Source organism: Coptis chinensis, chromosome 5 (genome assembly GCF_015680905.1).
Source record: "Coptis chinensis isolate HL-2020 chromosome 5, ASM1568090v1, whole genome shotgun sequence".
NCBI classification, from domain to species: Eukaryota; Viridiplantae; Streptophyta; class Magnoliopsida; order Ranunculales; family Ranunculaceae; genus Coptis; species Coptis chinensis.
In genome coordinates, this window is record NC_141460.1 from 12,310,722 (window position 1) to 12,382,810 (window position 72,089).

Sequence of the window (72,089 nt, forward strand, 5' to 3'; positions counted from 1 at the left end):
TTTGGTATGAATTAAAAGTATTAACTTGTTCAGTTACGCTAGGGCAATTATCTATAACGTGATCAAGATTATCACACAAAAGACAACCAGGGGCATTAACATTGTTAACTGGAGCTAGAGAGTTTACCTCTTTTTCTAGCTTGAGAGTTTTAACTCTTCTAATTAAAGCAGTCATCCTAGCGTTCATGTCAAATTCCTTGTCAACGCGAAATAACCCATTCTGTGTAGTACTACTAGCCACCTTTTTAGGCTCACGACTAGTTTCCCATTGCTGGACCTTCTCAGAGACTTCTTCTAAAAAGGTCCATGCTTCATCTACAGTCTTATCACATAAATCTCCAATACTCATGGTCTCAATCATAGCCTTAAAATTAAAATCAAGACCCTCATAGAGAATCTGCACTAGCCCACCCTTCTCTAGGCCATGGTTAGGACACTGCAAGTGATAGGGTTATATATTAAAAGCATTACTTTTGTATTAACTCTAATTCTCTATATTTTGAATGAGAATCATATGGGCAAATGTTATGCATATTATATATATTATTAGTTATATGCATGTGTCTAATACTTTATGTTGTAGATGATATGGTGTGTGGTGACACACAGAATATCATATCATCAATACCTTATAAAGTATAAGTAAACGTTCACAACCTAGATGGATTTGGACAAACCATTGGTAAGGTTATAGTATAATCTGGTATTAGTCTATCTTGACTACAGGATTACACTAGTACACTTTGTGTGTATTGAACAGGACCAAGTGAGGTTGTTTCTCTTTATACTGACTATATAAGAGAACAAACACCTCTGTTATTATGGATGCTTGTCCTCTTAATCCGGATATAATAACAGGCACTTACGTGCATTGTACATTGCTTTAAATCATCAATGAGTGAGATTCATTTGTGAATCAACAAACTCGATGGATTGGGTAATGACATTGTATGTAAGGTGTGATGTTGATTATAGAAGGAATCCGTGACCTACAAGAAGTCGGGTTGATGATGTCCCCTTGAGGAGCTCATAAGGATTGTCATGTAAACCCTGCAGGTGGATTTAATTTGACATGATAATGAGGTTGAGTGGTACTACTCAAGGCCATAAGAAGTTGATTAATGTAGTTGTCATTAACTTGACTTAATCAACGGACATTCGATATCTTAAACACGGGGAGATCTACAAGCATATAATATGGAGCCTATAAATGTAACACATAATTTGGGATTAGGGCGGTAGTGCAACAATGGCCTTTAGTGGAATAAGCCATTTGTTGATGGACTTGGGCTGTGTGTTCTGGGCGAACATGGGAAGCCCAATCCCATCAGGAGGCCCAACCCTAATTTCTCCTCATGGTCCCTGTTGTAGCCTATAAATAGAATCCCTTCTCTCTTCGCTGATTTACTATTCATTGATTGAAAAAGAGAGGCAAGAAAAGTAGATCTAAAATTCGGTTCTAGCTTTGTGAGTGAGATAGGCCAAGAGAAAAAGAAGGGGGTTGGTAGATCGTTGCTCGCACAACGTCCAATCTGAACATAGGAATACAACAGAAGATCAAAAAGTTGTTGATTCATTGCTGATTCGTAGAGCTTGGATTCTCAGAGTCATCTTAGCCGATCTAAAGGTATCGTTTCTAACCAAACTGTGACACCCCTAATTCCGCTGCGCGTGGGTGTTTCGCGGTTCGTAGTAAATCATTGGATAAAACCATAACGATTACTACAACAAGAGCATGCCCTTAAACCTCTCCATACACTTCCATAATGACTCTCCATCAGTTTGGCGAAAAGATGACAAGTCTTTTCTAAAAGCAGTCGCCTTATGATTAGGGAAAAAGTTCTTTAAAAACACAATGCATAACTTTTCCCATCCCGTTATGGAATTAGATGGGAGAGTGTGAAACTAACTTTTGGCTTTTTCTTTAAGAGAAAATGGGAATAATTTTAATTTTATAGCTTCATCACTAAATTGTTGAAGCTTAATAGTTCCACAAATATCCTCAAATTCCCTTACATGAAGATATGGATCTTCCTCCTCCGTTCCCCTAAACTTAGGAAGGAGGCCCAGTAGATTGGGCTTCAACTCAAAGTGATTAGCATTGGTTGCAGGGGGAACGATGCAAGATGGTTAGGTTGTCCTAGTAGGATATATGTATTCCTTAATAGATCTAGGTACTTGGGCAACCACGTCATTGTTATTACCCTCCATGTCAGCAAAAATATGTGTATTGCCAACAAAAGTTACGGGTACCTCTAACTCGGGATTTCTACTTCTCCTATGGAGAGTGTGTTCAATCTAAAGATCAAATGGTGCAAAAGGTGTGTTATCAGACTGAGTTTCTACCATAAACTATTTCTAAAACCTAGGACTCTTATTTAACTATCACGGCACACAAGACGAACAAATTTAAACTACGAGTAAAAAAAATACCTCCTTTAGTTTCACTGTGTCTTCCAGGCGCGTGCATGCTCAGAAAACTCAAGAACAGAGCGCGTGCGTGCTCTGTGCTTAATTTGCAGAAAACTGGAGAAGGGCGCAGGCGCGCTTTTCAGAAAGGCAAACTACGGAGAGGACGCGCTCTAAGTTTATCACATGTGGTTTTCAAATTTTTCAGGAAACTTATCACAGAGGTCAGGAACTTGTTCCTATGGTCTTATGCAGGAAATACGAAACATAAACTTAAATTATCACTATGACTAATTTTAACTACGAAAAATCATGAAATACGAAAAATAGTGTTTTAACGTTCAATTATGCCACTATAAATATTTAACCTACCTAAACTTGTATTAAATCATAATATACTATTAAATAAATAGACTTGATAGATATTTAACCTACCTAAATAAATAGACTAATTAAATCATAATATACTATTATTACTTGCAAGCGCACAAGGTCTATTATAGTAGGTGTGCGAGAACAAGGTCGAACCCACAGGGATTCTGATCTAGGAATAACTGAATTCTAAAATACTAATTAGCCTAATCCGAATATTATGGTTGCTGATTTGAAGATTGTTTACTACTAACTATTTTAATTATACTATGAAAACTATGAAACTTGTATTAACTATGAATGGTGGAAACACTAAGGCGTTTGATTCCACCCTAGACTCTTGTAGGTTCTCTTCATCCACTAATTTAAAGTTCTCTTTTATTGTACGAGTAGTATGAGAGAAAGGTAACCCTAGTTTGCTCGAAGATGTGATTGTGTATATCTTATATCAATCTATGTATGAGGTTGCTTGAATTTTCAGTACATAAGTATAAACTCCTAGCAAGAACTATCTTCTTACAGCACAACTTTTCACAAGCTTATAATAACAATAAAGACAAAGCTTTGATGATAACAACACTTAATCTAACTATGGACTAGTCAATACATGAAGACTATCAAATGAGATATAATCCATGAAAGTAGTGCTACTAGAAACAGTGAAATTAATCAGGTTAATCATTAAAAATCAAGTTGAGAACAATAAACAATAATCAAGAAAATCCTACGCAAGTCTAGGGCTTCCTCTAAGCCCTAGCTTGTTACTTAACTACTCTTAAACATGATGAAAGAAGCAAGACAACAAAGGAGAGGAGTCATTGACAAAATAGTCGTTCTATATGGTAGCCTCTTCTCTAGTAACATCTTCTTCTTCTTCTTCAGTAGTTTCGGTCTTCAGGTTTGTGATTTTGTGTGCTAGGGGCGAGAGAGAAAGTGCTCTCTCCTTCCTTTCTTTATATAGAGGTCCATTAGGGCGTACAAGCCTTAGAATCCCTTTTGGAAACCTTTCCTGTTGTGTTTGAATCCTTTTCGAACTTCCCAAATTGCAATCCAAGCGGTTAACGCGAAACTGCTGAAGGTTCTGGAAAACACTGTTATTCTACGAAATTCGAAAGAAGTGCGGGCGCGCTTTGACATAGACTTATTCAAGTGCGAGCACGCTCAGACCTCTTGACAACAATACCTCAACTTTTTGCAATAGTTTTATAATGTCAAACACATGTTATTTCATATCTCGTTTTGTGTATTCTCTCTGTAATCAAGACGTGAGAATCTCACAACTCCGTAAAGGCCTCAGCCTCATCCCGTTTCTTCGTATTTGCATTGATTTTTGGAAAACCAAGGAAATAGACTAATCAAAGGAACTTATATTAATTAACTAGACAATATAACATAAATATGGGCATACATGTGTAGCATTTATGTGCCTATAAGTAACAAGCTTATTTTTGTGTATGTAGATGGTATATAGATGATGTTGATAGATGATTTATATGGAATATGATCGTTGAACAAAATAGAAGCGTATCAAAATCTAATTATCCCTCAATAAATAAAGGATGAGTAGGGTATCATTCCACTTTTAAGTGTATGTTATGTGAAGGACATGACTGGAAAGGTGGTTTAAGGGATTAAAAACTATGATTGTAGATATTTTAGATTCTAATGTTAAACTAAACTAAATTAACTAAACTATTGGAAATTTATAAGAAAGGGAATTCAAGAGATTAGAATCCACCAATACTTTTAATCTATGACATTCTGCTTCATAGTTGTTCTTACAAGTAGACTATAATTAGGCAATCGAGCGAGTGTCGATGCCCTCTTGGATGAAACATCGTTAACAATTAACTCTACTTAAGGTTGTTCCTATGTTTATGCTATTAATATCTTCTTTCCTTTTATGTAAGCTCGGGCAGCCATTCAATGTATTACCGAGAGCAACATCAAAGAGTACTTCCTAATAGGGTGGCCATTCAATGAATCACCACTTAAGGCAAACACAAAGAATACTTTTCCTAGGCAGCCACTCCATGAGCTGCCCCTTCTAAGGCAACACAAAGAATACTTCCCTAACTCTAAAGAACTATACTACTAGAAGAAAAGTAAAGAACACTAGCATGATATTAATATTGCAAAACATAAACCCCATTCTATACTTCCATCCCCTGGTGTGGGCAGTAGAACTAATAACTAAAAACATAAAGAACTAACCTGATTGAAGAATACCATGAACTAGAAGAATCATTAAACTTTAAGCACTGGCTTTATCTCCTCTCTTGAAAGAGAAGATTAACCTTCCATAAAAATGAAAGAACACGAAGAACGAGAAGAAGAACAGTCGAAGAACATAAGACTAGAAAGACTAATTTATTAAGACTCAGCTAGTTAAAACCGAATCTTTTCTTATTAATCTCTCTCTGCCTCAAGTTCTGGAGACAAAAATATAAGTGAATTGGCAAATTACATGAGGCACTTAGGTCCTCTATTTATAGGGGTTACAATGAGTTCTAGAAGCATTCCAAACCGCCATTTGTTTCCTAATACAAATAGACTTCTTTTAGAGTCCAACTTCGTCTCCAAAACTGAGAAGGAATTGGCTACAATGTCGTTTCATGCGTCTGGACGCTCGATCCATGTGTCCCAGACGCAGAAGTCTATTTTATCTCTTCTGCTCTATCCTTCTATCCTCTTTTGCAGGCTTTGGTCCAAGCATTGAATCCTTTGGCCTTGGTTTCCAAATAGCCTTTAAAATTGGTCCAAGTCGCATCTTTAATAGCTTCAATTCCTTGGCCTTCTCCATGATTGTCCACGGGCTTCCCATGTGATCCTTAATGCTCCGTTTTACCCCTTTTTCTCTAATATTCCACAAAACTCTCTCTTTCACCTGTAGAATCATAAAATATAACTTACAAACATTATTAGTCCAATAAGATGGCTGAACAAGAGGCATAATCGATGGTTAAATTGCACTTTTTGAGCACTTATCACAACTCCCAACTAGCCTTTTGCTAGTCTCTTAGCAAATAAGATAAAAAATAAATAAGTGATCAAAATCACATCCTAATAACAAAAATAAAATCCTAACTCATTTTCATAGGTATCGCGATTGCATTTACCATATGCAACAAGGCTTTAAACCTTTAAGTTCCCCAAAAAGGACGAGTTATAGTCTCGTGAGGGTTTTCAGGTGATATACCCACAAAATGAATCAATATCATGTTCAAGAATGATAGTATTTTTCAGAGAGAGAAATTCCTTACCCACTTAGTGCTTACTCCAACAGATGGTCTCCATTGCTAACTACATTGCTGCAAAGACTCATAAATTATGATGGAAGATAGTAAAAATTGACAAAATTCTCAATCAAGGCTTATGTGTGCACTTAGTCAATCTCCTATGCTCTCCTATCCAAGTAACAGAATCCCTAGTTTACCATAGGTAGATAATCTCAACTTTCAATCCTCACCGGTCATACTCTCAGAAAAGAATCTCTCAGAAAATGGTCTACTATTTTACCTCATGTATGTGGGGAAAAGAATAATGAATATGAACATCCCATAGACTACCTTGAAAAACAGACTTTTAGATGATAGTAGTCTCATGGAAAGAATGTCAATCACATATGAAGTGTCGGGTCCTTCACTTTAGCATCCTTTCACCTATTCTAGACTTCGTATCATACTGTAGGGATAAGTCATGGGTTGTAACTTGGCTTGGGTATTGGTTTATGAAGGAAAAGTCAAAAGGATTCAAATGTTATTTCTGAAAACACTAAGGGTTTTGCTTTATTCTTTGGAAGATTTCTTCAAATTCTGTATTGCAGAGAAAATTCTTCCTTTAGTTTTTCCATCCATTCTGTTCAACTTTTTTTTTTATAGCTCAGTGGTATATCCTTGATTAGTACTGGATATGCTTGTTTTCCACTAGCTTCTTTCACTTAGAACAGAATGATGGTCTTCATTGTATCTCTCTGGTATTTCCTTGTAATCTTCCTTTTATGCTATTTCTTCCTCTTTGTGCCCCTCGTATTCTCAGAAACATATGGGTATGGCTGATAAAGATTTTAGCTATGCTCCTTGTTTGGAGTTGGGTAAAGGGTAAAAGGTTTTATGAAAGAAAATGGCTTATTGTAAGGCTCAAAAGGGTTTAACATGATGGTCCTACTAGGTGGGATAAAGGCTGAATGGGTTCACTACTTGACTTATCAGTATGATACTTTGTTTCAATAGACTACAAGACCTAATGGCTATCTCCCAGTTTGATGTCACTTGATTAACCAAATTAACAAATAATGAGACTATATTACAAATCGACATAAAGAACTGAAAGATGTTGAGTCACTAAGACTTCGGATTTTTCGTAAGAACTCTCCAAAGAATGGGTATAAAGCTCAAGTCTCACGGGCTAAGTCTAAAAATTCTACTTCCAATTTACTTGGGGTTTAAATCTCTTTCCGCAAAAGTACACAAAACTCCACCAAGTATTATGGTGGTGCCTTGATAAAGAATTCTATCAACAAGAACTATGTCCGAAAGCATAATAAATAGTCTAAGCGGTAATGAAATCAATAATATCAACTATCTATCAAACTCAACACTAAGCAAAGATAGAATATATATCCCAGACTCATCATTAAAATTCATTTTTCTCATGCTATTGATATAGAAACAAAAATATTTTTGTTTTTGAAAACTAATTTTCGAAATTCATTTCTCAAGTACACCCTCCCCCTACTTATGCATGCATTGACCTCAATGTATAAAGAAGTAAATGAAATGGATGAGAAAAAGGTAGGATATTACCATTGATGCCGAATATCATGAATTAGTTCAAGAAACAAATTTTTTAGGTCATTTTACGTCAGATCCCCAAGACGTAATGTGAGTCTTTTAAAGTCAGATTCTCAAGACTTTTGAGTCCTTTATAGTCAGATCCTCAAAACTAGTATTTCCACCTCAAAATTGATCTCTCAACAACATGTTTACTTCCTGTAGACATTTTATACTTGGTCTACTAGAGTTATGAGACTTTGACTCCTGCAACTTGCAACTCCTCCTCGAAAGGATAAAGTTATGAAAATCTGAGGGCTCGGCTATCGGTGGCACTTATACTAATGAGATCTTAAGGAGTCAAGCTTATGACGTTTGGCTTCCTCATGCAAAAAACTTAAACTAGACAGAGTAACAGGTTCAGCAAGACATAGAATGTAATCTTTAAGGTGTGTAGGTAACTTACCCCAATTTTCTGCTTCAACAGTGGTCTGATAAACCAGATCCTTGAGAAAAACGGCCTCCACGTGTCCAGTGGGTAACTCCAGAAAAGGCTTCAGTCGATGAGCATTGACTTTGAAACGAGTCCTTCTCTTTATGTCTTACTACAAACGGTCCCGTCCATCTAGATCTCAACTTTCCAGGGAAAATTTCTAGACGAGAGTTGTAGACCAGAACCTTCTATCTAGGTTCAAATTCTCTCTTCAGAATTCTTCTGTCATGCAATGCTTTAGTCTTATCCTTGTAAATCCTTGACTTATCATAAGCATCACTTCTCAATTCCTCTAATTCACTGATCTGAAGCTTCCTCCTTTCTCCTGCTTGATCTAGGCTGAAATTCATCTCTTTCACTGCCCAATAGGCTTTATGTTCTAACTCAACAGGTAGATGACACGCCTTTCCATATACCAAGCGATAGGGCGACATCCCTATGGGTGTTTTGAATGATGTTCTGTATGCCCATAGTGCATCTTGGAGTCTAAGAGACCAGTCTTTCCTAGAAGGATTAACTATCTTTTCCAGAATACTCTTGATTTCCTTATTCGAAACTTCTGATTTACCATTAGTCTGGGGATGATATGGTAAAGCTAGCTTGTGAATTACTCCATACTTTGCCATAAGATTCCCAAATACACGGTTACAGAAGTGAGAACCGTTATCACTAATGATGGCTCTCGGTGTTCCAAATCTTGGTAAAATCTTCTTCTTCAGAAAGTCCACGACGACTTTATGATCAGCGGTCTTTGTAGGAACTGCTTCAATCCATTTCGAAACATAGTCCACAGCCAATAGAATGTACGTGTAACCAAAAGAAGGCGGAAATGGTCCCATGAAATCTATACCCCATACATCAAAGATTTCTGAGATAATGATCGGTTGTTGAGGCCACTCGAACCTTTTCGAGGTCTTACCCAAAAATTGGCATCTCGGACATGCTTTGCAATAAACATTTGCATCTTTAAAAAGAGTAGGCCAATAGAATCCAGCTTGTAATACCTCGTATGTAGTACGTTGTAGGCCAAAGTGTCCTCCGCAAGGCTGATCATGACAGAATGATAAAATGGATTCCTGTTCCGATTCTGGGATGCATCTTCGAATAATCTGATCCGAACACTTCTTGAATAAGTATGGATCATCCCAAAAATAATATCTGGCCTTTGAGTAGAATAAATCTTTTTCCTGCTTGCTCCAATGGGATGGTACCTTGTCGGTCACAAGATAGGTACTTTACTTATGATATACTGAACAATTGTTCATCAGGAAAAGTCTCACAGATTTGTAAGTTGTCTTCCGCATTCTCCACTAGCAATCTAGAAAGGTGATCAGCAACGACATTCTCTGTTCCTTTCTTATCACATATCTCCAAATCAAATTCTTGTAAAAATAGTATCCATCGGATCAACCTAGGCTTGGCATCCTGCTTAGCGAGTAAAATGACACAAGGCAAAGATGGTCGATAGACAATCACCTTTGAACCTATCAGATATTGTCGAAATTTGTCAAGAGAATAGACGACGGCTAAGAGTTCCTTCTCAGTGGTATAATAATTAATCTGAACTCCATTTAGAGTCTTGCTAGCATAATAGATTGCATACGGCACTTTCTTGTCTCTTTGTCCTAGAACGGCTCCTATAGCATAATCAGATGCATCACACATGATCTCAAATGGCTGGCTCCAGTCGGGAGCACGAATGATTAGTGTTGAAGTGAGTGCTTCCTTTAACTTCATAAAAGCTTCAACACATGACGTATCAAAAGCAAAGATAATATCTTTCCTTAACAGATGTGACAGCGGTCTTGCAATTCTGCTGAAATATAAATCGACAGTAGAATCCCGCGTGACCTAGGAAGGCACTGATATCTTTGACAGTTCTTGGTTTGGATAGATCCTTTATAATATCAATCTTCGCTCGATCTACTAGAATTCCTTCCTTTGAAACTTGGTGATCCAACACTATCCCTTCATTTACCATGAAGTGACATTTTTCCCAGTTCAGAACTAAGTTGATATCGCAACAACGTTTAAGGACTAAGGAGAGATGGTGTAGGTAATCCTCAAAAGATGATCCAAAAATTGAAAAATCATCCATAAAAACTTCCATGTATTTCTCCACCATGTCATCAAAAATTCTCATCATGCATCGCTGAAAAGTGGTCGGTGCATTGCATAGATCAAAAGGCATATGATGGTAGGCGAATGTTTCGAATGGACATGTGAATGTGGTCTTCTCTTGGTCTTCAGGGTGAATATGGATTTGAAAATATCCTGAGTAACCATCAAGAAAGCAGTAGTAAGCTTGTCCAGCTAATCTTTCTAACATCTTATCGATGAATGGCAATGGAAAATGGTCTTTCCTTGATGCGCTATTCAGCTTCCTGTAATCGATGCAAACTCTCCATCCAGTCTGAATCCTGGTTGGAATCAACTCATTGTTCTCGTTCTCGATCACTGTGGTTCTGGACTTCTTCGACACAACTTGAACTGGACTAACCCATTGACTATCAGAAATAGGGTAGATAATGTCAGTGTCAAGGAGTTTGACGACCTCTTCTCGAACTACTTCCTTCATCTTCGGATTAAGCCTCCTCTGTGGTTGCTTAGAAGTCTTGGAATCCTCTTCCAAATGAATCCTATGTTGAACTATCATAGGGCTGATCCCCTTGATATCATCAATTGTCCAACCTATAGCTGACTTGTGTTCCTTTAAAGTGTTACTAACCTGGATTCCTGCTCCTCAGTCAAATCTGATGCAATGACTACTGGGTAGGTTCCCAAATCTCCCAAGAAAATATACTTGAGTGTAGACGACAAAGGTTTCAAATCTAGCTTAGGTGGCTCCTTCTTAAGCTATTTAGATGGTCCATCAGGCATAGGCGATTCAAACTTTTCTATGAACTTGCTGTCATCCATGACAGGTGATGAATCCAAAATCGCATTGATTGCCTCGACACTAAGTTCCTCACAATCTGAGTCTGTCCGAGCTTTCAACAACTCGTCAGTAGGATATGAATGAGTTAGATAATCTTGTGCTAACACTTCAATCATGCATACCTCGTTCTCAACACACACCTCCTGTGGTTGCTGTAACATATGGAAAATATTGGTCTCGACTCTCATATTACCAAAGGATAACGTCATATTACCGTTTCGACAGTTGATGAGTACATTTGCAGTGGCCAAGAATGGTCTGCCTAGAATGATTGGTATCTGCCTACCAGATGTAGGTTTTGTGTCGAGTACTATGAAATCAACCGGATAATAGAAATCTTCGATTTTGACTATGACGTCTTCAATGATTCCTCTAGGTATCTTCACTGATCTATCTGCCAACTATAAAGTAACATCAGTCGGTTTTAGATCCTTCAAACCTAACTTCTCGTAGACGAAATATGGTAGAAGATTCACATTAGCACCCAAATCTAATAAATCTTGCTCCTCCAAAGAATCTCAAATTCTGCATGTAACAGTTAGACTTCCAAGATCTTTCAGTTTCATAACCGCTAGATTCTGTAGGTACGATGAACATCTTTGAGAGATAAAAGCTTCTTTCGGAATGTTGGTCTTCTTCTTCACTAGATCTTTCACGAACTTGGCATACGAGGGAACTTGCTTGATGGCGGTCAGAAATGGGATATTAATATGCAAATTCTAAAATACATCGCAAATCTCCTTGTACTGGTCATCCTTTCTAGTATTCACTAGTTTCAAAGGAAACGGTGCTGGCGGATTCTTCAATATCGGTTCTCTTCTTTCGGCTTCGGTTGGCTTGGTAACAGATAGTGGAGTGATAGGTGGAGTTACTCGTGATGGCTTCTTCTTACTTACTTCCACAGTAGTTCCTTCAACTTCTTTTGCAACAGTTTCTTCAGCAGGTGACACAACACTAGATATATCTGGAGTGTTAGAACTGGGTGGGATGGTGGGGACATAAGTTACCTTAGGCTTCGCAGAATCTTTTCCTGGTTCATAGACAATCTTGTTATCAACTTTTTTGCCTGACCTCAGAGTGGTGACAGCATTAACTTGGTCATTCAACTGAGTAATCTCCAGGTTATCTACCTACAGGACACCTCTTCCTTTCGGATTTGGCTCCGGCTGGCTTGGTAATGCTCCTTTCGATCTTTTCGTCAAGGCGGCAGCGATTTGCCCTATCTGGCCTTGAATGACACTAAAGTTACTCTCCAACTTCTGGGTTCTTTGATTTGTCTGTTTCAGCTCATTGACAATGGTGGTGATAGCTTTTTCCAGATGTGGGATAACTGCTTTGCTCGACTAAGGCATAGGGGCAATATATCCACTCATAAGATCTGGAACTAACTCTCTGTTTATGTTGGCTTGGTATTGCTGGGTCTGGTATGACTGTTAATTTCTGTATGGTTGCTGGCGGTTTTGGAACTGATACTAGTTATTCTTGTACTGATTTGACTAATTTTGGAATCCAGGAGGAAAATTCCTCTGATTTGTTTTTGTGGCTTCCAATAATTCTATCCCTGATTGAACTGGGTATTTCTTCCTAAAGAGTTGATACTACAGGCCTCTGCATTAGTATCCAGATAGTACGAACACTCTTTAGTGGTGTGGCCTTCATCAGAACATAGCTCACAAATGGCATAACAAGGCTTGGTTGGCTGAGGTTTAACTTGGAAATTGTTTGCTTTTGGAGGATTCATGGAGAGCTGATCAAACTTTTTGTTCAGAGTTTCAAGTCCTGTTGATAGGCTTGCCATAATTAATAGCATTACTTGGTTTGGGTCTTCTTGAATTTGGTTGCCAAATTGCTTCGGCACCCCCTCCACTCTAGCTACGTCCTCATTGCTAGTACTCCATTGTTGAGTGTCTTCAACTAAATTCTCGAGAAAGTTACAGGCTTCCTCTCCATCCAATGATGTAAACTTACCTTAATGCATTGATTGTATCATCTGCTTGTTCATAGTAGAAAGTCCTCGAAAGAAAAAATGAGCCAGTGTGCTCTTATCATAACCATGATGTGGACATGAGACTAGCAGATTATTGAATTTCTCCCAGCTTTGATGATATTCTTCAATCACCTTCCCTTTGAAATTGTTGATGGCTTGCTGCATGGCATTTGTCTTTTGGGGTGGGTAGAACTTGTTCATAAATTTTGTTATCAACTTCTCCCAGTTGTTGATTGAATTGATCGACTGTGCAGTTAACCATTCGAATGCTTTACTTTTAAGTGAGAGTGGAAAAAAAATTAACTTGATACTCTCATCTCTGATATTCTGGTTCTTGAAAGTTCTGAGGACTGATAGAAATTTGTTCATGTGAACATAAGGCTGAACATTGTCTAAACCATTGAACTTTGGAAGCATAGAGATTACTGATGCTCTAAGTTCAAACTGGTTAGCTTCTGTCTCTGGAAAAACAATACTGCTTGGTGGGTCTCCAATGATTAGTGAATAAAATCACTCAGCTTCTTCCTCTGTTGTGCTTGCATGGGTGGGATAGCTTCAGGATTATTGGTGTCCACAACCCCTCCATTATTGCGTGCGGCCATTGTATCAATCTCATCTAGTATTCTTGTGAGTCGATTGTTAAACCTTGTCCACTGTTATGATCTTACTGGACAATGATATGGACGTCGAGGCATATACTAGAAAATGCTATGCAAAAATGGCAAAAAAAAACTATCTTACTATGCTTGAATGTAATTAAACTAATATGCAACTAATCTAAATTATACTAAAATATAAAACTACTTTCCTTCAATTGGGTTGGGATTTGCAGCTAGTATCTCGCTCGTTGTCTAAAGCTGTCTCTTCTAGGGTTATGGTGAATCACTTGGATTGCTTAAGTACCATGGCCCACAGACGATAGTCCGTTTGTCAAGATCCATACAAAAAACACTAGAGTTTGATATTTCGTTGTGTTGGCTTACAACTTCAATTGTTGAAAAGTTCCTAAATGCAATTATACTAGAAAGCAATAAAACTAAACTATGATACAACTATACTAAGAATGAAATAAAAAGAATGAAGATTCGACTAACCTGGATGGTAGATCTTGTCTTCGAGATGTCCTTCAAGCTTCTCTCTTTTCTCAAAAGGATGGATGATGCGGCTAAAATTACCTCAAGATCCAAACTTCTAATTTTGAAAGAAAACGTTAAACATAAACAACTTAAAATGGCAGCGGCGCCATTTGACAAGCTTCTTTTTGTATATGTAGATGGTATATGGATGATGTAGATAGATGATGTAGATGGATGATGTAGATGGATGATGGTCGTTGAACAAAATAGAAGCGTATCAAAACCTAATTATCCCCTCAATAAGTAAAGGATGAGTAGGGTATCGTTCCACTTTTAAGTGTATGTTATGTGAAGGACAAGACTGGAAAGGGGGTTTAAGGGATTAAAAACTATGATTGTAGAGATTTTAGATTCTAATGCTAAACTAAACTAAATTAACTAAACTATTGGGAATTTATAAGAAAGGGAATTCAAGAGATTAGAATCCACTAATACTTTTAATCTATGACCTTCTGCTTCATGGTTGTTCTTACAAGTAGACTACAATTAGGAAATTAAGCGAGTGTCGATGCCCTCTTGGATGAAACATCATTAACAATTAACTCTACTTAAGGTTGTTCCTATGTTTATGCTATTAATATCTTCTTTCCTTTTATGTAAGCTCGGGCAGCCATTCAATGTATTACCAAGAGCAACATCAAAAAGTAATTCCTAATAGGGCGGCCATTCAATGAATCACCACTTAAGGCAAACAAAGAATACTTCCCCTAGGCAGCCACTCCATGAGTTACCTCTTCTAAGGCAACACAAAGAATACTTTCTTAACTCTAAAGAACTATACTACTAGAAGAAAAGTAAAGAACACTATCATGATATTAATATTGTAAAACATAAACCCTATTCTATACTTCCATCCCCTGGTGTGGGCAACAGAACTAATAACTAAAAACATAAAAAACTAACCTGATTGAAGAACACCATGAACCAGAAGAATCATTAAACCTTAAGCATTGGCTTCATCTCCTCCCTTGAAAGAGAAAATTAACCTTCCATAAAGATGAAAGAACACGAAGAACGAGAAAAAGAAGAGTCGAAGAACATAAGACTAGAAATACCAATTTATTAAGACTAAGCTAGTTAAAACCGAATCTTTTATTATTAATCTCTCTCTGCCTCAAGTTCTAGAGACAAAAATATAAGTCAATTGGCAAATTACATGAGGCACTTAGGTCCTCTATTTATAGGGATTACAATGAGTTCTAGAAGCATTCCAAACTGCCATTTGTTTCCTAATACAAATAGACTTCTTTCAGAGTTCAACTTTGTCTCCAAAACTGAGAAGGAATTGGCTACAGTGTCTTTTCATGCGTTTGGACGCACGATTCATGCGTCTTAGACGCAATCAATGTGTTTGGACGCTCGATCCATGCGTCCCAGACACGGAAGTCTATTTTATCTCTTCTGCTCTATCCTTCTATCCTCTTTTGCGGGCTTTGGTCCAAGCAACGAATCCTTTGGGCTTGAGCTTCCAAATAGGCTTTAAAATAGGTTCAAGTCACATCTTTAATAGCTTCAATTCATTGGCCTTCTCCATGATTGTCCACGGGCTTCCCATGTGATCCTTAATGCTCCGAATTGCTCCGTTTTACCCCTTTTTCTCTAATATTCCACAAAACTCTCTCTTTCACCTGTAGAATCATAAAACATAACTTACAAACAATATTAGTCCACTAAGATGGCTAAACAAGAGGCATAATCGAGAGTTAAATTGCACTTTTTGAGCACTTATCAATCAGCACCTAAAAGTGTAATTTAAATCTCTTAACAGTATTCTACTTATGCCAATTATATTTATAATAAATAAGAGTTAGTACTGTTTACGTGTTTTTGTGTATTTCAGGTCTTGAAGTTGTTTATGTGCTTAAAGATGCCATTTTAAATGGAAAATGAGTCAAGATGATTGGTAGAAGAGTTCTATGTTTAAAGCCTAAGAACAGTGTTTGGGGTGGTGTATTTTGGTCTTTCATTTCAAAAAATTTTGCCACACTTTGCTTGTCATGCTTACTCCAGTAGAGTTTGTATTAGTTAGTATGTAACAGTTTACTTGTGCCATTGACTTATTTCATGAACCCCTTCTCCCAAATTGTTTGGGGGGTGGTATATTTAATTTTAACACACTGTAATTTAACGTATTAAATTGCATGTATAAGTATCGAAATATATAACCCATGGGCCTTGTTGATTTAATTGGGATGCATAATGTAATTAGGTACCTTAATTTCGTAAAAATTTCCTATTTCGCGGAATTTCGGGAGCTAATCCTATAGGAGCCACGATATGCGCATGCTTGAATTGTGAACGTATGGTATTATTTTATTTATGTTAGAGTCCGCTTATGTCCCAAGCGCTATTTATTATTTCATGTTATCCCAATAATGGGTGGAACTCATATAGGAGTTGTGTATGTTTTTATTTCTTTATATTAGTATAGATTAACCTTATTTTTCATGTGCTCCCATTTACAAGCACGTTTTTATGGTACTCTCCATCCTTTATTTTTATTCCATACTTTGGGGACAAAACATGATTCTATTTGGGGGTGGTATAGAAATATGTATTAAATGTTTAAGCACATATTAGGTTGTGTATTACGTATTATTTATCGTATAAAAATTATAAAAGTATAAAAATCATAAAAATAGTTTATACTATGCACTTAGTGATAATGGTATTGTTTTCTTCTCTATTATGATATTAGTCTAGAAAATCTCATGTAGTACTTGAATTAGGATTAAATTTTTGAAACTTAGATTAATATGTATAGTCATTGTATATTTTCATGAACATCTTGTATAAGCATCTATGATATATTATACTTGGCAGTATTTTTCTAAGACCTAGGTTAGAGTACTTAATACATATCATGTGAGCATCTAGCCTAAAAAACCTCATATGAGTGAAATATCTAAGTGCTGACACAAGGGAGAAGTAAAATCCGAGTAGAAAAATCACACATCCACTTGCTTGATCACCATACCATATCCTTAGCGAGAATTTAGGCCCTCTTTGGATCGATATATCCCAAAACTCTTATCTTAGTATATTTTCCGCTAGTCGACCCACTGAGACTTTTCATTAGCCTTTTAACAAACTACAAATCCTTTACCCAATAAAACAAAATAAAAAATAAAATCAACCTACATATCTGGATAAGTCTAAGAAATAAGATGAGTGAAGAAAAGAGAAGAGAAAAACCTGTGTAAACAAGAATTAGTTAGTTGCTTCAAAAGAAAAAGAAAATAAAAGAAAGTTTCCATCCAAATAAAATAAAAATAAAATAAAAAGTTAGAACTCCAAAAAACATAATCAAAGGAGTCAAAAGCCAAAACAAATGGGCTAAGGATGGAAACAAAGTGTAGAAACAAAGTAAGAACAAGGTTTTCTCTAGTAGACATATTTGAAGACCCTATTTTCTCATACTTGTCTTTTTAAATATCAATTTTCTTCATTCTTTAACCAACACATACGCCCCGTATAACCTAATAAAGACCTTTAGATTAATTAGGAATAGGTTGGTGTAATAGTAAGTGGTAGATGTGTTTGATCGACCTCGGCTTCCTTGGATTGTTATTGAGATTGTGAGGAAATATGTGCCCACTACACACTAGAGTTAGCAAACTTGAGTGGAAAAATTAGAGTGTTATGTGTCTTGACACATTCCTTGTGAGAACCTACATAGGCACACTATTCCAAAGTTTCATAAATGGACCTGCCATTGCATTTCATAGCATAGTTTATTATATAGTTGTTTATCTTAAGATGATTTAATTATTATGCATGTATTAATTTAGGAGTTAGATTGATGATCCTTGTTTAAATGCTAGTGAGATGTATAGATATTTGAGATAAATTAGGGGACATTACTTTTATTTCTTAGTCGTTGTAGTATAAATGAAGTTTGTGAGTATCTTTTCTGGAAAACTCTCACGAGGCTATAACTCGTTCACTAGGGAATTCCTAGTGATTTAAGACCTTATTGCATATAGTCATTGCAATCACACTCTGCGAAATGAGATTAGTTAGGACCACATTTTTTGCCACTTATCTATTTTTATTTCTCATCTTTGATTGAGGACAAGCAAAATGCTGTTTGGGGGTGGTGTGATAAGCACCCAAAAGTGTAGTCTAAACCCCTTAATAGTATTCTACTTAGACCAATTACATTTATAATAAATAAGAGTTAGTATTGTTTACGTGTTTTTGTGTATTTCAGGTCTTGAAGCTGTTTATGTGCTTAAAGATGTCATTTTGCATGAAAAACGAGTCAAGATGATTGCTAGAAGAGTTCTATGTTTAAAGCCCAAGAATCAAGAAGAAAAAGCATTTTCAATCCCAATCAAAGTCAATTCAGGTAGAAAAAAGGACAAAAAGCCATCAGAACTTCAAAAGGGCATATCTTTTGACTCGGACATTAGAATTGTGCCTACTTTATGTTAAAACGGTAGAATCATGACAAAATTTCCAATGGACCCCTTACCCCAATCAGAGTTGTAAAAGTTGACGAAAAGGGTACTAAAGTAATTTCCAACAGAATTGGCCCTTTTAGACTTAACCTAATGGACTATGGGCTCACTTTAGAAGTTCAAAGTCTAGCCTCCATGCCTATACACGAAAATGTAACCCTAATTCTCTCCTATATAAAGAGGATTAAGACTAAACCTAACTTCGCTACTCCCTCATTAGTTTAGTTTTAATTAGGTCTCTCTCTCTTTCTCTCCTTTCTTTAGTTTAGTATAGTTTAGGGTTATGGTTTGTAGCCTCCATTAAAACCTCTTAATAAAAGCTTAGTTTTTCAATTCAATTTAATTATCTTTACTTTAATGAATTTAGTTTATTATTTAAGTAGTTTCAATCCGATGACACAAGGCTAAAACCAACATTAGAAGGGGTTTATGAAGTCATGTGAGGGTGATTGTTAGTAGTCTAGTTATTGTTTTGTAAATTAACACTTCAAGTTCTTCATTGTGAGTTTCTAGAGATAGAACTCATAACGAAGAACTAGATATTAGAAACCACATCAAAGAGATTTGTGGGGGTGCTAATCTCTCATGATAGTGAAACCTTGATCAGAGATAACTTGGTATTCACTAGGGATTAAACAAGCAATTCGACAACTAACTAATAGTCAATCGAATTGTGTGGTGGAATTTCCCCTCTCTAATATCTTCTCTCATCATTTAAATCATTGTTTCGTACCTTAAATTTACTGTTTTCATATCATATTACTCTCATCATTAGTGATTAGTTATTTTCTATGTTTATTCATTAAGTGTTTGAAAAGCAAGAGTGGAATGACCTCGTGACTCATCTATGCTATAGATTGTGTTATGAGAGTATATTAAAATTAAGTATTGATAACATTAGAAGCAGTAGCAAAACTATTATTTTTAGTTAGATCAATTTTGAATGGAATGTAGAAACAAATGATTGGAATGAAAAAGATTGAAAACAACAAGTTGAAAACAAGTATTGAAATGAAATGAAAACAAGAACATAAAACAAGAAAACAAGATAGATTGAAATAAGGAAATAACAATACAAGAAAATAAAATGCAATAAATTTAAATCTACCTAAGAAAGCATGATAAATTAAATTGATCTTAATTTATGGATTATTTAACAAAAAATTGGATAATGCTTTATCTCCTTACTTTTTTGCTTTTATACTCCTACTTTTACAATGACTGATTTGCCCTCCCTCTCTACAATCAAGACACCTCACTATGTTGCTTTTTACTTTTCCTTTATGCTTTTCCTTTTGTTTTTTGTTTATCTTCTTGATCAAGCTAGGTTTTGAGCAAGTCTTCTTTTGTAATAAGGTCATCCATCTCCAGTCTTCTGAGTTAAGGACATGACTTTCAGTCTTCTGGGTTTTCTGTCTTTGACATTTGACTTGACTTTAACTTGACTTTGACTTTCTCTTTAACTTTTTCAGCACTTTTTTATAGTAGTTTGAGTCTTCATAAGAAGCGTTAATAAAACTCATTTTGGCGCTAAAATGCATCTTTTATGATAAGTGGTCTAAAATGGCCTGTAACTTGCAAAATGCAGTAAAAGCTATGAGTTGTATGTTTAATATACGTAAGAAGGGCTGTAATGCAGTAATGTAAAGGTAATAAAATGTACATTTGGGAGCTGATCAGAACTCACTAATGTTGTTTCAAATTTGTTTGTTAAAAAGTAAGAAAGGTGCAAAGGAACTGTTCGACTATATGCTCAAGGGACCTGGTATTTAGGAGGAACCAACCAATGTGTGGATAATCATTGACTGCTTTGAATTTCTCACATGAGACAACATCGGGAATCTGGGATTATATTTTCATCATGCTCCTACTCTCTTTTCTACAATTGTTGATGCATTTTCATTACGTTGCGCTGAAGTTTTAATCGAGGTTGGTGCTGACCCAAACGTAGTTTCATGCGGTGTAACTCCATTGCATATTGCTGCTGGCCATGAAGAAATTGATATTAGTAAGTGTTTATTAAAGGTTGAAGCTAATGCAGATGTGACTGATGATAATAGGTTAAAGCAAATAGAAGCTTGAGCTTTAAATGATCACGATGAATTTGTAAAGGATCTTTTACCTATGACCTCACCAATTCCATTATACTCGGACTGAAGCTATAGTGGAATAATGAGGCACGTTCATTCTGAAGAAGCAAGAGAACAGAGCAAGCTGAAAGTTAATCAAATGTTTGAGGAAATGAAATCAAAGGGAGAAAAGGCTTTCAGGAAAAAGGATTATAGCTCTGCAATATTTTGGCACACTAAGTTATGGTTTTTCTAGGAAGCTTCAAGTTAGATTTGCAAGTGCATGATCGTTATTATACATAATACAATTACACAAACTTTCAATTTCTTATTTCTCATTATAATGAGGGTGAACTGGTGAAATAATTTAGTTGCGTGCTTTACTGTGGCCACAGAGTATAATTTAGCAGGTGTTTCCTTGAGTGTTTGTTGGGGAGCTCATTGTAGTATTTGGTTTTTCTTGTGAATATGATGAATGTTGAAGGTTTACCTATGGATTCTCGTAATGGAATTTTTAGAGGGTGTTGAGACTAAATACTAACATAGGTGTACTGAGATAAGCTTTATGCGGGTGGGAGGAGCCATCTGCGGACTATCGTGTCCAAATCAAAATTGGGGGTAGGAAGAACTATCCTGGACCCTCATGTCCAAAGCTTAAAATGGAGGGGGTTCGAGAAGGGGGCCTTCGCAGATATGCTTTGCGCTATCTGAATGAGTGCGGATGGGAAAAGCCATCTACAGACCCTTGTATACGAAATACGAATCACACTGGGGGTAAGTTGAGTTGTTCCTGAATATATTTTGTGCTATCTGAATGGATGTGGGTGGGATGGGCCATCTGCGGACCTCCGTGTCCAAAACAAACATGGGTTGGACACTCCTTAAAACTGTCACAAGGATTTGACATACCCTTGTATGGGCTAAACACTTCAAGGGATGAGCTGAGAAACGATCAATGTGAGTCAAATGACATAAAAGAGAGACATAGTCAAACTATTGGACGTTTCAAATTGGCACATCTCCTATAGGGGGAAGAGGTTGTCTCTAAACTACTTTGTATTTAAATCAAGTGTGCAAGGGGTACATTCAATTATCCTCAGACTCTTATCCGGGGGCAGGCCGAGATGTTCATAGAGTCTCATGTTTGAGTCAACTTGGGTGTCCAATTCTACTTGGTGGCAAGCTAAACTATTTCTAGAATGCTTGTATCCAAATCAATTGAAGGTTTGATACTCCATGGGATGAGTCGTGAATCTGTCATACAGGTTTGACCCTCCCTTATGTGGGTTGAGAACTCCTCGGAATGAGTCATGGAACTTTCAATATGAGATATATTACATTAATGGGGACATATTCGAACGGATTCGTGCTACCAATGGTTAAAACGCGATTGGGCTTGGTTAACACATCCCCAAGATAGCGGGAGGGATTGTCCTCAGTACCATGTGTATGAATCAAATTTACAAAGGACACTTTAAAAAAAAAATTATATATATTATTGGCAAGCCTATTTTAAATGAGATCAGTGACTCTTTGATGCTAGTGGGGTTCGAGCTCCAGACCTCTAGTATCATCACCAAAAGGTTTTACCGACTTTGCTAGTCAGCGCCTGCCAGGGGGGTACTTTAAACTGTCCTTGCTTCTAATCCAACTCAAAAGTCGGGGCAATGAGAGTAGTCCACTGCCCTCTCATGGGGGTAGGCCAAAAGATGTGTATGACAAACTCTTGGGAGCATGGTAGGGCGGTCCTAATTCAACATGAGGGCAAGCAAAAGGAGTCCACGACCACACATGGAGGCAAATATGGGGATCTATATCAATAAATGCTACGTGCTATATGAATAAGTGCAGGTGGGTGGAGCCATGCATTCGCAGACCCTCTTGTCCGAATCAAACTTGGGGGCAGGCTGAGCTGTCTCACGAAATGCTTCCGAATGAGCGTGGGTTAAAGAAGCCATCTGCGGATCGTCGTGTCCAAAACAAACATGGGTTAGTTGGACACTCCCTTAATCGATCATGAGGATTAAATACTCCTTAAACTGTCACATGAGTTTGACATTCCCTTACATGGGCTTGGAGCTTAATAGGATGAGCGGTGAAACTACCAATTTGAGCTAAATGAATTAAAGTGAGACATTCAAACTATCAGTTATTCAAACGCAATCAACCTTTGAGTTAGCACATTTGTGATAGGGCGGGAAAACCTGTCTCTGCACCATGAGTTAAATCAAATTTATGAGGGATGCTTTCAAATGTCCTCGGACTCTTGGTGGGGTGGTATTAAAAGTAGGGGAAAGTGGGAGTAGCTGCTTGAACAATCGAGGAAACATGCTAGAGACTAACTACCAACCACGTTGGGACAAATTAGAGTTGTTCCCAGCCATATATGGAGACAAATTGAAATAATCCTCTACCAATCTTGTGGGCATTCTAGAGAGATTACGACCCAATTTTGAGTAAATGAGAAAGTCACACAAGGGCAAATATGGAGGCTAGTTAAATTTGATCTTAGCGATACTGAAAGCGGCCTATATGAGACCTTGAAAGAACTTGATATCAGTGGGAGTTGTCCACCTCTTTAGTACCTAAGTAAACCTTTTCTAATCTTTTGTGATTATAAATGACAAGTCCAATGTAGGAGAGTTACACAAAGTTAAGTAGTGTGCCAGTTTGGGAACATCCAACCATGGATTCATAGGAGAGTTACACAAAGTTAAGTAGAGCACCAATTTCATGGCGTTAATGGTGACACTAGTGAGACATTACATTGAAGGAGAAGTGCTAACTGCTTTAAAAGAGAGGGCTTTCTCGGGACCCCCGCCTTCTTGAAAGTCAGCTGCTCCGAGAGGCCGAGGGCAAATGTAGTAGTCATATTCATATATGAATCATGTATGTATTAGGCCACGAGATAGGCCCAAGACCATGGTATGTATTGAGCCAAGATGATAGACCCAAAACCATACTATGTCCCTTGAAGTAAACCTAAAGAGGAATGGAGGGTGAGGATTAAAGGAGGGGAGATATAAAAGAGAGGGAGGAGAAGAGAGAGAGAAGAGAAGAGGGAACTATGGTTCGGCTTGATCCCCCAACAAGGTGGTATGTAGGCAACCCAAATGGGTTTAGCCGGTCAGTGAGAATGATCACTATTCCTTAAGATAGACTTGTAAGATTAAAGTTAAGGAAATTAGGTGGATCACTCTTCATGCTAAGATCAATGCCTTTTCACATGTTTGAATAGTACTTGTGAGAATCAATGGTTCAAAATAAGAAGACTACTTACAAAGTTTCAGTATCTACCACTAATACAATTCGAGATATAAAGCTAGAGGTTATATTCATTAAGACATGCTAGCTCCGTTAGGGTTAAATCCTCAAATTTTAATCTGGTCATAAACTATTCCCTAAAAAGATCTTTAGATCGAAAGATAACATAAAACTTCTAACTATAGAGACATGTATGGATAGACCACTCTTTTTAGTGATATAAAAATTACCAAATTATTTTTCAGCTTAGTAGCTCCAAAGGATCCATGACATTTATTAGCTTAGTTGCTCCTAATTAGCGCTTCAAAGCAAACACTTGCTTAAGCACCTATCCACCACACATATTACAATCTCACCTCACCTGTTTCTAATGTTATAGAATACAAAACAACATTCAGAGCATGCAGTGATCTTTACTCCAACTTATGGGTTCCTCTAACTATTATCCCGAAAGAGCTAAAGTGAAGATGCCTGCAATCGAGAAACAAATCCAACTGAACCTGGAACCATTCTTTCAATCCCTGACTCTTCCCTTCTTTGTAAGTGACAGGTTAGGAGAGATCAATTAAGACATTTGAAGTTCCTTCCTATTTATCCAATCTAGGGAAACTCCAAGCTTTTCATTTTCCACCCCGCATCTATCACAAGATGGGAATTAATAGAGTGATGAATGCACCCCCACATCCAAATGTTTTTTCTATTAATATCACAAGCCTTTGTAACAGGATTTTGAAGACGTTGTCTCCTTGTAATCTAAACCTCAAAAGTTTATTACGAGTCTTTACTCAAGGAACTATGCTATGTCATGAAAGTTTCACATTCATGCAACAAAAACTTAAGCAAGGACTGAGTTACATAAACATGGTGCTTGGCAGCACCATAAAAGTAGCCTTTTTACTAAATTAAGTCATCTTAGAGATAACTAGGAGTTAATTAGGGATTTTCAAGTTTGAGTCTTTATAATGAAACCTTGTGTTTTATTGTAAAGGTTTGCCCTTTACTTCAATAACTAAGCTAAATAGTCGTATGAATCATATTTGTGGATTAGGCTTTCTCTATACCTTTTTATTTCATAAAATTAATTGTATTTCGAATAGTTTATTAGTTAATTGTAATTTCCAGCTCTATTCATATCTAAAATCCACATCACATCATTACTCTCTTGTTTTCCCTTGAATTAAATAGTTGAATTCACATATGTTCTTGAATAATTAAGAGTGGAACGAATCCTTACTCGTATATTGCATGTCTATATTTAAAGAGTAAAAGAAACTTGATATAAACTTAGAATGGTAAGATTACATGTTATTAGTGTTTTTAGCATTAATAGTAGTAAACTCTTGTTTTTATGAATGTCAGTCACCTTGTTGGACCCCAGTAGTAGACCATATGTAGCCATCCCCCAAATATAATCTCACAGGTTGACAATACAAATACTCGACCCAAGGAGCAATAGCTGGGCAACAGATATGAACCTTTCTCAACATGGTAGTCTGATCAACCATGTTAAAAGCATTTTGAAAATCTACAAGCAATATCGAAATAGAGGTATTGTTACTGTTAGCATACATTATACGGTTAAAGCGTGCAAAATCACTTATGCTCCACTAGAAACACCAACCCATACTGAAAAATCTTGTAAGTACCCTACCATATCTTTGGAGACTCCTTTCATTGCAATCTTGGAGACCAAATGGAACCAAACTATGCCCACAGCTATATATGCACGTAAGAGGCGTGAAAAGCGAGAAGATTAGTGCTTGAACTGTCAAACACCAACCTGCCCCTGCTCTTTAACCTCATAGAGAAAATTCAATTTTTAGAGTTTACACTTGCTTACCACCTACAAGTCGTGCTCAACTTTATAGTGTAATCCAGCCATTTGGTTGGGATTGACTCAAGTTTTTAAAACTTTGTAAAGTCTTCGGGATCTGACTAAAAAAGACCCATCTTTTTAAATTTCAGTTCCAAAAATAAAAAATATAGAAAAAAATAATAATAATTAATTAAATTTTTACAAGTTCCTTTCATTTGTATATATTCCCATTCTTTCCTTTCCTCTACTCGTAGTGATTAGATTCTAACACAATCTAATTCACATGAGATTCCTTTCGTACAAACAGTTTATGTCATCCACGCTCTCTAAGGCGTTCTTCCACCATCTTGTTTCTTACCCACCGTTGGATGTACACATATCATGTATCATTGCATAGAATTGTTCATGCTGATCGTTTTGGTAGCTCAGTGATTCGAATCGGACAGGTAACGAAGCGAAGATCTGCGTTGTACGTATTTCAAGGCACTAAGGATTAGATCAGAGTTATGAGATTTGAAAGGGGCTTGGGCCAAAAAAATTCAAACTGAAAAGGATGGCACTGCCATTGATAAGCACCCAAAACCTTTATTATAGACCCCATAGAGATATTACATATTGGTTGATTATGTGTTTAATAAATGTAAATTAAACATATTTTTGTGCTTTCACAGGTTTCGGCAATTCATGACAAAATTGTAACAAAACCCGCGTTTTAGCATGAAAAAGTGGTACGAATTAGCTTGAACGTAAAGCCTTCTCTCTTTGCCCATTTGAAGCTCAAAAAGGCCAGACTAAACCCCGTGGACTCAACACCAACCATTTCTGGTTCAAATCAAGACAACGGTGCAAAAAAACCATGGAACTTCTAAAGATCATATCTCCTGATTATGGACTCCGAATTCAACACGGGAACTATCAAAACGATCAGTGCAGTGAGTTCTACGCAAAGACGTGAAGTTGTAAAAACCAGCATGGTCCACATAGACCCACCACTGTCGAGAACATGGGTCCATCACTTTGTGGTTGCTCTATTATTTAAGCATTAATTGAAAACAAAGTAAGGTGGAGAATTAAATAAACAAAATAAAGCACTTATCCTTTTTTTTTTAAAAGGAATTGGAGTGAGCACTTATGCTTGGTAATCATTCCATACCATTAAGTTAAATTTGTAAAGTAAGAAAATAATTTATTCCATATATTTAAAGTAGAAAACTAGGAACTCATCAATGGAGTCTTCTCCAAAAGAATAAACTTCTTCTTTTTCTTCTCAATTTGTTATTCTTTAGTATCTTTTGTAATTCATTCATAGATCCTACGATCATGAGCTAAAACCCTCCCTTGTGGAGGGTTGATGAAGCTCATGTGAGGATCAGAGTTGAAACTAGGATTTACAGTTCATTGCTCAGCATGATCAATATGGTAGCATCCATTCAATTTGGAATATGTATCTTCATATAGAGTAGCATGCGCGACTAATTTAGTAGTGTGTTCGACTCGATCTTAGCCAAATCTAATTTCCAATGAACGCTAGATACATTAACAAGCTAGGAGTTGAATGGATTTTTCAAAGATGAAATATCAATTCAATTCCTCATGCTAACAAGTTGTTCTTAGAGGTAAGTTCAACGTTTTAGGGACCGAAACTTGATTCCAAATTTTGGTTCGTCTATGAACAAAATAAGAATTAGAGATGCAATGAAAAATATGTCCGATATAGTTCTTTGATCTAGTCATGAGTGGATTCAATCCTCCAATACTCTCTCTCTCTATCTTCTCTAAGTAAGTTTAGGTTTAAATTGATGATTGTAATTTCATTTAATTGTATTTTAAGTGTAGTATATAATCTTCCCATACAAATACTTCTCACCATGGATTCTCTTTGAATTGTTCTAGCTCCATTGTTAAAGCATGTTTTAGTCTTTAGGTATGGGTACGAATCCTTGCTCTAGCTATACGACATCGAATAATTTGTAAGCAAGGTACTTGACTCGGGGTAAGTTTGAGTAACATTGAATAAACTCTTATCAGCCATCATCTCTTTTACCACATGTGAACCCCCCCCCCATTTCACTCCATCTTCTCCAACCAAACAAAACCATCGCCGCCATTACTACTTGCGCTTGCCCCCTATAAGCGCACGAACACCAGTTCACTCAGTGAATGGATGGAATTCATTTCCTCCACGAAGGCCAGAGACTCCTCCACCAGTAATTCCTCCATATCAAGCAAGGGCGACAAGCCATTAGAGCCGAACAACAATCCTTCCAACAAGAACATCACTTCTTTTAACACAATGTCACAAGGACATTGAATAGGATCTAGGATGTTCTTCTCGACGTCGTGATGAGTCACGCACGGATTTTGACGACAACTAGGAGAAGGCTCTTCTCGACGTCGTGATGAGTCACGCACGGATTTTGACTAGGCAATTCCCTAGTGTCTGTATAGATAGTAGTTTATGTACTTTACATTTCACACTTTTTATTTCTTACACTTCTAGTATAATAATAGTCATGAATGCATGTTTAGATATTCTTATGTGGAATTTGGTATATGAGTAGAAGGTAATATAAATACATAATGCCAAAATTTCAAATTTTCTGCATTTAACATGATTTCAAAAATAAATCCAAAAGCCCAAACATTTAATAATAGAATATTTATGTAGTTTACAATTCAAATAAACCATGTACTTCTTGTCTTATCTGAAGCAACCCACATTCCAAACTTATTTAGGGGTGGTATATTTTCAACAAAGAACAACATACAAGTGGTACTTGAAGTTTTAGTTGTGGAAGTATCTTCAAATATGATTGAAGTGAGGCTCACCATAGATTGTTTAGAGTTTGAATGGTTGGGAGTTGAAGAAAGGAAGGTAAGATCTTTAGTTTAGGACAAGTTTTGTTTACTAGTTTATGAAGAACATTGAAGGAAAGTTTAATGGTTTTAATGATTGAGAAACATAACTTGAAAGAAATGAAAAGAAATGATTGATTGAAGAAATAACAACTAGAAAGAAGATTGATTGATTGAATAACAAAGCAAATAACAATATTGAAATAAAGAACAATAAAGTAAAATGATTTGAATGAAAAAAGACTAGAAAAATAAATCCTACATGACACTAGATTAAGTCTAGGTGTATTCTCTCTTCTTAACTTTTAGTTTATATACCCTTACTTTATGCTTTTGGCTGATTAGGCCTTCTCCATTACATTTGAGACACCTCACCCTTTACTTAATGCTTTTGCTTTTTGCTTTTTCTTTTTGATTTCTTCTTGATCAAGATAGGTTTTAGAGAATGCCATATTTTGATGCTAAGGACCTCCATCTCGGTCTTCTAAGTTGAAGGCTTTGACCTTTGACTTTGACTTTGACCTTGACTTTTTTAGCACTTTTTCATAGCAGCTTCTGGTCTTCAAAATAAGCGTGATTAAGGCTCCTTTTGGTGCTAAGACACAACTTTTATGATAAGTGGTATAAATTTCTCTATAACCTGAAAAAGACAATAAAAGTTATGAGTTGTCTTGTCATTAAGCATAAGAAGGGTTGTAATGTAGTAATGTAAGGGTAATAAAATGCACATTTGGGGGCTGTAACCCCCCCCCAAAATTTGCTTGTCTTCAAGCAAGGATGAGAGAAAAAACTAAGATCACAAATGAGTGATTTATTATAAGTTGTACTAATCTTGTTTCGTGAAGTGCCATTGCATTGACCATATGCAACAAGGCCTTAAACCACTTGGAATTCCCTAGTTAACGAGTTTTAAGCCATCGTGAGAGTTTTCTAGTGAACGTACTCACAAACTTCTTCTATTTAGTACAAATGGTCTTGTTTCCTTATTTATTCTCAGAAGTCCATACATCTCATTAGCGGGGAATAAGGACAAGCCCCTTTAAACTTAGAATAACATATATACAGTAATTTAATCATCTAAAGATAAATGTGCAAAGCATGAGCAATGAAATACAAAAGCAGAGTCGTTTCCAAGACTTTTGGAGAGCGTATTTAAGGTGAGTTCTCACAAGAGTGTGTTATAATCACAATTCTCTAATAGATTCACTCAAGGTTTGTTCTCTCAAGTGTAATGGGCACTTATATTCCTCTGATACTCAAATGACGACCAAAGAAACAAGGTCGATTGATCACGTTTGCCACTTATTATCACACCATCCTATTCCTAATTGAGCTAGAAGTATTTTATTAAGAGTTACGAGGCTAGGGTGATGGTTTAGAAAGAAAAAGGAAGGGAAAACAAAATCTGATAAGTTGAGAAATTGGGTCTTCAAGATACTTGTAACTAGAGAAGAACCTCGTTTTGTTCTTTCCTTCCAAATTGTGATTCATTCTATTAACATTTTGGTTTTGTGACTCCATATGATTTTGAATTTTGGTAGTTATAACCTTGCTTTTGTTTCTTTTTGTTTTTGTTTCTGATATCGCCTCCTTTTGATTTTGAGCTTTTAGGAGATTCGATTTTTTACTCTTTTGATTTTTTTTTTAAAGTTTTGGTTTTTGATGGGTCTTTCTTTTCTTTTCTTTCTTTTCTTTTCGAAGCAACTAACTGATCTATTTTTGTACAAGGTCTTCTCTTCTCTTTTTCTGATATCCATCCAATTCTCAACTCGTCAGCTGGGTAAGCTTTTTATTGTGTGTTGTAACGGGTCAGGAATTTATAACGAAGAATAAAAAGTCTTTTAGAAAATGGTGAAGGCTCAAAAGTGGTAACTAGAGGAAAAACTATAATTTTGGGGTTTGAACGTTTATTTATCTATATCGATCCAAAAAAGGCCTAAATTCTCTCTTATGATATGGCATGGTGATCAAGCAAGGGGACGTGTGGTCTTTCTATCCAGACATCCTTTGTGTCATCACTCAATAATCATTCAGATGAGGCTTTTGGCTAGATTCTCACAGCATTATGGAACTTAATTGTTCTAACCTTGGTCTCGGAAATTCACTGCTATATACAAACAAATGTCGATGCATGCCATTTATGAAAAGATGCAAAAACTATTGTACGTATATTAGTCTAAGTTCTAAGAACAAGTCTTTACTTTATTACTATAATTAGACTTCTAAACTTTTTATTCATCATTGAAAAGTAAACAAGACTTTTTAATACTAAACAGAAAAATATTTTTGGTCTTTTTCAAAAAATAATTTAGAAAGAAAGAAATATACTATTAATATAGAAAATGCCTAGTTTTTGTAAAATGTTACTATACCATCCCCCAAACAGAAATATGCTTTGTCATCAAAGTATGAAGAGATAAGGAAAGAGATTACCATAGAAACATTAGCAAAAATGGCGATACACCTGTATTATGTTCTTCATGATGAAAATACGCCACCCCCCAAATAAGTTTGGGGCGTGGTTTGTTTGATATAGAATGAGGAATACGTGTTTTATTATACTAAAGATAATTATTCTACTATGAAATCTTTTTGGGTTTTTATATTTTTGAAAACATATATGAAATGCAGAAAGGAAAAATGGAAAATTTTGACATAATGTATCTGTATTATCTTTTACTCATATACCAAATTCCACAAGAAAACAAATAAAATAAGCATATAATATTAAACATATAATTAAACTTATACTAAATCTCATAATAAAGAAAAATTAAACAAATTAAAGATAAAACATAGACTATAAACTATCTATACGGACACTAAGGTGCCTAGTCAGAATCCGTGGGTGACTCGTCTCGGCGTCTAGAAGATCCTTCTCTTTGATGACGTCGGGTCTTAGTGTGTCTATCACTACATGGGAGCGCATCACTAATGCTATGCAATGGTCTAGTGACATTATGCTGAAAACGTCGTTGCTCCTGCTGGAAAGATTTATGCCCCTCTCTGAGGGTTTGTTGTTCTGCCATGATAACTCCCTGAGTTTGCTTGAGCTGGTAAATATGTTGATGCAAAATCCTCTGGCCTCCATAGAGGAAGTGAATTCCATCCATGGGCTGAGTGAACTATCGAGTGGCATCTTCAGTTAAGTAATCTACTTTCTCAGTAGGGCGTGATTGCTCGGCGGCTCTAGCTGCAGGTGGAAACCAAAATTTCTAGATGCAGTGGGCATAGATAGGACTTGTGGTAGTATCCTTAACCTCCACTAGGGCACCTGTGGTCTCGAACCCCCAATGCTGCATGATCCTGGTGACCAACACTGGTAAAGGAGCTATGGACCTCCTAGGTTTACAGAGTTTCTCCCAAACGAAGGTGATGATGCAGAAGCATAGCTTCTATATCTTGGAGAATCCATATAATATGGAGCATCGCCTTACCGATATCAGAAGGTTTGGCTGAGCCTAGCAGATTGTAGGCTGTCCACTGAGATACTGCCATCTAATTCCTTCGCAGCGAACTCTGAAACACATAGTGAGACTTGGGGTTTTTCACCCCCTCTAGAAGTGTCTCTACCATCATCACATCGATGGTTTTATTTTTTGGGGACTATTTCGTCTGAACATAAGCTTTCAGAGGAATCCCCAGAACTTCAATCACCACCTCCTTGGTGAGCTCAAGCGCTCGACCATCCTTGACAACCGTGATGCGGTCATCCTCCCCTCTAAGCATATGATTATAAAACAAAAGAGTGAGAGAGGGAGAATAAGCCGCACATTCCAACAAAACCAAAGTTTCCCATCTTCTTCTTCTAACCTCAGCCTTAAAGTGCACTTCAAATAAATCGGAATTAAATATGGGTTTAAAATTTTGCTCCGACACGATTTTAAGAACTCGAGCCATTTGGAGTATGAATTGATATAATATGGGTTTTTAGTTGGAATGGGGGTTGAAAATTGAAGAGGCTATAAAAGTTTAGAGTGGTGGTGTTTTGGGTGAGTGGGCGGTCGTGAGCTGGATGGGGGCGGTCGCAAGCTGGCTTGGGAGGCTAGGGTTTGGAAATTTGTGAGGAAGAAGATGAATGTTTGGGTGGTAGCGTGGGATAAATAGGGTTGATGGCATGTGCCTCACACATGCCTTTTAAGTTAAAATGAAATTTTTGCTGAAGCTCAAATGAAATCAGGAAATTCCGATCTTGTCATCAGTGTCTTGCCAACTTTAAGAGCCAATCCGAGCTTCGTTACTCGTCCAATCTTGACCCGTGAGGTACCAAAATGATCAGCATCGAAAATTCAACACAATGGTATAGGATACACTCACATCCAATGGTGGATGAAAAACAAATGACGGAAAAAAAAAAAAAAATAAACTGTAGGGAAATATGTACAAACAACAGAAGCAAAATTTTAATTAATTTTTTTTGGGTTTTGAATAAGAACTGAAATTTTTAAAAAGGTGGGTCGTTTTAAGTCAGATTCCCAAGACTTGAAGTTTTTGAAAACTTAAGTCAATCCCAACCAGATGGCTGGATTACTCTCTTAGACTGAGCATAATGCACTGGAGGATAACATGTGTAGACTTTATAAATAGAATTATTATGAGGTTGAAGACCGGGACAAGTTGGTGTTTGACAGTTCGAGCACCAAGCTTCTCTCATAGCTCGTCTCTTACATGCGTATGAACTCTTACCTAAACCAGGAATGATTTTCAGCATATGTGTCCATATCTTTAGTTGCACTTCTTTAGGAAATATTTGCATACGATCATTGAAACTTATCCATCTATTCTTGCTAGGTGGAGAGTTTTTGTTGGCTACAAAAGACATTCTTGAAAGCTTTTTGAAAGAGAGAGATTGGGAAGGGGAAAAGATTTTTAGAAGAAAGGGAAAAAAAATTTAAGAAAGGAAAAATTTTGAAAAATTTGTACAAGTTTGAATCTTTTAACGTTAGATTCTCGAGACAAAATAGAGAGGTGGAGGCAAAAGATAGAATTAAATAGAGAATATTATCACTTTGGGTTACTTTATTTGTTTAATTTTCATTTGGAGACGCCTCGTCTCTTTTTTTTTAGTTGATTTTCTCATGCAAAAGATATCTCTAACCATATAAAGGTTTTGACAAGAAGATTAAATTATAAGTGAATCCGGTATCATTTTGGTTACTCTGGGGTGTACAATTTTCATTTTTATATCTTTTAGTTTTGAAAACTATAGAGAGATGTTTTAAGAAACTAGTACTCAAAAGTTGTGATCCTAGACGCTAATACTTTTTCTAAAAAATAGATAATCTTAGGCAACTTTCGTGTCGGCTCTATGGCGAGCCCAATCTAGACAGACAGAGCTTTAGTTATGCGAGTTGGGAGATTTACTGCGCAAAATATGGAATGTCGTGACCAGGGCAAATAGCTCGGTGATATAGGCGACCCTTAGTAAGCAAAAGTGATCTCAAACCCCCCCTAGATTACATTATTCTAGGGGTTGGTCTGTATAAAATCCATTGCCCATTTTGGTTTTGAAAAATCACATAACTATTGATGTAACGAGAATCTAGCATTAATATAACAAAGAAAACAATTGTTTTATGAAAAAGAAATGTAAAATAAAGAAAGAAAAAATTGTATACTCTCTCTACAGGTTCACACTTACTCAAACGATCGACGAGTAAAAAGTGTTTTAAAGCAAAAGGTGGAATGGAATGGGGAATAAATACATCATGGAAAAGAGGATTTAATCCCCGTAGATGGGATAATTAAAAAAGAGTTTTTAGTGCTCCAGCTTCGTTCACGACACTTGTTGCTTCAAAGGATGTGTTTGCTGGTTTAAAGTTTAGAATAGCTTATCCTAGAAACACACCTTTTTGGGTTTTGTCTTGGGCTAATAAGTTCAAAGATTGTTGCATGGATGCTAGGATTTGGGTTTATTGTTGCATAACAGATAGCATTATTTCGGTGGGCTTATCTATTTGGATGCTAGTTGATGGTGTAATGGGAACTAGGTCTCTTTGGTTGTTGATAGGTGTGTTTCGGTAGTTCTGGTTAAAAAGGGATGGAACTAATGCTCTGTTCTGATTGTTATAGGTACCTTGTTATTGTCCTTGTCTGAATGTATTTGGTGGTTTATTGAAACGTGGAGGCGGTTTGTTTTTTGGAATGTTGGTCCATGTGAAGTTTGGATGTTGTCTCAATGGTGCATTTGGCACATAGTTCTTCTTGCTAAACTGATGATAGGCTTGTGATCAAGGGACAGGTTGCATCTATATGATTTAAGCTTAGATAGAAATTGCATGGTGAGGTATTTATGTTAATAACAGGATGAGGGGTTTGGTCTTTTGGTTTGGTTGTGAGGGCATCTATCTTTCTTGTGAGGATTTCGATTATAGTTTTGATTTCTAGATTGGATCTCACCTCAAAAATACCACTAGCCTTAGATGTACTGGGTTGGGTTGTTCTAGAATTGTTTATGTCGCCTAAATGGGTACTCTTTTCAGCTTGGTTTTCAGGAAAGGTTAAGGCTTCGGTTGCACCTCTATCCAAAAAATTGCCATTATTCATGATGTTGAGGGTTACTTTATGTTCTTGGAGAACACCTTTGAAGAAACATTGGACAAGAGTGGATTTTTCTAGTTTATGGTAAGGACATGAGTGGAGTAGGTCAGAGAATCTATCCTATGCTTCGAAAAATGTCTCACTTGGACTCTGTTTGAATGGGATAGACGTTGTTTGAATGTCATACTCCACTTTGGAAAATGTCATACTTCGGCGGAAAGTACTTCTTCAAGAAGGAGAACACAACCTTTTCCCATGTATCGAAAGAATTGGGCTTATGAGAAAGAAGCCATTCCTGACTTTTACCAGCTAGAGTGAAAGAAAATACTCGTAGCTTAACCTGATCGTCGGTGACGCCCGGATGGTGGAAAGTATTGCATTTTTCATGTATCCGGCGTAGATGCTCGTACGATATCTCATGTTCAAACCCATGGAAGATGAGTAGAAGATTAAACACGTTCGGTGGAATGCAAAAGTTGCTCATGAGCGGTGTGAGTCGTATACAAGATGGAGGTCCATCTTGCAATGGTGTGTAGAAGTTGGAGAGAGGCTCTTCAGCTTGCACTACTTTGTCAGCCATCTTAGTAGATGGAGGACTAGAAATAGGAGATTGTCTAGGACGATGTGCTCTCTTACGTGAGTAAGTTTTATTCTTGCTAATACCTGTAGTACCTGAATGCAGTATCATGCACTTTTAGCAAGACCACAAAACTATCCTAAAATGTGCAAACGATGCAAAGTATGCTCATGCAATCAAAATTCATTTTTGCAAGTATGGAGTTTTGAAAACTTTGCTTTGGTCTATAAATTACTACGCCCTGTTCAAGAGAACAATTGGGCGCGAGACTATGATAGCTCTACTACACGTCTCAGAAGAGTAGGCAGTCACTTCACCAAGTGGTGTGCTACCAAGAATCTCACTCATGAAAAATCTGGGAGAAGGGAGTGAGGAAGGTAGTTGGTCCACCGAAATCTGGTAACTGATTACTCTAAATCTTTGTATCTATATTTTTGTCCTTTTCTGGAGGAGCGTGACTACTTTAGGCTCTAGTTGATCTATTTTAATTTATTTTTTTGGTCTAGGGCTTCAAGAATCAAGCAACGTCTTCCCAATGGTTGTTATGTGGCTCGGGTTCAACCTTATGCGTGAATGTAAATTGCAGTGCAGAAATTAAATTTCAAACAATCACGTAAGCATGCTTGAACACACAAGGTATCCTCTTACATGGGCTTCGAGGAGGTTTAGAAGTTACGTCTCAAGCCATGCTTACACACTGCTTAAGGAGAAAGCGACATTAGTTGGCGTGTGATCTGAGAATCAAGCCCAACCTTTTGAGCTTTTCCCTATTTTAAGTTACAATAAAAGTCCACTTAAAAAGCCCACAAGTTGGGTTTTTTATAATTAAACAACTTTGCCTTCAAGGGCCCAAAACATAAAACTAAACTAATCTAATAGATTAACTAATTAAGATAGATTATCTAGATTAACTAGAGCTAAACTTAGTTAGAGTGTTGATTACCAAGTTGATTCAAAGTGTGCGAGCGTATGATTCACGACTTGCCTCGCACACTTGAACTTCTCAAGGCAATGAAAACTCTAATCTCTTGGTAAGTCTAGAACTTCAACCAAGTGTTCACCCAAGTTCATCCACATAATCAATCAAAAACTCATATTTTCTATATTTTTTTTCGTTTTTCTTATTTTTTTTCTTTATATCTCCATCTATTACAAACAAGTTCCACTGATTTATACTATTTTATTACAAAATCCGGGTCTGAAGTTCAACTACACATCACAAAACAACTTAACTGTGAAAAAACTAGACACTAGAAAGATGAGGTGGACTCGCGGTCGCCCACCGGCAAGGGCGCGGTCGCGCGATCGATTCCGACCAAGTTGTGTCGATTTTCAGCTTCAACTCCTCTCCAGCATGTTGATCTTGAACCTAGATTTGCAAAAAAGTAAATCAGTAGTAAAAAACAATGAAATAAATTAACAAAAATTAGAAAAATAAGAAGTGAAAAGGTGAGAATGGTGCTTCCTCCTTAGATGCTCAACCAAGAATTCTTATTCCTTCAATCCATGGCAGCGGCACCATTTGAAGTTTTGTTGTAGAAGTATTTTCAAAGTTGATTGAAGTGAGGTTCACCATAGATTGTTTAGAGTTTGAATGGTTGGGAGTTGAAGAAAGGAATGTAGGATCTTTAGTTTAGGACAAGTTTTATTTACTAGTTTATGAAGAACATTGAAGGAAAGTTCAATGGTTTTAATGATTGAAAAACATAACTTGAAAGTAATGGAAGGAAATGATTGATTGAAGAAATAACAAATAGAAAGAAGATTGATTAATTGAATAACAAAGCAAATGACAAGATTTAAATGAAGAACAATAGAGTAAAATGACTTGAATAAAAAAAAAACTAGAAAAATGAATCCTACATGACACTAGATTAAGTCTAGGTGTATTTTCTCTCCCTAACTTTTAGTTTATATACCCCCTACTTTATACTTTTGACTGATTTACCCTTCTCCATTACATTTGAGACACCTCACCCTCTACTTAATCTTTTTTCTTTTTGATTTCTTCTTGATCAAGATAGGTTTTGGAGAATGCCATATTTTGTGTTAAGGACCTCCATCTCTGGTCTTCTAAGTTGAGGGATTTGACCTTTAACCTTGACCTTTGACTTTGACTTTGACTTTGACCTTGACTTTTTTAACACTTTTTCATAGCAGCTTCTGGTCTTCATAATAAGCATGATTAAGGCTCCTTTTGGTACTAAGACGCATCTTTTATGATAAATGGTCAGAATTTATCTGTAACCTGAAAAAGGCAATAAAATCTATGAGTTCTCTTGTCATTAAGCGTAAGATGGGCTGTAATCCAATAATGTATTTTAGAAAATGGTGAAGGCTCAAAAAGGGGTAACTAGAGGAAAAACTATCTTTTTGGGCTTTTAACGTGTATTTGGCTGTATCGATCCAAAAAAGGCCTTAATTCTCTCCTAGGATATGACGTGGTAATCAAGCAAGTGGACGTGTGGTCTTTCTATCCGGACATCCTTTGTATCATCACTCAATAATTATTCAGATGAGACTTTTGGCTAGATTCTCACAAGATATGAAACTTAATTGTTCTAACTTTGGTCTCGGAAACTCACTGCTATATACAATCAAATGCTGACGCATTTCATTCATGAATAGATGCAAAAACTATTGTACGTATATTAGTCTAAGTTCGAAGAACGAATCCTTACTTTATTGCTATAATGAGACTTCTAAACTTTTTATTCATCCTAGAAAAAGGAAACAAGTCTTTTTAATATTAAACAGAAAAATATTTTTGGTAATTTTTCGAAATTTTTTTTTAGAAAGGAAGAAATATACTATTATATCTACTATAGAAAATATATAGTTTTTGCAAAATATTACTATACCACCCCCCAAATATAAATATGCTTTGTCCCCAAAGTATGTAGAGATAAGGAAAGAGATTATCATATAAACATGAGCAAAAATGGTGATACACCTATATTCTATTTTTCATGATGAAAATATGCCACCCCCAAATAAATTTAGGGCACGGGTTGTGATCAACTCCCAAATGTGCATTTTATTACTCTTATATTACTGCATTATAGTTTTTCTTATGCTTAATGAAAAGACAACTCATAGGTTTTATTGCCTTTTTTAAGTTACAGAGAATTTCAGACCACTTATCATAAAAGTTGCGTCTTAGCACCTAAAGGAGCATTAATCACGCTTATTATGAAGACCAGAAGCTGCTATGAAAAAGTCAAAGTCAACGGTCAAAGCCCTCAACTCGAGATGGAGACCCCTTATCTCAAAATATGGCATTCTTAAAAACCTACCTTGGTCAAGAAGAAATCAGAAAGAAAAAGAAAAAGTGAAGTGTGAGGTGTGAGGTGTCTAAAAAATAATGGAGGACGGCAAATCAGTAAAAGGCAAAAGTAGGGGTATATAATCTAAAAGTTAGGGAGAGAGAATGCACCTGGACTTAATCTAGTGTCATGTAGGATTTATTTTCTTGTCTAGTTTTTCAATTCAAGTCATTTACTTTCTTGTTTTTCAATTCAATCTTGTTCTTGTTTTTACATTTTCAATCAATCAATCAATCTTATTTCTTTGTGTTAGTTCTTCAATCAATCATTCTCTTTATTTGTTTCCAACTTATGTTTCTTTCAATCATTCAACAACTTTAACTTTGCTTTCAATGTTCTTCATAACTTAGAAAAAAACACAAGTTCTAAAGATAAGAACTCCACCATCCTTTCTTCAAACTCCTATCATTTAAGCCCAAACAATCTAGGATGAACCTCACTTCTTACACTTTTTTAAAGACTTATCACTCTACATCAGCTTCAGGTTGTTTGATATAGAACGAGAAATACATGGTTTATTGTACTAGGGATTATTATTCTACTATGAATTTTTTTTGGGTTTTTGTATTTTTGAAAACATATGAAATGCAGAAAAGAAAAATGGAAAATTTTGGCATGATGTACATGTATTACCTTCTACTCATATACCAAATTCCATAAGAAAACAAATAAAACAAGCATATATATAATTAAAATTATACTAACATCATAAAAAGGAAAAATAACACAACAACATAAAATATAATAAAAAGAAAATGTCCAACTATACGGACACTAGGGAACTGCTTAGTTAGAATCCGTGCGTGACTCGTCACGACGTCGAGAAGATCCTTCCTCTTGATGACGTTGGGTCCTAGCGTATCTATTACTACGCGAGAGCACATCTCTAATGCTCTACAGTGTTCTAGTGATACTGTGTTGGAAACGTCGCTGCTCCTGCTGGAAAGACCGCTGCTCCTATCTAAGGGTCTGCAGTTCCGCTAGAATGACTCCCTGTGTTTGCCTGAGCTAGTGGATGTCCTGGTGCAGAATCCTTTGGTCTCCATGGAAGAAGTGAATTACATCCATGGGTTGAGTGAACTATCGAGTGGCACCTTCAACGAACTAATCCACTTTCTCGGTAGGGCGTGCTTGCTTGGCGGCTCTGGCAGCAGGTGGATGCCAGAATTTCTAGACGTAGTCGGCATAGATAGGACATGTGGTAGCGTCCTTGAACTCCACTAGAGCGTCTATAGCATCGAACCCCCAGTGCTGCATGATCCTGGTGACCAGCACTGGTAGAGGGGCGGTGAACCTTTTGGGTTTGCAGAGTTGCTCCAAAATGAAGGTGACGATGCAAAAGCTATTCTTCTGCTCTTGAAGAATCCATAAAATATGGAGCATCGCCTTACCTATATCAGAAGGCATAGCTGAGCCTAGCAAGTTGTAGGTTGTCCACTGAGATACTGCCAACTCATTCCTTTGCAGCGAACTCTGAAACGCAAAATGTGACTTGGGATTTTTCACCCCCTCGAGAAGCATCTTTGCCATCATCACATCAATGGTCTTGTTGTCTGGGGACAATTTCGTCTGAACATAAGCCTTTAGAGGAATCCCCAAAACCTCACTCACCACCTCCTTGGTGAGCTCAAGCGTGCGTCGATCCTTGACAATCGTGATGCAATCATCCTCCCTTCTAAGCATATGATTATAAAATGAAAAGGTAAGAGAGAGAGAATAAGTCGCACCTTCCAACAAAACCAAAGCCTCCCATCCTTTTCTTTTAACCTCAGCCTTGAAGTGCACTCCAAATAGATCGGAATTGAATATGGGTTCAAAATATTTGCTCTGGCACGATTTTTAGAACTCGAGCTTTTTAGAGTAGGAATTGATAACATTTGGGTTTTTAGTTGGAATGGGGGTTGAAAATGGAGCAAACTGTGAAAAATTAGAGTGGTGGTGTGTATGGTGGTCGAGCGGTCGCGAACTGAAGGGGGACGGTTGCGAGTTGACTTGGGCGGCTAGGGTTTGGAATTGTTTGAGGAAGATGATGGATGGTTGGGCAGTCGCGTAAGTTAAATAAGTTTGATGGTACGTGCCTCACACATGCCTTTTAAGTTAAAACAAATTTTTGGCCCAAGCCCAAATGAAATCAGGTAATTCAAATCTTATCATTAGTGCCTTGGCAACTTCAAGAGCCGATCCGCGCTACGAAAATGCCACGCAAAGGTATAGGGTACACTCATATCCAACGGTGGATGAAAAATAGATGAAAGAAAGAAACTAAAATGAACTGTAAGGAAATATGTACAAACAAAAGAAGGGCAATTTTAATTAATTATTTTGGGTTTTGAACAAGTACTAAAATTTTAAAAAGGTGGGTCATTTTAAGTCAGATTTCCAAGACTTAGAAGTTTTTGAAAACTTGAGTCAATCCCAACCAGATGGTTAGATTACTCTCCTTAGTTGTGCTCGATGAGCAGGTGGCTAGCACATGAAAACCTTGAAAACTGAATTTTCACTATGAGGTTGAAGACTAGGGCAAGTTGGTATTTGACAGTTTGAGCACCAGCCTTCTCTCATAGTTCGTCTCTTATGTGCATATGAACTTTTACCTAAACCAAGAATAATTTTTGGTATATGTGTCTATATCTTTAGCTGCAGTTCTCTAGGAAGTTCTTGCACACGATCATTGAAACTTATCCATCTAGGCTTGTTAGCTGGAGAGTTTTTGTTCGTTACAGAAGATTTTGAAAAAAGAATAATTTTTTAAACTTTGTACAAGTTTGAGTCTTTTAACGTCAAATTCTCGAGACAATTAGACTTCAGACCAGAACTAGGTGTATTATGTTGGTTACTCTGGGGCGTATAATTTTCATTTTTATATCCTCCAATTTTGAAAACTATGGAGAGATGTTTTAAGATACTCGTACTCAAAAGCTGTGATTCTAGTTTTTTGAAAAACAAACCATAATAGGAAATCTCAAGCAACTTTCATGTCGGTTCTATGGAAACCCAAATCTTGACAGACATAGCTTCAGCAATGCGAGTTGGGGGATTTACTACGCAAAACATGGAATGTCATGACTCGGGCGAATAGCTCGGCGATATAGGTGACCCTTAGTAAGCTGATAAGCGCCCAAAAATGTAGTTTTAACCCCTTAATAATATTACTTTTAGACCAATTATGTGATTAATAATTAAGAGTTAGTACTGCTATCGTGTTCTTTTGTATTTCAGGCATTGGATTCGAATATGTGCAGAAATACATCCCTTTTGCGAGATAAAGGAGCAAGGGTTGGTTGCTAAGAAGTTCTATGATAAAAGGCTAAGATTCAAGGAGAAAGCGTCTTTTTAAAGGCCAGTCAACACTGAAAAATCAAAGTCAACACGGGCAGAAATAGCGCACAAAAGTCAGTTGAACTTTCGAAGGTCGTATTTTTGGACTCAGACCTCGGAATTGGGCCTACCTTACTTCAAAACGACCGGCTCGGAAAGAGATTTCTAATGGTCTAAGCCTTGACCCAATTAGAGGAGAAAAAGTGGACTAAAAGGCTATTGAAGTCAAATCCGGATGAAGAGGTTTTGGGCTCAATTTTCTGGCCCAAAACATGGCTCCTCAGCCCATGCATGAATTTGTGGATCTGGTCTCCTCCATATGGGGAGACAAAGACTTAGCTCTTAAGCTACCTAGATCTAGATCATAAAAGATTAGTTTTCAACTTAGTTTTTACTTAGCAACTTTCTTCCTAGTTAGTTTTGAATTACTGAATGATCAAAATACTTAGTTTTAATTCATTAAATTATTTTTTATATATTAATCTAGTTAGTTGTTAATTTTATTAGTTGTTAGAACAAGTTTTGAATTTTAGAATAAAATACATAGTTTATATTTCAATATTTAATTTCGAATTCAATCTTTCATTCATAGATTTAGTTGTTTTAAATTGATAATTAGTATTCATATTCTTAGTTCTAAATTAGTTTTAAATTCAGTTTTAATCTATTTTGAATCTTAGACTATTGTTAAATTAGATTAATAAAGTTAATTAGCTATTCAATAATGACTTGTTTTGATTGCTCTTGTGTTAGTAATTTCAGTCCAATGAATCAAAGCTAAACTCCCATTAAAGGGAGGTTAATGAAGCCTTGAGAGGACTTGATTTGTTTAGCATAGATTTGTTGAATAAGGTTTAAAATTTGAATTTTTCTTGACTTAGAGATAAGAAGAGAAAAATTTAAACTAGAGGATTGTGAGTTTTGCCATGAGAATGGAAAACAAACCTTCCTCCCATGCTAATTTGATTATGACTAGAGATGGTATAATTGAATTAGGGATCATAAAAGTCTAAGATTTATATTTAACTTTTTAGTGAGAATATAAAGATTAGGGTTTCTTAATAATCTATTCTAACACTTCTAGGAATTGAAAGGTAGATTTAATTCTCTCTCTAACATTCTCTATTTTTTATTCACATCATTATATTGTTAGTTAATTTAGTATAAATTCGTAGTATCATCATAATAGTTAATTTCTTATTCAAATCATTACTTTCATCATTGTTCCTTTTGTTTGATTAGTTGAATTCTATTATGTCTTGATAGTTTATGAGTAGAACAAATCCGTACTCTTTATATATTGCATAATGAAATGAGAGTAGGAATATTGATTTAAGCACTTGTTTATGTGATTGATTATTTGTGTTTACGCATAGATAGTTAAGTTTTACATAAATTTGTCTTTATCAAATGGCGCCGCTACCATCTTAAACTCTTTCAGGACAAGAATTCAATTGTTTAAATCCAAGGGGCAATCCCCCATTCTCAACCCACCCACCTTTTTAATTTTTCATTCTTATTTCTTGTATTTTCGGTACTGTTCACTAATTTAGGCATAGGGGCTGCGGATCCACAGAGGAAAACAATGCAGTAAAGGTATTTGTAAATTTCGAAAAATTCTGAAAATTTACAGGCGTAATCCTTAAGGTGTTATTTACTGTAATTATTTCAAATTTTTCCTAGTTGTATTACCTAGTGAACTAATACGATCTTTACAGTGCTACATTTCAGTTATCAAACCGTAAGTTCTTGAAAAACAGATGAGTAAGGTTACTTAGGCAGTTCCAAAAAATTTAAAATTTTTACAGGAGTATCTATCATAAGTCAAAAGTTTGCAGTAAAACTTTGACGAGTTTTTTATTTGTTTTGACCACCTAACTAGTGGATTGTTTTCAGTGTGTTTCTGCAGTTTTGCAAACACTTAATTTCTGGAACACCAGCTGATAAGGAGAGTTTGTAGAACTCCAATTGCTCTAAATATTTTACAGGAACACGTTGGATCTGTCAGGAGTCTCCAATAAAATTTTGGCAATTTTTGGCTTTGTTTTGATTGGTTAACCATTCAGTTGTTTTTATTGTGTCCGAAAACTGTTTCACAAACTTTGAAGGGAAGTAGAAAGACTTTCATAGCTTCGATTGATCTGAAATTTTACAGACTACTTGATAGACGTCTTAGCAAACTGCTATAAAAAATTTCAAATTTTTTGGAGTATGCTAAACTTACTGGACATTGCCAAAGGCAAGAGCGTGACCTGGCCCGTGTCAGGCAAATTCTGAGCGCCCCCCGCGCTCAACTTACTGGACATTGCCAAAGGCAAGAGCGCGACCTGCACCCGTGTCAGGCAAATTCTGAGCACCCCCCCCCCCCCCAATGCTCAACTCACTGGATATCGCCTTAGGCACGAGCGCGACTTGCACCCTTCACAGGCAATTTCTTAGCGCACTCCACACCCTCTTCTGAACAGCCCAATCTTCATAGGTTAGTACAAACTTCCATTTCTTCAAGTTTTTCAGTATTTCTAACTTGTTAAATACACTGAGCTCGTGTATACAAGACGTTATTCATAAAGTAGCAAGGAGGCATTCAGGTACTCCTTCTTACACTCCTCGCCTCTTCTGTCAGAGGAGTTTCAATTCTAGTATAATCAGGCTTGTTTTTTGTAGACACAATATCACACGCCTATCTAGAATTTCATACACTACACCTGCATCAATAGCTAAAGAACCAGAGACACCTCTCTCTAATTTTTATAAAGCACTAAATGATGGCCCTAAGTCATGCATCGTTCTTGCAGACCTAGTAGGGGATTTTCGAATTCCCCCGAATATATTTAACTTGTTACCAGTTTTCCATGGCTTAGCCCACGAGAAGCCTTATCAAAACATGTGTAGGATAGAACAAGTTCTCACTACATTCCATCATCCTAGCGTAAGTTCGAATCAAGTTAAACTTAGAGTGTTTCCTTTCACCCTAGCCGACAAGGCGGCGTCTTGGTTAACTGCCCAAACGCCAAACTCTGTGGACTCATGGGCTCAACTTGTTTAATTGTTCATGGAACAGTTTTACCCACCACTGAAGACAGATGAAATGCTTCACAGGATTCATTTCTTCCACTATAATCCTCATGAATCCTTTTCAGAGGTCTGGAATCGTTTCACTGATCTTCTTATTGAATGCCCGCATCATAATCTTGCGAAAGACATGCTTGTTCGGGACTTCTTCAAAGGGCTTTTACATCGTCATAAGGAGGTTCTAGATATCATGACTGGGGGTAGTTTTCTTAGTAAAGGAGCCTTGGAGGCTTATAAATTCTTAGAAGATCAATCTAAGAGGAACAACAATTGGGGAGGTAACAAATCTTCCCGCTCTACTCTTCTTCTTTTGAGGTTAAACATGATCCCGAGCTTAAAACTCTTATGGATGCCCTCACTAAAAAGGTAGATGCCCTCTCTGTTCAACAACAACCCACTCCAATCATGAACATTAACTCTACTCATTGTAATGTCTGTTTTAGTCTTGAGCATTCCGACTTCTATTATCCTTTTGTCTGTGCACAACCACCACCACAACCATCAAACTTCAACTAGTTACCTCCACATCAAGGGAAAGGATACTTAGGTGACCAAAATAGAGGTTTAGTGCCCATGACCCAGAACTATCAACATTAAGACATGAACACTCAACAAGCCTTAATTCCAGTCCAACCATCTACAGACAAAGTAGTAGTGACCTTGTTGGAAAAACAAAATCAAATTATGTAACAAAACTCCAACTTGATGAAAGATCAGCATGATCAAAACTCTAAATGATGAAACAAACGATGCAAATAATGTAGTCTTTGTGCCAAAAGGTTATTGACATGTCTCCTAACCTAAATAATAACCAAGCAGACGTGTTTCCAGGTCAAGCAATGCCTAATCCTAAGTCAAAAAACACCGCCTTCAATATACACAGTATTTAGTGTAATGGTAATATAATCCAAGGGGACCTACAGGCAGTCACTACCATTCGTTCAGGGAGAGTAGTTGATAACAAAGTAACTATGCCTAAAGATCGCCCGCAAATAGAAGCTGAAAATGAAACCATACCAAATACTATTATAGAAACTGAAGACCCTACAACTGTAGAAGTTCTAGTCCAACTACAACCAAAAGGCACAACTTTACCGAATACTACCATAGAAATTGATGATCCTACACCTGTAGAGGTTCCAATATGGACACCTAGATGGAAAATGGCTAAAGATAAAGCAAAGACTAATAATACTTTTGACCCCTTATGCTAAATATAGAGATAAACCACAGTATCCCCATAGACTAATTGTGTCTAAAAAGGATGAGAATTTTGATGAGATTAGGGAAGTGTTTAAAAATCTAACTATAAACCTACCTTTTCTAGATGCTATAAAAAGTCTACCTGGACACGCTAAGTTTCTAAAAGAATTATGCACCAAGAAGAGGAAAACCAACATACCCAATGAAGCCTTCTTAACTGAACAGTATCCTTCTTTATCTTAACATAACGGAATTGTTAAGTACAAGGACCCTGGTCTTCCTATTGTACAATGCATATTAGGTGATACCTTCATAACAACTGCTTTATTAGACCTAGGGGAGAGTGTTAACTTACTTCCTTTTTATTTATATAAACAACTAGGTCTAACAAAACTTCAACCAACCAAAATGACTTTGCAGTTAGCCGATCGTTCTATTAAGTATCACAAAGGCGCAGTTGAAAACATTCTCGTTAAAGTTCAGGATTTTTACTACCCAGTTGACTTTGTTATTCTCGACACAGAAACTGCTCATGATTCTATTCCCATCATCTTAGGGTGTCCTTTCTTGGCAACCACCAATGCCCAAATAAATTGTCGGGATGGCTCAATGACTCTTTCTTTTGGAAATCTTTCTGTGGAGGTTAACATGTTTAGACTTAAGCAGGGACCACTAGGTTTGCCTGTAGAAGGAGAAGTGAAGTTAATTGAGAGTTTTGTATCTCACATTAGTGTGGCCGACGCTTTCGTCCCCACACTAGTAGATACCCCTCTTATGGAAGAAGACAAATATCATAATTTTGACTCCTTGGACGAGATTGATGACTTTTTCAAAGATGCAGATGAATACCATAATTATGTAGATGCAACCAAGATAGATGAGGAATTCTATGAGTTTCTAAGAGCCTGTGATGATCCACCCTCTCAAAAACTACCTAGAGCACCACCCGACTACCATCCACCTGAGCTAATCCCTCATAGAATCCAATCATTCTTTCCACCCTTTTCTTCTAATACTTATCCACATTGCAAGTATTTTCCACAACCATTCTTTTTTTCACGATCATTCACTTGGACACCCTTTCGTTCAAAAAATAAGAGAGTACACGCTCGATTAGGTTCTAGGTCCATCAAATCTCGCTCTCATTCCACTAAGTTGCGTCGTAGAAAGTTTTGGTGCTTGATTCTATTTGGTGGTGCGTTATGTGTTAACTATTTATGGAAAGATCCACAATTATTTATATTATTGATATATGGTAAACTGCATACTAATACATATATATCACATTAAGTCTAGGGAATCTGACTTAAAAAGACCCATATAATTTTTTGTAACATACCACCTTTCTAAAGTATAGGTCGAACAAACATTTTCAAACTTAAAAAGAGTTTTCCAATTTTGTTTGGGGGTGGCGTATTTTGGTATTTCATTTCAAATCTTTTTCCCACTATTTGCCTGTCATGTTTACTCCAGTAGAGTTTGTGTTAGTTAGTACGTAACAGTTTTAATTATATTTCATGTTATCATATCATCTTTACAATATTTCTGTTACAGGTACTGCCAATTATTGCCAAGTTTCTATGGTAAATTCTTTCCTTATCTCTTTACACTTTAAGGACAAAGCGTTCGATTGTTTGGGGGTGGGATAGAAACATTTGCAAATATTAGGCACTTTTAAGATGTAAATTACGCACTTTTCTTTATAAAAAATTAAAAATCATAAATATTGTTTATACTAGGCACTTAGTGATAATAGTATTGTTCACTTCTCCATGATGATATTAGTCTAGAAATCTCACATAGTACTTGAATTAGGATTTAATTTTTGAAACATAGATTAATACATAGGTAATAATCATTGCATCTTTTCACGAACATCTTACATGAGCATATTTGATTGTACTTGGCATTATTTTTCTAAGACCTAGATTAGAGTACTTAATACATATCCTGTGAGCATCTAGCCTAAAAGCCTTATAAGAGTGAAATATATGAGTGATGACACAAGGGAGAAGTCAAATCCGAGTAGAGAAATCACACATCCACTTGCTTGATCACCACACCATATCCTAAGCGAGAATTTAGGCCCTTTTTGGATCGATATAGCCAGAAATTCACACCTATATGAAATTTATTATTCTCTAGTTGCCCCATTGAGTCTTTCATTAGCCTTTTCACAAACCACAAATCCTTTACCCAATAAAATAAAATAATCCTACCTATCTAGATAAGTATGAGAAATAGGATGAGTGAAGAAAAGAGAAGAGAAAAACCTGTGTAAACAAAAATTAGTTAGTTGCTTCAGAAAAGAAAAAGAAAAGAAGTTTCCATCCAAAGAAAAGAAAAATAAAAACTTTAAAAATAGTCAAAAAGCCAAAATAAAAAGGCTAAGGATGGAAACAAAGTGTAGAAGCAAAAGAACAAGGTTTTCTCTAGTTACATAATATGAAGACCCTATTTTCTCAGACTTGTCTTTTTAAATATCCATTTATTTCCTTCTTTAACCAACACCTATGCCTAGTATCACCTAATAAAGACCTCTATCTCAATTAGGAATAGGTTGGTGTGATAGTAAGTGGTAGATGTGTTTGATCGACCTCGGCTTCCTTGGATTGTCATTGAGATTGTGAGGAAATGTGTGCCTACTGTACACTGGAGTTAGCTTAATTGAGTGGAAAAATCAGAGTGTTATGTGTTTTGACACATTCCTTGTGAGAACCTACTTAGGCACGCTACCCAAAAGTTTCAGAAACGAACCTGTTAGTGTATTTTATAGTATTACTCATTGTATATATGTTTATTCGTAGATGATTGATTATTATGCATATATTAGCTTAGGTTTTGACTTGATTATTCTGAATTCATTGCTAGTGAGATGTATAGATAATTGAGACATAAATAAGGAAACAATAGTTTTATTTCTTAGTCGTTGTAGTATAGATGAAGTTTGTGAGTACCTTCACTAGAAAACTCTCATGAGGCTATAACTCGTCCACTAGGGAATTCCTAGTGGTTTAAGGCCTTGTTGCATATGGTCAATGCAATCGCACTCGGCAAAACGAGATTAGTTAGAACTCCATTTTTGGTCACTTATTCTAATTTCTTATATTTGCTTGAGGACAAGCAAAATGCTGTTTGGGGGTGGTTTGATAAGAGCCCAACACTGTAGTTTTAACCCCTTAACAATATTACTTTTAGACTAATTATGCGATTAATAAGTAAGAGTTAGTACTGCTATCGTGTTCTTATGTATTTTAGGCATTAGAGTCGAATATGTGCAGAAATGCATCTCTTTTGCAAGATAAAGGAGCAAGGGTTGGTTGCTAAGAAGTTCTATGATAAAAGACCAAGATTCAAGGAGAAAAAGCCATTTTAAAGCCCTGGTCAACACTGAAAAGTCAAAGTCAACGCGGGCAGAAATAGTGCACAAAAGTCAGCTGAACTTCCAAAGGCCGTATCTTTGGACTCAGAACTCGGAATTGGACCTACCTTATGTCAAAACGACCAGCTCGAAAAGATCTTTCTAATGGTTCAATCCTTGACCCAATTAGAGGAACAAAAGTGAACAAAAATACTGTTGAAGTCAAATATAACTGAAAACCCCGTTGTGGATTGAAGTAATGAGGTTTTAAGCTCAATTTTCTAGCCCAAAACATGGCTCCTCAGCCCATGCACGAATTTGTAGATCTGGTATCCTCCATATGGGGAGACAAAGACTTAGCTCTTAAGCTACCTAGATCTAGATCAGAAAAGATTAGTTTTCAACTTAGTTTAACTTAATTCCTAGTTAGTTTTGAATTAGTGAATGATCAAAATACTTAGTTTTAATTCATTTAATTAGTTTTTATAGATTAATCTAGTTAGTTGTTAATTTTATTAGTTGTTAGAATAAGTTTTGAATTTTAGAATAAAATACTTAGTTTATATTTCAATATTTAATTTCGAATTCAATCTTTTATTCATAGATTTAGTTGTTTTAAATTGATAATTAGTATTCATATTCTTAGTTCTAAATTAGTTTTAAATTCAATTTTAATCCATTTTGAATCTTAGACTATTGTTAAATTAGATTAATAAAGTTAATTAGCTATTCAATAATGACTTGTTTTGATTGTTCTTGTGTTAGTAATTTCAGTCCAATAAATCAAAGCTAAACTCACATTAGAGGGACGTTAATGAAGCCTTGAGAGGACTTGATTTGTTTATCATAGATTTGTTTATTAAGGTTTAAAGTTTGGATTTTTCTTGACTTAGAGATAAGAAGAGAAAAATCTAAACTAGAGAATTGGGAGTTTTACCATGAGAATGGAAAACAAACCTTCTTCTCATGCTAATTTGATTATGACTAGAGATGCTATAATTGAATTAAGGATCATAAAAGTCTAAGATTTATATTTAATCTTTTAGTTAGAATATAAATATTAGGGTTTCTTAACAATCTATTCTAACACTTCTAGGAATTGAAAGGTAGATTTAATTCTCTCTCTAACATTCTCTATTTTTTATTCACATCATTATATTGTTAGTTAATTTAGTATAAATTCATAGTATCATCATAATAGTTAATTTCTTATTCAAATCATTACTGTCATCATTGTTCCCTTTGTTTGATTAGTTGAATTCTATTTATGTCTTGATAGTTTATGAGTGGAACGAATCCGTACTCTTTATATATTGCATAATGAATTGAGAGTAGGAATATTGATTTAAGCACTTGTTTATGTGATTGATTATTTGTGTTTGCGCATAGATAGTTAAGTTTTACATAAATTTTTCTTTATCATAAGCAAAACTAATCTCAAACCGTCCCTAGATTGCGTTGTTCTAGGCGTTGGTCTGTATAGAATCCATTGCCCGTTTTGTTTTTGGAAAAATCATATAACTATTGTTGTATCGAGAATCTAGCATTAACAGAACAGAGAAAACAACTGTTTTGAAAAAGAAATATAAAATAAATAAAAGAAAAATTGTATACTCACTCTATAGGTTCACACTTACTCAAACGAGGAGTAAAAAGTGTTTTACAAAGAATACGCGAGATATACGTAGACTAAGGCTCCGGCACTTACAACCACACACTCCAACTAGAGGGTCCGATTACCTTATTGATGTATTCCCTTTAAAGTAAATGATAGAATGGAATTGGAAAGGAATACATCAGAAAAGAAGATTTAATCCTCGTAGATAGGATGATATTGAAAGAGTTTTTAGCGTTCTGGCTTTGTTCACGTCACTTATTGTTTCTAAGGCTGTGTTTGTTGGTTTAGGGTTAGGAATAGCTTATCCTGGGAACACACCTTTTTGGGTTTTGTCTTAGGTTAACAAGTTCAGAGATTGTTGCATGGAGGCTAGAATTTGGGTTTGTTGTTGCATGACTGACAACATTATTTTAGTAGGCTTCTCTGCTTGGACACTAGTTGATGGTGTAATGGGAACTAGGTCTCTTTGGTTGTTGATAGGTGGGTTTTGGTAGTTATGGTTAAAATGGGATGGAACCAATGTTCTGTTCTAATTGTTATAGGTACCTTGTCCTTGTCCTTGTCTGAATGTATTTGGTGGTTTGTTGAAACCTGGAGGTGGTTGGTTTTGTGGAATATTCATCCATGCAAAGTTTGGATGTTGTCTCCATAGTGCATTTGGTATATTGAAAGCACACACTTCTTCTGGTTGAAATGATGATAGGTTTGTGATCAAGGGACAGGTGGTATCTATATGATTTAAGCTTAGATAGAAATTGCATGGTGAGGTATTTATGTTCGTGACATGATGAGGGGTTTGGTCTTTTGGTTTGGTTGTGAGGGCATCTACCTTTTTTGTGAGGGTTTCGATTAAAGTTTTGATCTCTGGATTTGATTTTACCTCAAAAATACCACTAGCCTTAGATGTACTGGGTTAGGCTGTTCTGGAATTGTTTATATCGCCCCAATGGGTACTATTTTCAGCTTGGTTTTCAAGAAAGGTTAAAGGTTCGGTTGCACCTCTATCCAAAAAATTACCATTACTCATGATGTCGAGGGTTACTTTGTGTTCTTGGAGAAGTCATTTGAAGAAACATTAGACAAGAGTGAATTTTTCTAGTTTATGGTGAGGACATGAATGGAGTAGGTCAGAGAATCTATCCAATGCTTCCGAAAATGTCTCACTCGGATTCTGTCTCTTCTATTTTCTTCGGCAAAAAGTACTTCTTCATGAAGGAGAACACAACCTTTTCCAATGTATCGAAAGAATCAGGCTTCTGAGAAAGAAGCCAAACGTGACTCTTACCAGCTAGAAGGAAAGAAAACACTCGAAGCTTCACTTGATCATCGGTGGCACCCGGATGGTGGAAAGTATTACATACTTCATGTATCCGGCGTAGATGTTCGTACGGTAACTCATGTTCAAACCCGTGAAAGATGGGTAGAAGACTGAACACGTTCGGTGGAATGCGGAAGTCGCTCGTGAGCGGTGTGAGTCATTTACAAGATGGAGTCCTATCTTGTAACGGTGTGTAGAAGTTGGAGAGAGGCTCTTCAACTTGCACTACTTCGTCGGCCATCTTATTAGATGGAGGACTAGAAATAGGTGATTGTCTAGGATGACATGCTCTTCTATGTGAGTAAGTTTTATTCTTGCTAATACCTATAATTCCTAAGCGTAGTATCAAGCACTTTTAGCAAGAAAGCAACACTATCATAACATGCGCAAAGGATACAAGGTATGCTCAAGAAATCGAAATTCGATTTTGCAAGTATGGAGTTTTGAAAACTTTGCTTGGTCTATAATTTTCTATGCCCTGTTCAAAGGTAAAATTGGATGCGAGACTGGGATGGCTCTACTACACAACTCAGAAGAGTAGTCAATCACTTTACCAAGTGGTGTGCTATCAAGAATCTCACTCACGATGAATCTAGGGGAGGGGAGTGAGGAAGGTAGTTGGTCCACCGAATCTAGTAACTAATTACTCTAAATCCTCGTGGCTATATTTTTGTCCTTTTATGGAGGAGCATGACTACTTCGGGCTCTAGTTGATTTCTTTTAATTCATTTTTTTGGTCTAGGGCTTCAAGAATCAAGCATCGTCTTATTTATCTACATTGGAGAATGACTTCCAAATGGTTGTTATTATGTGGCTCGGGTTCAGCCTTATGCATGAATGTAAATTGCAGTACGGAAATTAAATTTCAAACAACCACGTAAGCATGCTTGAACACACAAGGTATCCGCATACATGGGCTTCGAGGAGGGTTATAATTTACCTCTCAAGTTGTGCTTACACGCTGCTTGAGGAGAAGGCAACGTTGGTTGGCGCGTGATCTAAGAATCAGACCCAACCGTTCGAGCTTTTCCCTATTTTATATTACAAAAAAGGTCCGCTTAAAAAAAGCGGCCAGATTGTGGCTTTTAAATAATTAAACAACTTTGCCTTCAAGGGCCTAAAACATAAAAGTAAACTAACACTAAAACTAATCTAATAGATTAACTAGTTTATATAGATTATCTAGATTAACTAGAGCTCAACTTAGTTAGAGTGTTGATTACCAAGTTGATTCAAAGTGTGCGAGCGTATGATTCACGACTCGCCTCGCACACTTGAACTTCTCGAGGCAATGAAAACTCTAATCTCTTGGTAAGTTTAGAACTTCAACCAAGTGTTCATCCACATAATCAACCAAAACTCTTTTTTTTTCTCTTTTTTTTGTTTCCTTTTTGTTTCTTTATCTCTATCTATTACAAACAAATCCACTGATTTATACTACTCTATTACAAAATCCGAGTTTCACAGTACAACCACACACGGAAAACAACTGAACTATGAAAAAAATCAGGTATCACTATGTGGAGGTGACTGGGCAGTCCCCCACCGGCAAGGGGCGGTCGCCCGTGTGGTCGCGCGTCGGATATGTGCGAAGTTTGGTCGTCAACCAGCTGCAGCTTTAGTTCCTCTCCAGCATGTTGATCTCGAACTTGGATTTGCAAAAAAGTAAGTTAGCAATGAAAAATAACGAAATAAATCAACGAAAATTAGAAAAATAAGAAGTGAAAAGTGAGAGTGATGCTTCCCTCTTTAGATGCACAACCAAACATTCTTACTCCTTCAATCCATGACAGCGACGCCATTTGAAGTTGTTGTATTGTGATGAGTTTCAAAGTGTTTTGAAGTGAGGTTCACCATAGATTGTTTAGAGTTTGAATGGTTGGGAGTTTTAGAAAGAAGGAAAGTAGATTCTTAATCTTAGAACTTGTATTTTTTTTACTCTATTGGATTGAATAATTTGAAAGACTAAGTTATTTAAATGATTGGAAACATAACTTTAAAGAAATGAAATGATTTATTGAAATAAGAACAACAAAGAAATGAAATGATTGATTGATTGAAGAACAAAAAGTAAATGACTTGAATGAAAATGAAGAACAAAAAGTAAATGAATTAAATGAAAATGAATAGAAAATAAATCCTACATGACACTAAAATAAGTCTAGGTGCATTCTCTCTCCCTAACTTTTGGTTCTTATACCCCTACTTTTATAAAAGACTGATTTGCCCTTCTCCATTACATTTGAGACACCTCACCATTTGCTTTATGATTTTGCTTTTTCCTTTTGCTTTTTGATTTCTTCTTGATCAAGATAGGTTTTAGAGAAAGCCTTCTTTTATGTTAAGGACATCTATCTCTGGTCTTCAGAGTTGAGGACTTGACTTTCAGCTCTTTGGTTCTTAGTCTTTAACTTTTGACATTTGACTTTGACCTTTGACTTTGACTTTTTCAGCACTTTTTCATAGCTGGTTCGAGTCTTCTTAATAAGCGTAATTAAGGCTCCTTTTGATGCTAAGACGCAACTTTTATGATAAGTGGTCTGAATTGCTCTGTAACCTGAAAAAGGCAATAAAAGCTATGAGTTGTCTTTTCATTATGTGTAAGAAGAGTTGTCATGCAGTAATGTAAGAGTAATAAAATGCACATTTGGGAGCTGATTAGTTATCATCATAGATGTTCATCTTTCAATAGGCTTCAGTCCCATGCTTCTAGCTGTAGTCCACATTTTTTCTTTGGCCAAAACTTTGGTAAATGGATTTGCTAGATTATCACCAGATCCCACAAAATCAATAGTCACTACACCTTTAGATATAAAATCTCTGACAGTACTATGTTTACGATGAATCTATCGTAATTTACCATTATAAAACTTACTGTGGACTCGCCCAATAGCAACAGTGCTATCACAATATATCAAAGTAGCTGGTACCAGTTTATGCCAAACTGGAATATGAGTGAGTAGATCTCATAACCAACCAGCCTCCTCGCTTGCACTAGCCAAAACAATCAGTTCAGACTCCATGGTAGACTATGCTATAATGCTCTGCTTCTTGGACTTCCCAGATATAGCACCTCCACCAATGCTAAAAACATAGCCACTGGTGGCCTTAGAGTCTTCTGAGAGAGTGTTCCAATCAGCATCTGTATACCCCTCAAGAATAGCAGGATATCTCTGATAATGAATACCCAAATCAATAGTTTTCTTTAGGTATCTCATTACCTACCAATGCTCAGCACCAGGATTGCTAGTATACCTGCAAAGAACGCCTACTGCATAGGCAATGTCATGTCTAGTACAATCTGTAACATATCTCAAACTACCAATGATACTTGCATATTCCTTCTAATTCACAGGTTCACCATTATTTGCAAATAATTTAACACTGAGATCGAAAGGAGTACTAACAGTCACGCAATCGAAGTAATTATACTTCTTCAACACTTTTTCAATGTAATGTGATTGATCCAACCATATGCCATCAGATGATCTTGTAATTTTGATCCCCAACATTACATCAGCCTCACCTAAGTCTTTCATATCAAAGTTAGAAGACAACAAGTTCTTGGTCTCTTTCACAACATGTAAATTAGAACCAAAGATTAGTAGATCATCAACATATAAGCATATGATAACACATATCCTAGCAAGAATACTTATAATAAATGCACTTGTCACTGTCATTTATCTTGAACCCATTGGTAATGATAAAGTAATCAAACTTCTCATGCCATTATTTAGGTGCCTATTTCAACCCATAAAGTGACTTAAGTAATCTGCATACATTTTTACCATTACCTGGTTCCACGTAACCTGTTGGCTGATCCATGTAAATCTCCTATTCTAAATCCCCATTTAGAAAGGTTGTCTTAACATCCATTTGATGAATAACAAGATTATGAACAGCAGCAACAGAAAATAATACTCTAATGGATATTATCCTTATAACAGGTGAATATGTGTCAAAGAAATCAAAGTTCTCTCTTTGTCTAAAACCTTTGATAACAAGCCTTGCTTTAAACTTGTCCACTGAACCATCAGTTTTAAACTTCCTTTTAAAACCCATTTGTTTCCTATAGTCTTGCAACCAAGAGAAAAATCAACAAGCTCCCAAGTTATGTTATCCATGAGAGAGTCAAGCTCTCTCTAAATGGCTTCTCTCCAAAACTTAAAGTCAGAAGATGCGAGCGTTTCTTCAATGGAGGATGATAAGTGCTCAAAAAGTGCAATTTAACCCTCGATTATGCCTCTTGTTTAGCCATCTTAGTGGACTAATAGTGTTTGTAAGTTATGTTTTAAGATTCTACAGGTGAGAAAGAGAGTTTTGTAGAATATTAGAGAAAAAGGGATAAAATGGAGCAATTCGGAGCATTAAGGATCACATAGGAAGCCCGTGGACAATCATGGAGAAGGCCAAGGAATTGAAGCTATTAAATATGCGACTTGGACCTATTTTAAAGCCTATTTGGAAGCCCAAGTCCAAAGGATTCGTTGCTTGGACCAAAGCCCGCAAAAGAGGATAAAAGGATAGAGCAGAAGAGACAAAATAGGCTTACGCGTCTGGGACGCATGGATCGAGCGTCCAGACGCATTGATCAAGTCTGGGATGCATGAATCGACACTGTAGACAATTCCTTCTCAGTTTTGGAGACGAAGTTGGACTCTGAAAGAAGTCTATTTGTATTAGGAAACAAATGACGGTTTGGAATGCTTCTAGAGCTCATTGTAACCCCTATAAATAGAGGACCTAAATGCCTCATGTAAATTGTCAATTCACTTATAATCTTGTCTCCATAACTTGAGGCAGAGAGAGATTAATAATAAAATATCAGTTTTAACTAGCTGAGTCTTAATAAATTAGTCTTTCTAGTCTTATGTTCTTCGACTCTTCTTCTTCTCGTTCTTCGTGTTCTTCCTTCTTTATGGAAGGCTAATCTTCTCCTTCAAGGGAGGAGATGAAGCTAGTGCTTAAGGTTTAATGATTCTTCTGGTTCATGGTGTTCTTCAATCAGGTTAGTTCTTTATGTTTGTAGTTATTAGTTTCATTGCCCACACCAGGGGATGGAAGTATAGAATAGGGTTTATGTTTTGCAATATTAATATCATGCTAGTGTTCTTTACTTTTCTTCTAGTAGTATAGTTCCTTAGAGTTAGGAAAGTATTCTTTGTGTTACCTTAAAAGGGGTAGCTCAGGGAGTGGCTGCCTAGGGGAAGTATTCTTTGTGTTTGCCTTAAGTGGTGATTCATTGAATGGCCGCCCTATTAGGAAGTACTCCTTGATGTTGCTCTTGGTAATACATTGAATGGCTGCCCGAGCTTACATAAAAGGAAAGAAGATATTAATAGCATAAACATAGGAACAACCTTAAGTAGAGTTAATTGTTAACGATGTTTCTTCCAAGAGGGCATCGGCACTTGCTCGATTGCCTAATTATAGTCTACTTGTAAGAACAACCATGAAGAAGAAGGTCATAGATTAAAAGTATTGGTGGATTCTAATCTCTTGAATTCCCTTTCTTATAAATTCCCAATAGTTTAGTTAATTTAGTTTAGTTTAGCATTAGAATCTAAATCTCTATAATCATAGTTTTTAATCCCTTAAACCCCCTTTACAGTCCTGTCCTTCACATAACATACACTTAAAAGTGGAACGATACCCTACTCATTTTTTACTTATTGAGGGATAATTAGGTTTTGATACGCTTCTATTTGTTCAAAGACCATCATTTATCTACATCATCCATACACCATCTACACACAAAAAGGAGTGAGTGTCAAATGGCGCCGCTGCCGTTTTAAGTTGTTTATGTTTAACATTTTCTTTCAAGATTAGAAGTTTGGATCTTGAGGTAATTTTTAGCCGCATCATCCATCCTTTTAAGAAAGAGAGAAGCTTGAAGGACATCTCGAAGACAAGATCTACCATCCAAGTTAGTTGAATCTTCATTCTTTTTATTTCATTCTTAGTATAGTTGCATCATAGTTTTTTTATTGCTTTCTAGTATAATTGCATTTAGGATCTTTTCAACAATTGAAGTTGTAAGCCAACACAGCAAAATATCAAACTCTAGTGTTTCTTGTCTGAATCTTGACAAACGGACTATCGTCTATGGGCCGTGGTACTTAAGCAATCCAAGCGATTTAGCATAACCCTAGAAGAGATAGTTTTAGACAACGGGCGAGATACTAGCTGCAAAGCCCAACCGAGTTGAAGGAAAGTAGTTTTACATTTTAGTATAATTTAGAATAGTTGCATAATATTCAAGCATTGTAGGATAGATTTTCGTCATTTTTGCATAGCATTTTCTAGTGTATGCCCCGTCGTCCATATCATCGTCCGGTAAGAACACAACAGTGGACAAGGATTAACAACCGACTCACAAGAATACTAGACGAGATTAAAATAATGGCCGCAAGCAATGATGGAGGTGTTATGAACCCAAATAATCCTGAAGCTATCCCACCCATGCAAGCACAATAGAGGAAGAAGCTGAGTGATTTCTATTCACCAATCATTGGAGACCCACCCAGCAGTATTGTTTTTCCAGAGACAGAAGCTAATCAATTTGAACTTAGAGCATCAGTAATCTCTATGCTTCCAAAGTTTAATGGTTCAAACAATGTTCAGCCTTATGTTCACATGAACAAATTTCTATCAGTCCTCAGAACTTTCAAGAACCAGAATATCAGGGATGAGAGTATCAAGTTAATTCTTTTCCCACTCTCACTCGGAGGTAAAGCATCTGAATGGTTAACTACACAGCTGATCAATTCAATCAACAACTGGGAGAAGTTGAGAACAAAGTTTATGAACAAGTTCTACCCACCATAGAAGACAGATGCCATGCAACAAGCCATCAACAATTTCAAAGGGAAGGTGGTCAAGAATATCATCAAAGTCGGAGAAATTCAATAATCTGCTAGTCTCATGTCCACATCATGGTTATGATAAGAGAGCACACCGGCTCATTTTTTTCTTTCGAGGACTTTCTACTACTTAACAAGCGGATGATACTGATCAATGCATCAAGGTAAGTTTACATCATTGGATGGAGAGGAAGCCTACAACTTTCTTGAGAATTTAGCTGAAAACACTCAACAATGGAGTACTAGCAACGAGGACGTAGCTAGAGTGGAGGGGGTGCCGAAGCAATTTGGCAACCAAATTCAAGAAGACCCAAATCAAGCGATGCTATCAATTATGGCAAGCCTATCAACAAGACTTGAAAATCTGAACAAGAAGTTTGATCAGTTCTCCATGAATCCTCCAAAAGCATATAATTTCCAAGCTAAACCTCAGCCATCCAAGCCTTGTTATGCAATTTGTGAGCTATGTTATGATGAAGGCCACACCACTGAAAAGTGTTCGTACTATCTAGATACTAATGTAGAGGCATGTAGTATCAACTCTTTAGGAAGAAATAACCAGTTCAATCAGGGACAAAATTATTGGAAGCCACAAAATACAAATCAGAGGAATTTTCCTCTAGGAATCCAGAATCAGTCAAATCAGTTCCAAAATAACCAGTATCAGTTTCAAAACCGCCAGCAACCATACAGAAATCAACAGTCATACCAGAACCAGCAATACCAAACTAACACAAATAGAGAGTTAGTACCAGATCTTATGAGTGGATATATTGCCCCTACGCCTCAGTCTAGCAAGGCAGTTACCCCACATCTGGAAGATGCTATCACCACCATTGTCAATGAGCTGAAACAGACAAATCAAATAACCCAGAAGTTGGAGAATAACTTTAGTATCATTCAACGCCAGATAGGGCAAATCGCTGCCGCCTTGACAGAGAGATCAAAAGGAGCATTACCAAGCCAGCCGGAGCCAAATCCAAAAGGAAGAGGTGTCCTGCAGGTGGATAACCTGGAGATTACTCAGTCGAATGCCCAAGTTAATTCTGTCACCACTCTGAGGTCAGGCAAGAAAGTTGATAACAAGATTGTCTATGAACCAGGAAAAGATTATGTGGAGCCTAAGGTAACTTATGTCCCCACCATCCCACCCAGTTCTAACATTCCAGATATATCTAGTGTTGTGCCACCCAATCGGAAATCGCTGTTGAGAGAAACAAGGAACTCTTGTGAAAGTAAGTAAAAAGAAGCCATCACGAGTGACTCCACCTGTCACTCCACTATTTGTTACCAAGCCAACCGAAGCCGAAAGAAGAGAACCGATATTGAAGAATCCGCCAGCACCGTTTCCTTCGAAACTAGTGAATACCAGAAAAGATGACCGGTCTGAGGAGATTTGCGATGTATTTCAGAATTTACAGATTAATATCCCATTTCTGACTGCCATCAAGCAAGTTCCCTCGTATGCCAAGTTCTGAAAAGATCTAGTGAAGAAGAAGACCAACATTCCAAAAGAAGCTTTTATCGGCTCAACGATGTTCATCGTTACCTACAAAATCTATCGGTTGTGGCCCAAAGATCCCGAAGTCCAACTATTACATGGAGAATTGGAGATTCTTTAGAGGAACAAGCTTTATTAGATTTGGGGGTGCCGGTGTGAATCTTCTACCATATTTAGATCTCACGAGAAGTTAGGCTTGAAGGATCTAAAACCGATTGATGTTACTTTACAACAAGCGATAGATCGGTGAAGATACCTAGAGGACTAATTGAAGACGCGTCATAGTCAAGATCGAAGATTTCTATTATCCGGTTGATTTCATAGTACTTTCGACAAAACCTACATCTGGTAGGCAGATACCAATCATTCTAGGCAGACCATTCTTGGCCACTACAAATGCACTCATAAACTGTCGAAACGGTAATATGACGTTATCCTTTGGTAATATGAAAGTCGAGACCAATATTTTCCATACGTTACAGCAACCACAGGAGGTGTGTGCTGTGAACGAGGTTTGTATGATTGAAGCGTTAGCACGATTATCCGACTCATTCATATCCCGTGGCGATGAGTTATTGAAAGCTCGGCATTTCGGTGTGAGGAACTTAGTGTTGAGGCAATGCCTGATGGACCATATAAAGAGCTTAAGAAGGAGCCGCCTAAGCTAGAATTGAAGCCTTTGCCGTCTACACTCAAGTATGTTTTCCTGGGAGATTTGGGAACCTACCAAGTAGTCATTGCATCAGATTTGACTGAGCAGCAGGAATCCAGGTTAGTGGCACTTTTAAAGGAACACAAGTCAGCTATAGGTTGGACAATTGATGATATCAAGGGGATCAGCCCTATGATAGTTCAACATAGGATTCATCTGGAAGAGGATTCCAAGACTTCTAAGCAAGAGGTTGTCAAACTCCTTGACGCTGATATTATCTACCCTATTTCTGATAGTCGATGGGTTAGTCCAGTTCAAGTTGTGCAGAAGAAGTCCGGAACCACAGTAATCGAGAATGAGAACAATGAGTTGATTCCAACTAGGATTCAGACTAGATGGAGAGTTTGCATCGATTACAGGAAGTTGAATAGCATATCGAGGAAAGATTATTTTCCATTGCCTTTCATCGATCAGATATTAGAAAGATTAGTTGGACAAGCTTACTACTGCTTTCTTGATGGTTACTCAAGATACTTTCAAATCCATATTCACCCTGAGGACCAAGAGAAGACATTCACATGTCCTTTTGAGGATTGTCTGCATCATCTCTCCTTAGTCCTTAAATGGTGTTGCGATACCAACTTAGTTCTGAACTGGGAAAAGTGTCACTTCATGGTAAAGGAAGGGATACTGCTGGAAGGAATTCTAGTAGATCGAGCAAAAATGTCTACAAGAAGTAAGCATGTTGTCGAAAGATCAGTTTTGAGATGGAAACCTAAGTATTCCCCACCTGTTAGTTTATGGGATTTACTCCATGTTGACCTTCAAAGGAAGATTATTTCTATGGCTCGTGTAGGGTTCGGTAAAAGTCCATTTGCACATAACAGGAGAGTGCGTAAGCTAGGTTGCTGTAAGAATTGTCATTCTAAAACTTGTCCTGGGTTACAACCATTAAGAGAAAATTGTTGGTACAAGGTATACTTTTGTCAATCACATGCTGAGAGAGATCAGAAGAATTCCTACAAAGTGGAACCTAGTGGGTGGGAGTACTAGTCTTGAGGATCTGACTATAAAGGACTCAAAAAGTCTTGAGGATCTGACTTTAAAAGACTCACATTATGTCTTGGAGATCTGACGTAAAAAGACCTAAAAATTTGTTTCTTGAACTAATTCTGATATTCGGCATCAATGGTAATATCCTACCTTTTTCTCATCCATTTCATTTACTTCTTTATACATTGAGGTCAATGCATGCATAAGTAGGGGGAGGGTGTACTTGAGAAATGAATTTCGAAAATTAGTTTTCAAAAAAAAAAAAATATTTTTGGTTTCTATATCAGTAGCATGAGAAAAATGAATTTTAATGATGAGTCTGGGATATATTTTATACTGCTTAGTGTTGAGTTTGATAGATAGTTGATATTATTGATTTCATTACCGCTTAGACTATTTATTATGCTCGGACATAGTTCTTATTGATAGAATTCTTTATCAAGGCACCACCATAGTACTTGGTTAGTTTTGTGTATTTTTGCTAAAAGAGAGATTTAAACCCCTAGTAAACTGGAAGTAGAAATTTTAGACTTAGCCCATAAGACTTGAGCTTTATACCCATTCTTTGGAGAGTTCTTACGAAAAATTCAAGTCTTAGTGACTCAACATCTTTCAGTTCTTTATGTCATTGTAATATAGTCTCATTATTCGTTGATTTGGTTAATCACGAAGTGACATCAACTGGGGAGATAGCCATTAGGTCTTGTAGTCTATTCGAAATAGAGTATCATACTGATAAGTCAAGTAGTGAACCTATTCAGCCTTTATCCCACCTAGTAGGACCATCATGTTAAACTCTTTTGAGCCTTATAATAAGCCATTTTCTTTCATAAAACCATTTACCCTTTACCCAAATCCAAACAATGAGTATAGCCAAAATCTTTATCAGCCATACCCATATGTTTCTGAGAATACGAGGGGCACAAAGAGGAAGAAAGACCACAAAAGGAAGATTACAAGGAAATATCATAGAGATACAATAAAGTCCATCATTCTGTTCAAAGTGAAAGAAGCTAGTGGAAAACAAGCATATCCAGTACTAATCAAGGATATACCACTGAGCTTTAACTAAAAAAAAAAAAAAAGTTGAACAGAATGGATGGAAAAGCTAAGACAAAGGAAGAATTTTCTCTGCAATACAGAATTTGAAGAAATCTTCCAAAGAAAGAAGCAAAACCCTTAGTGTTTTTCAGAAACAACCTTAGAATCCTTTTTACCTTTCCCATCATAAACCAATACCCAAGTCAAGTTATAATCCATGACTTATCACTACAGTATGGTACGAAGTCTAGAATAGGTGAGAGGATGCTAAAGTGAAGGACCCGACACTTCATATGTGATTGACATTCTTTCCATGAGACTATTTTTATTCAGAAGTCTGTTTTTCAAGGTAGTATGTGGGATGTTCGTATGCATTATTCTTTTTCCCACATACATGAGGTAAAATAGTAGACCATCTTATGAGAGATTCTTTTCTGAGAGTATGACCGGTGAGGATTAAAAGTCGAGATTATCTACCTATGGTAAACTAGGGATTCCGTTTCTTGGATAGGAGAGTATAGGAGACTGACTAAGTACACACATAAGCCTTGATTGAGAATTTTGTCAATTTTTACTATCTCCCATCATAATCTATGAGTCTTTGCAGCAATGTAGTTCGCAATGGATACTGTCGGTTGGAGTAAGCACTAAGTGGGTAAGGAATTTCTCTCTCTGAAAAATACTATCATTCTTGAACATGTTATTGATTGATTTTGTGGGTATATCACCTGAAAACCCTCACGAGACTATAACTCGTCCTTTTTGGGAACTTAAAGGTTTAAAGCCTTGTTGCATATGGTAAATGCAATCGCGATGCCTGCGAAAGTGAGTTAGGATTTTATTTTTGTTATTAGGATGTGATTTTGATCACTTATCTATTTTTATCTTATTTGCTAAGAGACTAGCAAAAGGCTAGTTGGGAGTTGTGATAAGTGCTCAAAAAGTGCAATTTAACCCTCGATTATGCCTCTTGTTTAGCCATCTTAGTGGACTAATAGTGTTTGTAAGTTATGTTTTAATATTCTACAGGTGAGAAAGAGAGTTTTGTAGAATATTAGAGAAAAAGGGATAAAATGGAGCAATTCGAGCATTAAGAATCACATGGGAAGCCCGTGGACAATCATGGAGAAGGCCAAGGAATTGAAGTTATTAAAGATGCGACTTGGACCTATTTTAAAGCCTATTTGGAACCCAAGGCTAAAAGATTCGTTGCTTGGACCAAATCCCGCAAAAGAGGATAAAAGGATAGAGCAGAAGAGACAAAATAGGCTTATGCGTCTGGGACGCATGGATCGAGCGTCCAAACGCATTGATCAAGTCTGGGATGCATGAATTGACACTGTAGCTAATTCCTTCTTAGTTTTATAGACGAAGTTGGACTCTGAAAGAAGTCTATTTGTATTAGGAAACAAATGACGGTTTGGAATGCTTCTAGAGTTCATTGTTACCCCTATAAATAGAGGACCTAAGTGCCTCATGTAAATTGCCAATTCACTTATAATCTTGTCTCCATAACTTGAGGCAGAGAGAGATTAATCATAAAAGATTGGTTTTAACTAGCTAAGTCTTAATAAATTAGTCTTTCTAGTCTTATGTTCTTCGACTCTTCTTCTTCTCGTTCTTCGTGTTCTTCCTTCTTTATGGAAGGCTAATCTTCTCCTTCAAGGGAGGAGATGAAGCCAGTGCTTAAGGTTTAATGATTCTTCTGGTTCATGGTGTTCTTCAATCAGGTTAGTTCTTTATGTTTGTAGTTATTAGTTCTATTGCCCACACCAGGGGATGGAAGTATAGAATAGGGTTTATGTTTTGCAATATTAATATCATGCTAGTGTTCTTTACTTTTCTTCTAGTAGTATAGTTCTTTAGAGTTAGGGAATTATTCTTTGTGTTGCCTTAGAAGGGGTAGCTCAGGGAGTGGCTGCCTAGGGGAAATATTCTTTGTGTTTGCCTTAAGTGGTGATTCATTGAATGGCCGCCCTATTAGGAAGTACTCCTTGATGTTGCTCTTGGTAATACATTGAATGGCTGCCCGAGCTTACATAAAAGGAAAGAAGATATTAATAGCATAAACATAGGAACAACCTTAAGTAGAGTTAATTGTTAATGATGTTTCGTCCAAGAGGGCATCGGCACTTGCTCGATTGCCTAATTGTAGTCTACTTGTAAGAACAACTATGAAGTAGATTGTCATAGATTAAAAGTATTGGTGGATTCTAATCTCTTGAATTCCCTCTCTTATAAATTCCCAATAGTTTAGTTAATTTAGTTTAGTTTAGCATTAGAATCTAAATCTCTATAATCATAGTTTTTAATCCCTTAAACCCCCTTTCCAGTCCTGTCCTTCACATAACATACACTTAAAAGTGGAACGATACCCTACTCATCCTTTACTTATTGAGGGATAATTAGGTTTTGATACGCTTTTATTTGTTCAACGACCATCATCTATCTACATCATCCATACACCATCTACACACAAAAAGGAGTGAGTGTCAGAGGAAGGATCTCTTTCCAAAGCAAAAGTGACAAAATCGGGTCCCAAACCCTTAGTAACCCTTACTCTCTTAGCTCTTCTAGGTTCAGATTCTATAATAGTGTCGCTGTCATGTAATCTAGATATATTAGTGTCATAAACATCAGAAGTAGGTGCCTTGGAAGAAGACACACCCCCACTATTTCTAGATAAATATGAAAATCTATCTTCTAGAAATTCAGCATCAGATGATTCAAACAAGACATTAGTCTTCATATCTAGAAATCTGTAGACCTTGTTATTTATAGCATAGCCTAGAAAGACACACTCATAAGCTTTACTCTCAAGCTTTGAGATTTTGGGATCTTCCTTACAAAAGTAAGACATCCCCATGTTCTGAAGTAACTCAAATTAGGCTTCTTGTTCTTCTATAGCTTATAAGGTGTAACCTTTGTCTTAGAATTAGCAATTCTATTCAGCACATAGCATACTATCAAAACAACTTCACCCCATAAATTTGAGGGTGCTCCAGAACTAAGTAACATAGCAACAATTAATTCCTTAAGAGTTCTGTTCTTACGTTCATCTACTCCATTCATTTTAGGTGAATAAGAAGCTGTCGTCTCATGAATTATCCCATGTAATTGCAAGAAAAGATTAAAATTAGCATAACCATATTCAATACCTCTATCATTTTGAATTACTTTAATGTTCCTGTCATGCTGATTTTGAACCTCAAGTACATAAGCTTTAAAAGCATAAAAAGCATTACTTTTATTCTTCAGCAAATAAACATATGCAAACTTTGAGCAATCATCAATGAATGTAATAAAATATATTTTACCATCTCTAGTTAGAACTCCTTCAAGCTCACAAATATCAGTATGTACCAAGTCTAGCAGATTTGTACTTCTCTCAACTGATTTGTGAGGCTTCTTTGTGATTTTCGCCTTAGTGCAAGATTCACAGTGTGCAAAATCATCATTCAGGTTTGGAATTAAACCAAGTATGCTCATGTTCTTAACATACTTCCTATTAATATGACATAATCTACCATGTCAAACATTAACAGAATAAGAGATCATGCAAGCAGAAGTAGAAGTTTTATTCAGATCAGCAACATTCAACTTAATCATCCCATTACATGCATAACCCTTACCAATAAAAACCCCATACTTAGTGATCACTACCTATGACTTGCTGAAAACCAACCTTGTTCAAAATAAAATCAAAAACTAAATTCTTCATAATCTCAGGAGTATGAAGAACATCCTTTAACAATGGCTTCTTCCCATAAGTGAACTGCAACTCAACATCACCAGAACCCAGAACTTTGGTCGTATGATTATCACCAAGTAGAACCTCTTGATTTGTAGTTGTAGTATAACTCTTTAACCAGTTTCTATCAAAGCAAACATGCCTAGAAGCACCAGTATCAGCCTACCACCCTTCACAGACATTAACAAAAGACCTCAGTTATTATAGCAACAAAAGGTTCCTCCGATCAGTAACGTTAGCCTCATTGACTTTACGATACTTACAGTTCTGAGCATAATGCCCCTTCTTCTTACAAGTATAACAAACAACTTCTGACATATCAACGGGTGGTTTCTAATTCATATGCACTTGATTCTGGTTCTAATTCTGAGGAGCTTTCTTGTTGAAAGGTTTGTTCTTCATGGCTTTCTTATTAGGCTCCAAACTAGATTTAGCCTTACTAGTTTGTTGGTTTAACACATTAACCTTAGCCTTGGTAGATGACATAGCCACTTCCTCATTATGGTCTTGTTTTCTTGATTCCTAGCCTCTTCTATATGAAGTCTCATAATAAGACTCTCCATCGAAAACTCCTTAGACTTATATATGTTCCTGAAATCCTTCTAAGAGGGAGGAAACTTATCAATGACAACAACAACCTGAAATTGCCAGTCATTTTTCATCCCTTCTAAAAGTATCTCATGAACAATAATCTGTAGGTCATGGCATTGTGACATAACAGATTTGTCATCTACTATCTGAAACTTAAGATAACGACTTACAGCGTATTTTTTGGAGCCAACTTCCTCGGTATCATACTTCTTTTACAAGACTTCCCAAACATCAGAAGCATATGGAAGTTCATAGTATAAGTCATAAATATCATCAACAAGCGAGTTCAAGATGTAATTTTTACACTTGAAATCCACAACGATCTACTTATCAATAGCAACAGATAGAGCAGGTTCCAGCAGAACATCTTCATCAAGAATCGGTTCACTTAGAATATTTTCCACTTTCACCAAGGTCAGATAGAACATCATCTTCACCTTCCACCTCTTGAAGTGCTCACCAGCAAACTTGAATGGTCGGTAATGGTTATTGTCGTTGTGGGACTTGAACGGGTTACTTTCTTCGTATTCAATTGTTAAAACAACCTTAAAATTATTGGAATATAATTTCTGCAACAAGAACAAACTATGAATACAAGAAGGCTGAGACGCTGATCGGTACGCTCTCTTTAAGGTTGTTTCACGAATGTTCTTTTCTATACAGGCATACCACGCCAACCTCCAGGATACAACAACCACTAATCAATCTTTTGTGTTATCTACAATTTTAAACAAAGAAGAAAAGGACGAACAACGAGATTGATATTATGAGTGGTGAAGCTGAAGATTGTGGTAGTAACTTCAAAAGTTTGTAAGAAGTGAGGTTCATCCTAGATTGTTTGGGCTTGAATGATAGGAGTTTGAAGAAAGGAAGGTAGAGATCTTATCTTTATGATTTGTGTTTTTATCTAAGTTGTGAAAAACATTGAAAACAAAGTTAAAGTTGTTGAATGATTGAAAGAAACATAAACTTGGAAACAAAGAAATAGATTGATTGATTGATTGAAATGAAAAAAAAAACAAGAACAAGATTGAATTGAAAAACAATAAAGTAAATGACTTACTTGAAAAACTATACAAGAAAATAAATCCTACAAACCAAATGGTTTGGACCCTAAAACAATGGATACCTTCTCTCTCCCGAACTTTTAAATTATATACCCCTACTTTATGCCTTTTACTGATTTGCCCTTCTCCATTACAAATGAGACACCTCACACTTCACTTTATGCTTTTGCTTTTTTATTTCTTCTTGACCAAAATAGATTTTGGAGAATGTCATATTTTGAGATAAAGGTCTCCATCTCTGGTCTTCTGAGTTAAAGGCTTTGACTTTTGACCTTGACCTTTGACTTTGACCATTGACTTTTACTTTGTTAGCACTTTTCCATAGCATCTTCTGGTCTTTATAATAAGCATGATTAAGGCTCCTTTTGGTACTACGACGCAGCTTTTATGATAAGTGGTCTGAAATTCTCCGTAACCTGAAAAAAGCAATAAAAACTATGAGTTGTCTTTTTATTAAGCGTAAGAAAGGTTGTAATATAGTAATATAAGGGTAATAAAATGCACATTTGGGAGCTGATCACCACCCCCAAATAGCATCTTGCTTGTCCTTAAGCAAGGATGAGAGAAAAAACTAAGATCACAAATGAGTAATTTCTTATAAATTATACTAATTTCGTTTTGCAGAGTGTGATTGCATTGACCATATGCAGCAAGGTCTTAAACCACTAGAAATTCCCTAGCGGACAAGCTTTAAGCCTCATGAGAGTTTTCCAATGACGGTACTCACAAACTTCTTCTATTTAGTACAAAGGGTCTTGTTTCCTTATTTATTTTCAGAAGTCCATACATCTCATTAGTGGGGAAATAAGGACAAGCTCCTTTGAACTTAGAATAACATATGTGCAAAACATGAGCAATGAAATACAAAAGCAGAGTTGTTTCTGAGGCTTTTGGAGAGCGTCCTTAAAGTGGGTTCTCGCAGGGGTGTGTTGCAATCACAACTCTCTGATAGATTCACTCAAGGTTCATTCTCTAAAGTGCAGCGGGCACTTATATTCCTCACATACTTAAATGACGTCCAAAGAAACCGGGGTCGATTGATCACGCTTGTCACTTACTATCACACTATCATATTCCTAATTGAGCTAGAGGTCTTTTATTAGGAGTTACAGGACTAAGGTGATGGTTTAGAAGGAAAAGGGAAGGGAAAAACAAAATCTGATAAGTTGAGAAACTGGGTCTTCAAGATAATTGTAGCCAGAGAAGAACCTCATTTTGTTCTTTTCACTACACCATTTGGGTGATTTTGTAACATTTGAGATTTCTTATTAGTAACACATATTGATCCGGTTAGGTAATTTCTCACACTTATTATCTGTTAGCATTGTTTGTAACCGTTAGTAAGTATTTGTGCAAATACTTGAATTATTATGTAACATTTATGGGATATTTAGTGACACTTTGTAATGCGTGACAAAGTAAGAAATCAACAGTCAAGTTAAAAATCACAATATGAGAAAAGAAAAGAGAAACGAAAACATAAGCGGGAGTTTTATTAGTTCCCTTGCACCTATCTAGAAAGTTAATGATCTGACTGTAATACAGCGGTCGGGTTTGTCATTTCATTCGCATTTCAATAAAATTGCAAAATATAATTTATAAACAAAACTAATTTGATCACGTGATTTTGTGAAAGTGAAATTTGGTGAGAAAATGATGAAAATAAAATAAAATAGACTTTGATTTCAAAGATAGAAAATCCGTTTGAGCGAATTATATCTCCGTTAAAAGAGTTAGTCTCGATTTTTGATCCCTAATAACGACTCTTCATCTCTGAACGAGTGTTATTAGCGCGTGGAATCGATTCAGAACCCCATCTCTGGGTGAACTTACTCAGTTCCTAATCGTTATAATTATCAAAACACCCTCCCTAACGGATATAATCCTCACTCGGGCAGAGTTTCTGCTCCGAGGTCACATTATAGAAAGTTGTATATTTATTTTCATGTATAGAGCGCGACCTGCGCTTCGATAAAGCTTGTATAGAGCATGACCTGCGCCCCAGGCCTTCGGGATATCCAGTAGATAGAGCGCGACCCGCGCCCCGTATTTCTCAAGCCACCAATTGTTTTGTTTCTATTTTTTGTAACCTCTATAAAAACAATTGTAATCTCTTTAGAATTCAATCAAGTAAATATACAACTGAATTTAATTGAATCCTCTGGTTCTACATGGTATCGGAGCCAAACCATTGAAATCCATTGTGTATTACAATCATTAATCAAACCATCCTTGAATCTCAAACCCAAATTTTTACCAAAACCTAAACCTAAAACCCAAATTTTTTCGTTTTTTTTCTGCAATGGCTGGATCTGACAACAATTCTTCAAACGTTATTCATCACCACTACACCCCACAAGACAACTCCGCGTTCCCAAAATCTATTTCATTAGATGAGTCCAACTATACCATATGGGCTCCTCTCATGGAGATGCATATTGGAGCAAAGGGAAAGATTGGTTTTTTTTACTAGTAAAGGTTGAACCGAATATGAAGGTTGGGGTACAGATAGTGAAAAGGTGAAAAAGTTGGCTTATTGATTTTATGGAGATTTCTCTTATGAATTGATATATTCGTCTTCCAACTGCAAAAGACATTTGGGAGACTGTGAAGAAGACCTTCTATGATGACTCTGATGAAACTCAAATTTTTGAATTGA